Source organism: Nicotiana tabacum, chromosome 22 (assembly GCF_000715075.1).
Source record: "Nicotiana tabacum cultivar K326 chromosome 22, ASM71507v2, whole genome shotgun sequence".
Taxonomy (NCBI): Eukaryota; Viridiplantae; Streptophyta; class Magnoliopsida; order Solanales; family Solanaceae; genus Nicotiana; species Nicotiana tabacum.
In genome coordinates, this window is record NC_134101.1 from 187,655,230 (window position 1) to 187,727,318 (window position 72,089).

Genomic DNA, 72,089 nt, shown 5'->3' on the forward strand with positions numbered 1-72,089 from the left:
CTCACCCTCGCCACCTGTTTCCCATGGGATCCCAAACACTATCCAGTTCCCGAAGCTACTTCTGATATTATTTAATCTCATAATAGTGTTTAGCTACCTAATAGTGGTGGTCATGAGGCTTGGGCCATAATCAAGCTGACGCATGAAATGTACTAAAAGAGATCCAGCATCCTAAACACTAAACAACAACAACCCAGTAGAATCCCACTAGTGGGGTCTGGGGAGGATAGAGTGCACGTAGACCTAACCCCTATCCAACAACAGCATCCTAAATACTGTTGTTTACATTATAGCAAGAAAGCACAAATAAACGATGAAAAAGAGTAAGTAGCTTTTCTTTCTTCTTTCATTTTTTTGATAAGTAATTAAGGAGTAGCCGTCTCTAGTGGCCACCAAACATTCCGTTTTGAAATTACCCACTGAAGCTTTTCCTGTGACATCCTTTTCTTTTTCTTTTTCTGAAAAAAGTGCAAAGATAGCAAGTTGCCTCTCTGGTTAGACTTTTAGGAGTTACTTAATTTTTGGGAGATCTTCCACACACACACCTGGCAACCACCCCTCCCCCCCCAAAAAAAAAGCTGGAGGAGGCATGATTTCTTCTTCCTTATTAGATAGGCTGTACATATTAGTGTCCCACATTTGACTAGTGTGAAGTACTCATTGTAAAGACATGAACATTAACACATAGAAGTATAAGGTGTAAAAGCCACTCATTCCCATAAAGTCTTTCTCTCGTGTTCTATTTCTTACATGATATCAGAGCGAGGCTAAATAGTTTATGCAGAGTTATCAAAAACTTTCGTGAGAAAGAAAGACTGTTGCCGTGCATTTTCCGACAACAATGAGCGTTGTTTCAATTGTCCTCTATTTTCGTGTGCTGTGAATAAACCAGCACCATCACTTGGTCAGGCAATTTCCGGCTAGCAAAATCAAGCTAGACTCATCACAAAAGGAGACGTGACGCGCTCCCCCACACCCGGCACAAGCATATTGTCTGGCGAGATCTATCTCACACACCAAACGTGTGAGCCATTTCCGGCAACTTAAAGACTTGTACCTTTGGTCTTTGAGGTCGCTTGGATGGTTTGAGGCCAACCATACTATTTTCTGCAATTTCAGACCACCAGAAGTATGTTTGTAGTAGTTCAGTCACTTCTCTGCGATCTCCCTTTTCCCGCAACAACTCTGCCTTTCTCTTACATTGTGGGGCTTGTCTGAGACCTTTGCATCCTTCCCTCAAACTTTCTGCAAAGCCACCTTCAAACGACCAACAGTCCTCTATTCACTTTCTGGCTAGTTTTTCAATAACTTAGTATTATTTTTTAATAGGCTTCTTCTATTGAGTTATCCTGTAAGGTTAAGGTGCCAAAGATAACTGAAAAGGCTACAAAAGTTGATGAAAAGGTCCGAACACATTAGAAAAAGATTGATGCTCAGTTATGCAGTTATTTGTCGCACTCTATTGATCCTAAGCTGATGGACTTGTTTTGACTATTTCAAACTTGTTATTTGGTTTGGAAAAACAGTCATGCTTTACATAGTAACTATGTTTCCTGCCTTTATGATTTTGTTTTCAGAATGACTAATTTGAAAAGGCAGGAATTAGACATGTCTACTTATTTTGACAAGTTCAACAGTTATGAAGGATCTTAATAACTTAAAGCAAGTTACTGCCAGTTTTGAGGAACAGTTGGAATAGTGACAGAAGATGTTCTTAGTTCTTACACTTGTTCGGCTTCCAAGTGATCGTAACTCAATGGGAGATCAAATTTTAGTTAATCCAACTACTCCTATACGATGTACTTTCGAGGTTTTGCATCTCTCAAGCATAAAGAAGAGAGAAAAACAAAAAGCACCCCGCTAAAGTTTTTCACAAAACTAGCAAAAGCATTCTTCAAACTCACGTTAGAAGAATGTAAGATGAAAAGAACCTTACCCACTCGTTCTTCAATCCCGCAAGATTGCAAGAAGCGTGGAATAAAGGAATAAGAATGAAATAAAAAATCAATCATGTTTTTGAAGCTAATGCTCAAAGAAACTAATCACCAATGCTTACTTTCAGCATATTAAGCCCTTTATTCCATATTAGGCCGAAATCCTAATTAAACTAGAATAAGAACAAGGCTAAGAAAACTTATCCTAACTAAAATAGGAAAAAGAATTCTAGTAGGAATGGGATACCAACTAACAATCCTAGTTTGACTAGAACTACAAATATAATCCTACTAACACAAATATTAAATTACTAGAAAACAAGAAATAAGAAATTTCAATCTTTAAGGAAAAGAAATCCTAATCTTGAATGGATTCTGGGACTTCTTCAATTTCTTGAAAGTTTTGGGCCTCAATTCAACTAACGCTAATTAGTGTAAGCATTTTAAATCCGTGGCCCAATTCTCCAAATCCATTGGCACCTTCATGAGCCCAATAAGCCTCCATTGTTGTAGAAAACACGGCCTCCATATATTCATCACTATAGCAGATGAGGTGGTCTCTTGGTTCCCCTCCTAGGTCACACAGTGATCCCCTCACCATCAATGGATTCTTCTGTTTTTGCGTCATAGTCTGGGGAATCAAGGTGGAAGTCATTTTGGAAAGTCTCGACCTAAAACAGTCTCCTCGAGCATGGTTAACCAAGTTTAGCATAGTTATACAAGAGTTTGGCATGACATGGAGCGAAAATGTTCAATATGTATCTTATCGACACTCTCACTCTGATGTGTGTATCTTTTTGGTAGTCTCCATAGTTATCACTAACGGTGATCAAGAGGGCAGTGAAATCTTGAAGCAACATCCCTCTCAGAATTTTCATACCAAGGACCTAGGTAAATTACAATACTTCTTAGGTATTGAAGCAGCTCAGTCCAGATCAGACATTGCCATTTCACAGCAAGAATGCTCTGGACATACTTAAGGAAACACGAAACAGGGACGACAAACTATAGACCTATTGATACTTCTATGAATCCAAATGTCAAGCTTTTGCCAGGTACCAGGAGCCTCAGATGCTGGGAGATATAGGAGATTAGTTGGAAAACTGAATTATCTCACTGTAATATGCCTGATATCGCCTTTTCAGTGAGTAACGTCAGTCAGATTCTAAATTCTCCATGTGTAGCTCCTTGGAATACAATAGTCTGTATTCTTCGGTATTTTAAGTCTGCTCAAAGAAAAGGGCTACTTTATGAGAATCAAGGACATGAGAAGATTGTTAGGGATACAGATGCTTCACCCTCTCACGCTCTACCTCTGGAGATTGAATTCTTGTTAAAGGCAATTTAGTATCTCGGAAGAGCAAGAAATAAAGTGCGGGCGAGATCCTGTGCTGGAGTTGAATATAGAGATATGACAGCTGCAACTTGTGAAAACATATGGATCAGACAACTATTGAAAGAATTGAAGTTTGGAGAAACCACTCAAATGGAACTTTGTTTGTGATAAACAAATGCATCTGGTATTTGCTTCAAACCTAGTATTCCATGAGAGGACCAAGCAAATAGAGATTAATTGTCACTTCGACAGAAAAAGATATTCTCAGGAATACTGTCACGAGATTTGTAAGGTCTGATGATCAACTTGCATACATATTTACCAAGTTTCTTGTTGATCCTCGAGTTAGCTATATATGTACAAACTCGGGATATACAATGTGTATCAACTCTTGGGGACGAGTGTTAGACAGGTCAATATAGTTGTACACATTAGTGACCCACATTGAACAAGTGTAAAGTACTCAATTATAAAGACACATATATAAATAGGTAAAAGCATAAGCTGTAAAATTCACGCAGTCCCATAAAGTTTTTCTCCATATTCCATTACTTACATTCCTAATCTGATTCCCCTCTTTTCCTGCCAATGCTTCTTCTTCTAAACATCAAATTCCTCCTCTTCCCTTATTTCACTCAGATTTACTTGCTTTTGCAGCTAACTTTTCCTTCTTTTGCTCCTCAGTCCTCAGTAATGTCAATATCAAGACTGAAGTCTTGTGCATAAGATCGTATTCTGTGGGAAACAAAGACTGTAGGAAACCTCCCTGTAGCTTTTGTAAGCTTTTGATAACATAGCATACAACTAATCAACCTCCTAATATATAGCCACTGTATGCCTGTTTAGAAGAGTTATATACCCCAAACCATAAACGAGATAACCAGCTTTAGAATAATGTAAGATAATAATCCGCCAGAAAACTTCCACTTTTGCAAATTCGCCGTTCTAATTGTTTCTCTGTTTTCTATTCCCTAACTTTCAACGTATTATTTATGTTCTTAATCCATTTTTCAATATTCACTAAACTCTATCTTCTAGTTAATCTGCGGTAAACCCAGTAGTAATTATTCTACATGAAGTATTGCTTCTTCCTCTACTTCTACTTTTGTATTTAATCTTCCACTCGTTAACCCTTAGCTTTCACCTTAACATCCAAAGTAGTATGAAAATGAAAAAATGAAAAATAAAGCAGCTAAACTTTTTTTCTGGGACAAACAGTTGAGAGAAAAACTTGCAACTGTAATGACAGAGGACTGGAAGCTGCAAATTAGTGGTGGAATAAAATGACAGGAAATGGAATGAAATAGTGTTAAAATTTTAAATTCCAAAAAGTCCCTCTGTTTTAGTAACTCCTTCAGCAGAGGAGTCAACCTTTAAGAAAGTGTAAAATGCGGGTATTGGTGCCCAAGAAAACACAGAAAAGAAGAGAGCTATGTGGGCATGTCAAACGTAGAAAATTAGTAGCCACGGGAGCAAATTAATCATGAGAAATAGTGATGAGCAAAAACAAAAGAGTATCACTTATATGGATCTTTTTCTTCCATTGTGCTCTATCTTTAGATAAGTGTGCATAAATTCCAAGGATTTGTAGGTCTTTCAAGACAACTTCCTTCCATGTGGTTTTAGGTCTACCTCGTCCCCTTTTAACACCTTCACTCACCATAGTTTCACACCTAGAGACCGGTGCATTGGTAGGGCAACGCAAGACATGACCAAAGCATCTCAAGCGACCTCAAATTTTATCCTCAATATGTGCTACTTGTACCTTCTGGCGAAATGTGGTCATTTTTAATCTTATCTAATCTGTATTATCGCACGATCCATCTTAGCATCTGCATCTCTGCAACACTCATTTAGTGGATATGTTAGACTTTAGCAGCTCAACATTTACTGCCATATAACATTACCGGCCTTATAGTGTTACTAATAGGACATTTGGAGAAATTTAGAAGGCCACTTTAAATGCGGATCAAGCCATGCTATTCTTTTCAAAATATTTCACTTAGGCTGAATATATCATAAAGGTGGTGGAGCACTAGAAGGGAGAAGAACAGAGAAATAGGAGTACCGGAGAAAATAGAGAGTAAGAAGAAAAGAAATGAATGAGAGATAGAGACAAAAAGAGAAGAATGAGAAAACGGAGAGGAAGCAAGGGAAAGGGTGTGCTTAGTGGTCAATGAAGTGGGTTAAAAACCATGAGGCCTCAGGTTCAAATCCTAACAGAAGCAAAAGCACTTGGTGATTTCTTCCCATCTGTCCAAACCTTGATCGACAGAGTTACCTGGTACCTGTGCTGGTAGGAGGCAGCAGGTACCTCGTGGAATTAGTCGAAGTGCGTGCAAGATGGCCCAAATACCAATGTTATCAAAAAAGAAGAGAGGGAAAAATAGGAGAAAAACATGGAGACAGACTGGCAGAAACAATGCGTGCAGTTTCGCTTGCAAATATTATCAATCAACTCCAACTCAGTCTCAGTCAATTGACAGTGGTAACTAATTTTCAAATTTTGTCAAAAGCATGTAAAAGCACCTCAACATTTATATTTTGAACTCAGCAGAACTAATCAAAAGCAATGAAGCTGCTTGGATTATGCTCTTGACACTATAGCTCATCCATGGAAAGGATACGTATTTTTCCTCCTTTTTTTGGCCCCTACAGCCAAGCTAGATGATGAAAATATGCTTTCCCGAGATTGTGTATCAAGGTATTTTCAGTTTGAAGCTAACTGCGCCAGCGTGCAACATGAATGGACAACTACATCAGGAAAATACACCAACCAATACAAGATGTTCTAGGCTTTCAGATTAGCCGGATCAGAAAATGAATGAGTTATCGGGAAATTACCCATTCTATGATCTTTGGACTCCAAGATGGACGGAACTGTATGGGGTGTTTGAAAGTATAGATGGCAAAGGTTAAGCACCAATCTTGCCATTTTGTGGTCTGCAAAGCTTTCCATCCTTTGATGCCATTCAAATCTTATCGACAGAGAGCTGCATCTTATAATCATCATTAAGATGCGCCTGAACTCCAAGTAGGGAATTCTTAAAAACATGCTCAAAATCAAACACAAATTGAGGGATAGTACAGCTGCCTGAACCACTTAGCAAGCGAAACTGCAATAAGATAAATATCCAGGCTGCTACATTTTTCGTTATACAGCACCTAAGCTGTATTTAAATGGCAATGACGATTATGCATGGGCATGACAAACAGAATAATGCAAGATAGAGGATAGAGAGAGAGAGTTACTGGTAAAACCAATTGATAACTGTTCAATCACCCAACCCCTTTTCTCCTAATCCTTAAGAATTTTGGAAGGCTTTGTAGCAGCTAGATTAGATGAGTTATTGTATCTCAAATAAGAGAAGATCTAAGAACTGAAGGCAGGCCGCATATAATATTTTCCCTTCAGATTTTGTGCACTAACATCTTTCATGAGGTGACACAAAGTATATTGACTTATAAGATTAAACTGAGACCAAAGGACGAGTAAACTTAAGATGAACCACAAAGAGTGTTCTTTATTATAAACCTAGTCACCCTTACCATTGCATTACGAGAAGAACATCCAGAAGCAATCAATGGATGGGTATGCTCCTTCACGAATCTCGTCACAACCCACTTATCAGACTTGTTAACCTTTACCAACATCATTGCCTTGCACCCTTCTCGTGTGCTAGTGCGTGTTTTTCTAGGTGGTCCATAATGGTTTTTCATTTTCACGTAATAGCCTTGCTTGTTACATGAAAGTCGTCGTGAAAGGATTCTCTTGTCGACTTCTGAACGCCGGCACTGATCAATGCGCATGATAAACCCAACACGCTTAGCATAGTCATCATAAAATCCTTTGGCAGCATCTTCTGACTCGAACTCCATTCCAATAAATGGCTCCCTAACCACATTATCCTCACATGCAACTAACTGGCTTTCAGCAGAACAATCTATTGTAGCAGCTCCAGTCTCTAAGTTCACTGCCACACCAAAATGATGCACATTATCCAATAAGACAATGCTCTTTTCATAAACCAAACATCACCCAAAGTTTTAAAAAATTTATCGAAAATGTCTTCTCCAGTACAGGATCAGATGCATTATATTAGGTACTAAGTTTACACCCAATCCAATAAAGAAGTGGTGGAACCTAGTAATCCTTCCTACCAACAGACTTAAAATCATTGATCAGGTCGCCCACGTATATGCCCCAATAAAGCTGTTGGTCAGAAACATCCTATTGTACGCAGAATCCAGCCAGGAAACGAAGCACAGTGTATTTATGTATGTGCCTATGTGTTCAACAAGCACTTGTTAAGAGAATATTAGAAACAATAGATATGTAAAGGTTCACAATACACTTGTTTACCATCTTCTAACTGAACCGTTTAAAAAGGTATATAATCTGCATGTTCACGAACTAAAGTTGAGCTTGCACAATTCATTCCCCTAACCCTTCAGAATTTTATTTCCATCCAATACATAGCAGTTTAAAAGGTCCAACAATTATCAATTATCAGCCTTTTTTCAGTATTAAGTTAGCTACTTCAATTCTTAAATTAACAAATTCAAATAGTCCATTTGCAAAGGGAAGAAAACAAAACCGAGAACCCCCAAAAAGACTTACTTGTATGGACAACGGAAGTGACTTTGATGGAAAAAACAGCCGATGATGTTCCACTTGCGACCAAACGAAAAGGGTTTATGGTCGTTGAAGCTTCAATTTGGATTTCGGACGTTTCTTCTCCCGATTCAGGCTCTTCTTCGTGAAACACACATTGTTCATTGGCGTGACAAAGAAAATTCACTATGTAAAATGGAGTATAAAGGGACAGGACCAGGAAGAGTCCAACGAAAAATCCGAAAGAATTAGAAGTATATTAAAAAATACTTGTTATTTGTTAATCTACCAAATCAGACACATAAATTAAAGGAAGAATTACTAGAAAATACAGCTGACTCCGTATTATAACCAAAAGTAACTCACATTTAAGTCTTATCTAACCTAGTCTATCGTAGATACTTTGAAAGCACTATCAAAGGCATACCGTAAGTCCTGTGAAAATTTGAAAACTTTTCTACTACTAGTAAGCTTCAAAAAGTAACAAAAACACTCGAGGGTCGTTTGGTTTGAATATACAGGTTATGCTGGGATAAGTTACGCTTGTTGGATTTAAGCTTGGTTAGCTTAAAGTAAAGAGTAAATAGACAATGGAGGAAAAATGAAATATTTGAATTTCCCTCCTAAACAAAAGGACATTGTTCCATATTAGAGGAAGAAAAGACTTTTGATGGGTATATATACAATTACTCTTCTCGGGTTTACACCTGCTCCAATTCCTCGATCGTCGATTTAGTGGCATCGGTATCATCGGGTGCTATAAAGGATCTTGGGACACCGTAATTATCCTCCTCGTTTGTCGTGTGCTCCTCTTGTTTTTCCGACCCGGTCAGGGTCGGGATCGTTGGTTGCTATTTGGTTTCCTTATCTTCAACCAGTCCCCTATTTTTTTATGTCGAGACCGCGGGCACCGGGATTACTTCCTCGACATCGAACATCTCCTTTGCGGCGGTTGCTCCCCGTAGACCGTTTTGATTCCTCCCGGAGTGGGAAATTTCAACGTTTGATGTGGGATTGAAGGCACCGCCCTCATGTTGTGAACCCATGGCCTTCCAAACAAGGCGTTGTACCTCATATCCCCCTCGATCATGTAGAATTTTGTTTCCTGGGTGGTCTCGACAGTGTTCACTGGTAGGGTTATTTCACCCTCTGTCATCTCGCATGCCATGTTGAACCCGTTCAATACTCGTACTGCCGGTACGATTTGGTCTAATAATCCCAATTGCTCTACGACCCTCCATCGGATGATGTTGGCCGAGCTACCTAGATCAATTAATAGACGTTTAACTCAAGATTTATTAATAAGTACAGATACTATCAATGCATCGTTATGAGGTTGGATGATGACCTCGGCATCGTCGTCACTAAACGAAATGGAGCCCTCCGAGACGTAATCCCCGGTGTGTTTTTCCCTTGTGATAGAAACTTTGGTGTGCTTTATCATTGGCCCTTGGGGGACATCCACTCCCCCAATGATCATGTTGATCACGTGTTGAGGCTCCTCTTGCTCAATCTATTTGTTGGCGTCCCTATTTTTGAAATGATTTTTGGCCTGTTCACTTAGGAATTCTCGAAAGTGCTTGTTGTTGAATAGTTGAGCCACTTCCTCTCTTAACTATCGACAATCTTTAGTCATATGACCATGAGTACCGTGGTACTTACATACCAAGTTGTGATCCCTCTATTTGGGATCGGACTGAAGTGGCCTAGGCCATTTTGTCTCCTTGATGCGGCCATTGGCCGATATTATACTTGCAGCGTCCAGGTTGAAGTTATATTCTGATGGTATCATTTCATCGCTCATATAGACAGGGTTTCCCCAAATTTCTTCAATAAAACCGACTCGATCTCGTCATCTTCTAGGTTTTTTCCTTTTATTGTGCATGTATAGGAGATTACATGCTCATTTGGATCTATGGTCCCGTTATATTTGGGAATGTCGGGCATTCGGAATCTCTGTGGAATTGGCTTCGGGCTGCACTTGGGGGAAAGGCTTCTGAATGATTTTTTGGAATTCGGCCCTTTCAATATTGGAGGCGCTCCCGAGATTTGGTCGACCCTCGAATTGTAAGTTTCCACCTTCTTGTCATTTTCCTTTATCCTTTCCTCGCCATACTCCACCCGCTTCGTTTAGTGTTTTGAGCATTTTCATCAGCTCAGAAGTTTCCCCGGACCCAAACCCATCCGGTTCGACAACGATTTGTTCCTCCCTTCGAGCGTTTTCTCTAACCCGCTCGGGCTTAGTCCTGTTATGGGCATGACTTTAGGTTTGTAGTTGTGCTATTGCTGCTTGCTGAGCTTGTACTATAGAGAAAATCAATTGCAAGCTAACTCATCACCTTCCCCTTTGGGTGCTTCTCGAGCCGACGGCAGGGGAGCCCTGCGAATGCTATTTTCGGGGTCAGTTAGCAGGTTGATGTTGATGGCAACCTGTGAGTTAGTGTCAACGGGGTCAGCAATTGGGACACCATTGGGTTCAACAGAGGGTACGTCATTGTTGAATACCACGTTATTGTTTTCACCGTGATGGCCTGACTCGATGTCAACGTTCAAGTGAGCGGACTGAGAATTTGACATTTTTAGATTAACCTGAAACCAATCGTCAAAGAGCAAGTGTAAAGTAGGGTGTGTTATGGAGATTCATATTAAATCGCCACTATTATCCTTTAGCCCCACAGTGGGTGTCAAACTGTTTACCCTTAAAATAAGTAACAATTAAATTTGTACGCAATTAAAGGATACGTTATTTAATTTAATAAAAATGATCTATGAACACAAAATAATTAAAGTAAAGTGAAACTAAACTATCAAACCAAACTTGATGAACAATTAAGCCCGTCTTTTAGATGAACAATGAAAATTGACCTCAGTCGAGCCCTCGAGATGGGCTCGGTTACAACCAAATAAATAAGCAACTGAAGAACACTATGAACAGTAGCTAGAGGACAAAAATGAACTCTTGTTACTTTGACATGCATTCCAACAGTGTATTTAAAATGAGAAGGTTCTCCCCTTTATATAGTATGAGAGTTTCAATCCTAGTACAAGTCTAAATAAGGTAACAAAATTTCTTCTTCTAGTGACGTTGATCTGTAGTTGATATCGGGCGAGATTTGTGCCTAACATCCGTGAGGGCAGATATTACGGCTCCCCGCTTATTGTGTCAAACCGTTTTTCCCTTATCTCGGGCCTGGTGCTATGCCGTATCCGGCCCCGGGTGCACCATTCTTCCTCTCCGGGCTCTAAGATGCGGAACCTCTCGTAACTACCCAAGGTCGTGTCAGATCATGCTTCCCTCTCGTTTCTTTACCGAAAAATCGGGGGTAATATTATTCCCGATTTTACCCGTACACAACTATCACAAATGCATATATTACTGTCTAATTAACATAGAACATGGACAAGAAATAGCATCTTAAACACAAATTTTAGTACATATTCAAAGTTTTATACTTTATTGGTTCTGAAATATTAACCACGAGTATGATGAAATGATAAAGGTTGTTTTATGCTTAATAAGAGATACACCTATTAGATTAGAACCTTACAAATAAAATTCTCTAAGGCAAAGAACCTCATTTGTGGGTCAATTTTTTTTATAGCAAATATATCACTAGGCAGGATGCCTAGTGCCTAATATATATGTATAAAATCCCCAAAAACATGGATCCAAGTCTTACAATATGTCCAAACAAATGTAAAACATGAAGACTACAACTAGCTAGTAGTATAGAAGATTAAAACTACTAAGCTAGCTATTACAATGAAGTAGGATGTTTGCTTCCAAAAACAAATAGTGTAAGTGAATCCAAAGGCCAAAGGTAATAACCAAAGAGTAGAACCTCCAAAGTTCTCACCAGGCGCTAGGTTATGCATTTCATAGGACGACATCCTAATGGACAAGGCAAATGTGGATTCCAAACAAGCACACCACTGTATAGAAGTTATCCAGAACTGCTAGACACATGTGTTAATCCAGCTTGAACTCCTCATTTTGATCTCCATCTCCAAGAAAAGTAGGCCTCATTATACTCAGTTATGAAACTTGCAGAACAGTAGCTAGTAGATGCACATACTCTTATATACTGAACTTTCAATCTCCTATTTGCGTGAAAATGTCCATACATCATTAGAATGCCCCAGTGAAGGTATACACTATTAGAAAATGACTAGTGAAGGTATACACATTGCCTTGTAATCTTTAGAGTATCAGTTGTCCTTGTGCCTTAGCATAAATTGTCCATACATCTTACACTCTATGTTGTATAGTGTATAACTGGTTGCAGCCTTAGCACAAGCATGCAACAATAACACTAAGTAAAAGACAGTACCAAACCTTAATGAGTAGTAGAATATTACTTTGTAATCTTGTAGTTGACTTAATGTCTTGCCTGTTTGCCTTAAAGGTTCCATACAATGTAGCACTACCTACAGAATGAGCATGTTGTCATGCTAATACCACTTGACAGTAGCTACATACTATACAGATATGAGAAGAAAAATGGGCAATGACAATAACAAGCAATGAACTCAAAGATTTCGTCATCAATCTGGTGCTTTCCTCTTGGCAACCCTGACCCTAAGGTTAGGTATTTGTGATTTGTTCATGTTCACTAGAGTTTTTCCTATAGTAGGTAGGTCCTGAAATGAAAGAAATGTGATTGTACTTGCAAAAGAAAAAATAGGTTAGCTAAAAAAATCAGCAACATCATTGCCCTCCCTTAGCACATGCTGAAAGAGCACATTGTAGGTGCTCTTTATCTCCTTAATCTTCTTCACTTATGCCCCTATACACCAAGGAGACTCCCATTCATCCTCAATGATCTTTTCATCACCAAAGAATCAGTCTCAAGAATAAGAGGGTGAAGCTGTTTATCAACACAGTATGCCAATCCTTCAACTATTGCTTTTGCCTCTGGCACAATATTTGTTGCCTCTCCTATCTCTACTGCCTTAGCAAACACCAAGTCACAACCACAATCTCACACATAAAAGCCATAGTAGCTAGGTCTAGGATTACCTCTTGATGCACCATCTATGTTACATTTGAACCAACACTCACAAGGAAGCTGCTATGTTACTCTTTTAGTCACGACATAAGGCTTATAGTCTTCAAAGAATTTAATCATATCTTGCCATAATAGAGGAATGCCTGGAAGCCATGGATATCTCACTTTTTCTAGGTAATGTAATGTCTTGTTCACCTCATGTATCAGCCTATTGTAAGACATTGCACCTCCATTCTTTATTGTATTCCTTTTCTTCCAAAGTTCCCATGTAATAATTGCTAGAGCTACTTGAAATAGTGGCTTAAGATTAGGACAACATTGTGCATTCTACCATGCTCTTATTACTTGATGAACCTGCACATTGTTCACTATCACTCCTGCTGCATGAAGGAAAGTCTTTCACACCCTAATTACAGTATCGCTTATTAGGAACAAATGTTGAAATGAGTCCTCTTATGGTTGTTGGAAACATCAACACTTAGACACAACTAAGTAACCATTCCTCCTCCACAAATCATTAGTAGGTATCTTTCCCTTCCACAGTCTCCATAGAAGAAAGAGATCTTGAAAGGCAAACATTTAGTTCACAACTTCTTATACTTAGGATTTGTTGGTGCTCTATGCCTCAGAATTTCCTAAGCACTACTAACTGAAAACCTACCTGAAGGAGTATGTATCCATCTTAGAGTATCCCATTAGTCATCACTATTGTCAAATTGCACTTCCTATCTAATATGATCAGCAATATCAATTGGATAAGACTGTAAGCACGTGATTTTTGCCCTATATGAGAAATACTCCCAAAAAATGCAAAATAAAATGATTTTCCTTGGTGTGCAATTTTGAGTACTTTTGTGATATTTTTAGATAATTATTTGTATTTGTCTGTGTTTGCTTATTTGTTAAATTAATAAAAAATACAAAAATATGTCGCATTTTGCATGTAGGATTTAATTATACAATTTTTAGTAATTAAATTAGTTTTACAAAAATTAAAAATTACAAAAATAGGCATCTTTTGCATTTTTAGCATTTAATGTCCAAATGAACAATTTTATGCTTAATTATTACTTAATTGTGCGTTAATTGTTATTGGGAGTTAATTTGCGATTTTATAACTTAATTTAGTTCTTAATAATAATTTAAGTATTTTTATAATTTAGTTTTAGAAAATAAAAGAAGAAAAGATAACAAAAATACAAATAAAAATCAGATTGGGCCACTTCTTCAATTTTCAACCCCAGGCCCAAACAATTGTCCACGACCCAGTCCACTTCACACGGGTCGACCCGGTCCGCCCCATTAACCCATTAACCCAACACCCCCTTCATTCAAAAAACAAAACAAAAGAAAAAACAAAAAGAACAAAAAACCCTAAAAACCAAACTACCATCCGCCTCCCCCCTCCATCTTCTTCTTCCCCAAAAACTCAAACACCCCAACGTCCATGGCTGCTGCCATTCACCAGCCCCGTCAACCACCAACTCCCCCTTACGTCGTCACTATCCCGTCGACCACTGCCCAAACCACCACAAAAACATCACCTCCTTCCTCCAGTACCACCCGCGAACCCTACTGCCCAAACTGCTAGCCCATCGACTTCTTCCTCCGTGAAACCCATCACTACTGTCGCAACCATTCCTCCATTGAAGCCGACGACCACAGCTGTTGCTGCTGCGTCGTCACTGCTCAAACGACCCTCCACAGCTGCTCAGTCCCGTCCAAATGACCACCGGAGCCCCGACGAGCAGCAGTTGTTGCTGCTGCGTCGTCACTGTTCCATCACCTTCTTCCACCGTTACACCCAGTCACTGCCATGGCCAAGCTCATCGTCGACCAGCTGCTCATGTTGTTGTGTCTTCTCCTTCGATGTCCTTAAGCCGAACAGATCCATCGAGCTGCTGCTACTGTTTCTCTTCCTCGCGCGAGCACCAAACATGCCCCCAGCTGCTTCTGCCTTCCACTTCATCGTCCAGTTTGCTATTGCGTCATCAACGTGTTCGTCGTCGTTTGGTTGAGCTTTGGTCGAGGGTCGCCGAAACAGTCCGTATGTATGATTGTTCGATTCTGTTAGCAGATTTTCGAGTTTTATTCTGTCCGCATTTTGTTTTGATATTTTCGAATCTAAAATCGGCGAATGTTTGTTTTGTTCATGTTTATGTTTAGATATTTGGATTTTGGTTTTGTTCATGTTCATGTGTTGTTTGTTAAATTAATTTTTCAGATTTCAAATGAAAGATTAATTAGCTATTTTTCATGTTTATTTCATGTTTGTATTGTTGTTTAAGTGAATATTTGTTAGTTTAATGTTTGTTAGATCCAAATTGAAATTTAATTGGTTATTTCTTCAATTTGTTTCATGTTGTTATGTATTTTCCAGAAATTAGTAATGTTGTTTGAACCATGTGAATCTGTCATGTTTTGTTGCTTAAAAATAGATTTAATTCATGTTCATCTTTGTTTGAAGTTCATGTTTAAATCCAGTGATTTAATGTGAGTTTGTGTTTGTTTTTGATTTGTTAATTTAATTTGAATCATGCATATTGTTGTTTGTATTATTGTCTCTTTATTCATCCATTAATGGTCTAAATTAACCAGGATTGGTTCCCGATATGGTTGATTTATTTCCATTAATTTGGAGTTTGTGTTGTTCATCATGTTCATGTAAATTGTTGTTGAAGATTGTTGAGAAATTGGTCATCTTGACTATATTTTGGTTGAGTTATGATTAATTGATTGTTTAGAGCAGAGTGGTAATTTGGTAAATTGCATTGCATTCGGGGGTAGATTTGTAATTGCAACAAGGTCGGAGGGATAGTTTGGTAATTGAACATTATTTTGATTCTTTATGTTAAGCATGGGGGACAAATATAATGGGGTGGGGTTTTTGAGGTATTTGTTTAATATAATGGGGGACAAGACAAAATATAATGGGGAGGAATCTTGTACTTTTTTAATATAGGCATGGGGGACAAATTATAATGGGGAGGAATCTTGTACTTTTTTAATATAGGCATGGGGGACAAATTATAATGGGGAGGAATCTTGTACTTTTTTAATATAGGCATGTGGGACAAATTGTAATGGGTTGGGAATGTGTTAGTTATTTAATGTAGGCATGGGGGACAAAATTTAAAATAAAGAAGACATTTAATAGTGGGCCAAAGCATGCCATTGGGGGAATAATTTTGGGGTTGGGAATTGAAGATTTGTCTTGCTATATATATAGGGTCATTTGACACATTTGAGGGAGAGGTTTTTAGGGACTAGAACTTGAACATTGAGAGAAAAAGGGTGGAGATTATTGAGAGATTTTTTTACACTTGAGAGTTGACATACTTTTATACTTAAGAGAGTTTGTGATAGTAAAAGAGAAAGACAATTTGAACTTTTACTCGAACAATTCTGTTTGCTTTTCTTCGAGTGTTATTCAAAAGTCAGAAACTACTGCATCTCGTATCTTTTCTCTCTTCTGCTTTGACTGCGATTGTACTTTTGCACTGCTGAGTTTTCAATCTGTTACTGGGTCATTCTACTGGTTGTTACTGGTTTTGCGGTGTTGCTGAACCTGCTGTTGCCGCGTTATTACTGTTGCTGACTCCTACTTCTTTTGTTCCTGTACTGCTGTTTCCAGGTACACATTTGTACACTCTTGGCTTGAAGCGAAAAATGAAATATTAATCAGGCTCCTGTTCCTGTTGAATTCTTTTGTTTGGATCTGTGTTTCAATATTAAATTTCCTTTCTTTGTATAAAATGTAGTCGATTAATTAATGAGTAATGAAGTTGCATATGTATGATTTCTTCATCTAATAATGCTAGTTTAAATTATTTGAAGAATAGTTAATCTGCTTTGATATTATTGTGTATCCCTATCATGTTCTAGCATTAGTAAATAATAGAATATAAAAATGAAAGTCGTTTTTCTTCGTACAAACTCGATCGCAATTTTCCAATCGCATTAGCCGTAAACTAATAACTAATAAGTTACGTTTTCAGCATGTAAATAATTAAGAGATTTTCTTTTATTTTAGAGACGAACTTAATAGAAAATATAGTCACTATAGGTTTATCTTTTAAAATAAAAATGAGACGAGCCTCGTCAAATAAATCACAAACCGCCGGGGCCCTCAATAAAATACATAACCATTGATTAAACCTTGGATTTGGCCGTTTAATGAACCTTCACGGCCTCTTCCTAAAATAACAATACGTTAGACTCTTTAGGAGGCGCCTTAATAAATCTTACCTTCTTAAACTCGGGTGCACATTTATGTGACCCAAATCCAATTCTCAACGGAGTCGAAATGTGTTTCTAATCACGGGTACATTGATTATGACGTGGTTTGAGATGCGTGTCCATGACGTTGCAAATTCCCTTTAAAAAAAAATAAGAATGAGATGAGCCTCGCCAAATAAAAATACAAATTTGCGGGGCCCTCAGTAAATATTTGCTTTCAAATTGCTTAGATTTCAGGATGGACCGTTTAGCAAAATTCCACGGTCCTACCCAAAATAAATACGCTAGTCGCTTTAGGCGCGCCTTTAATAAGTTAATTTCCTTAAACTCGGGTGCACATTGATGTGACCCAAATCCAAATCTCAACGGAGTCAATGTGTGTCGATGACCACGGGTACATTGATTGTAACGTGGTTCGAGATACATTTTCACAATGTTGCAATTCTTGACAAAAATAACAGTAAATGTTAAAAGCGGTTAAAAGTTAAAATTCGCACATAGGTTCATATTCGTATAAAATCAGATAATCAAGTCAAATATAATAGTTGAGCGACCGTGCTAGAACCACGGAACTCGGGAATGCCTAACACCTTCTCCCGGGTTAACAGAATTCCTTATCCGGATTTCTGGTACGCAGACTATAATATAGAGTCATTCTTTTCCTCGATTCCGGATTAAAATTGGTGACTTGGGACACCCTAAAACCTCCCAAGTGGCGACTCTGAAATAAATAAACAAATCCCGTTTCGATTGTCCTTTAATTGGAAAAAACTCCCTTGCACCCCCGCGGGTGCGTAAAAAGGAGGTGTGACAGCTCTGGCGACTCTGCTGGGGATTTTGGACCCAGAACCACTGGTTCAGGGTTAAGAATTAGAGCTTAGAATAATTGTTATTATTTGGCTTTATTTATTATCTGATTTTATTACATGTTTTGAGCCTAATGTGTTAAATGCTGCTTTTACCGCTTTGATATTATTTGAACTGTACATATAAACTCTGCCAAAACCATTCACTCCTTACCTCCGGGGAGAAGCTCGCTGGTCGAGACTCCCTATTCTGTTAGTGTCAATACCTGAAAATAAGAAAGAGGCCGGACAAGTTACAAAGTTGGACAATCCCGCAGGTCCCCGGTACGTAGCCCCCTCCTCGACTCGAGTTGTCCGCTCGGGTACACAGTCTAGAACAAATACCCAGGTTATGAACCTAGAATAACTCAACTTCATGCCGGATCCCTAGTAGGAACGTTTGTTTGCATCACGTGCATTTGACTTTGGAGGCTCAACACAGGGGTTGGGTCTGTCTAGGACAGGTGTACCAAAAATGGAAATGACCATCCTGATGCATCTTACTTGCTACTACTTGCGCATTTATTTGATTTAGACTTGTGTGTTGACTGTCTTGTAAATATCAGGAATAATATTTTGAAATGCGAAAAAAAAGGAAATAGCGGTTAGAGAATTGATTGCTTATTTTTGAATAAAACCAAATGCCCGAATACTGTCAAAACTCTGCCGGAATTTAAGAAAATGAGAAAAAAAAATGTTTAGTTTGTTTTATTAAAAGGAAAAATATATAAAAAAAAATATCATCATTGTTCTGTTTTGTTTTTCAAAAAAAAAATAGAAAAGAAATTGTTTTTTTATTTGTTTATAAAAATGCAAAAATAAAAAATAATAAAAGAGTCTTTCTTTAAGTGTCACAAATATATATGTATATATATAAATCCAAAAGTTTTTTTTAATTTCCAAAAAATATATATGTCTTTATTTGTTGCAAAAATATTTGTCTTGCCAAAAAGTCTAGAAAAGTTTTTAGACCCCCAATTTTCAAAACAAAAAAAAATCCAAAAATATTTTCCCATTATGGACTTCTTTAGAAAGTCTTTCTAATTTTTTTAATTTTTTTTTAAAAAAATAAAAAAAAAATCCGAAAATATTTTGATTCTTCTTTCAAAATTGAAAAGAAAATTCAAAATTCAAAAAAAAATATTTTTAGAAGCATTTCTTTTATTAAAAGGTAAAATTCCAAAAATATTTTCTTTTTCTTTAGAATAAGAAAAAAAAACGAAAATTCAGAAAAATATATCTTCCTTTCACTTTTGAAATTCTCAAAGTTTAAATCAAAAGAAAAGGAATTTTTACAAGTCTTTCTTTCAATAAGAAATCAATCAAAAAAAATACTTCCTTTCTTCTTTTAAAGTAGTTCTTTCGCAAATTAAAAAAAAAAAAGTTAGTTCATCTACTTATTCTTGACTGCCCGAACTACGCGGGTTTGATTCTCACCAGATGTGAGATACGTAGGCAACCCTCATCGGGTCCAACCCCACATTTTGCTAAAATAGCCAAAAACAAATTAAAAAAAAAATGTCAAAATTTAAATTTTGTCATGAAGAAGTCGGGTGACGCTGTTTTGTCAAAACATAGCCGAATGTTCCCGAAAGGGACGCCGGAAGGCTGACTTTGCATAAATAGCCATCTTTTGGGTCATGTTTAGGATTTGGTCCAGTTGACCCACACAGCCTTAAAAATCTTCGTCCCCGAGGCGTTGAAAGGCCGTGTTTGCAATATTGAGTTTCTATTTTTGAAAAATGATAAAAAGAGTCATAAATAAGTCAGGGTGATGCTGATTTTGTCAAAAATAGCCGAATGTCCCCGAAAGGGATGCCGGAAGGCTGACTTTGCATAAACAGCCACTTTTTTGGGTCATGTTTAGGATTTTGGTACAGTTGACGCACACAGCCTTAAAAAATCTTCGTCCCCGAGGCTCTGAAGGGCCGTATTTGCAACACCAGGTTTTTATTGCAATTTGAAAATAAAAAAAAAACAAAGAGTCAGCGGTCAGGTGAATACCGTTTGGATTTTTGGTCAAAATAAGCCGAGCCAGCTTCGGCCGCGTCTTAAACCGTTCTTGCCGAAATAGCCTTAGAGTATCTTTCAGTTGTCGAAAGGTTATTTTCGTAAAAGAACGGACAAGTTTGTAAAGTGTCATAAAATAATCCTCCCCGGCCACATTTGCAAAAATAACCATTTGGTTGCATTTGTCGAACAGAGAAAGGGAGCTAGCCTTTTGTTTTTGAGTTTATAAATCTCTTGTTTAGAATATATGGTTTGTTTGATTTTCGAGTTCGCAGGTCATCTTTAAACATTTGAAACCCAGTTTGTTTTATTGTGAAAATTGATAAAAAAAATGTGTCTCATTGTTGTTACCTTTCATTTGGTCCGAACTACGCAAGGTCTGATTCATGCGGGGACATGATACGTAGGCAATCTCCATAAGATTCGACCACCACTAAAAAAAATAAAAAAATAATAATAATAATAATAAAAAGAATAAATAAATAAAGGAAAGTGTGGGAAATTTTCGGAGGGGCACAATTGTATCTCTGATATATGATTGTCTGTCAAATGCCCTAACACTAACGTTGATGGCTTCCCTTTGTTGTGTTCATATATAGAAAAGTGGTTGGTTGTGGTAGCTCTTCCCTGCAAAGCAAAATCAAAGGACAATGGCTCAGAACTGCAGAACCGAGTGGGTCGGTATCGATGACCGACAACAATTGGTCGAACGGAATAACGGGTTGGTAGAGGAAGTGAAAATGCTGAGACAACATGTGGCAGATATGTATCAGGCATGGATAACTGGAAAAGCACCACCCCCTCCACCGCCAAGCCTCTTGAACTCTGTCATTTCCCAAGCACCCAACACCATAACGGAAGATCCCCCATACTCTCCATCCCAACCCACTTATGGCAGCTTTCCCAGCTACCCGAGTAGCTCCATCACTCCTCAATGCTTCTCCGCTCACCAACACCACTTCTTTCCCCGCCATACTTCACTTTCCAGGCACCCGGCTCCACAAAATGCCTACCCACCTACACAAGCCTACCAAAAGCCACCTGGATCAGGTTTCCGGCCCTGTCAACATGCAAGAATAAAGAGGCTGCTGAAACGAGGAAAGGCTCTCATCCCCATCGGGGTATCTTATGCCAGTCTGTTTGAAAGGCTAAGGCATGCTGGCTCGATTGAGCCACCCCCGCATGTACTCTAAATCCACTTGCAAGGAGCTTTGATCCGGCAGCGCGATGCGCCTACCACTCCAATGTCATAGGGCACAACATTGAGAGCTGTCATAGTTGGAGAAGGGAAGTAGAGAAAATGATCCGAGAAGGGCGGGTTGTGATTAATAACAGTGACATGGAGCACTCGAACCCCCTCGAGAACTTGCCGACGGAGGTTGATGAGATTGAAGCTGGTAATGGTCTCGGCAGTATTGATGCAAAGCTCAGTGGCTAAAATGCCAATTTTGATAAAGTGGGAGGACGTCTCATTCCTTGGTCAGCAAGAGAGAAGCTTGTGGTGGCTCATTTTGTTGTCATTTCTGTTGTTCGGATTATTAGGGTTATAAGTCGGATGTTGTCTTGTCCAGTTTGTTTTAGGATTTTGTTCTGGATTGTTTTGTTTGTTTTGTTATTTAAACCATTTCACCGGTAGTCTAATACAAAATCCGGTCTTTTATTATTTCCAGTCATCTTTTTGTTTAGTCCTTTTATCATTTTTGTTCAATGCCGATTCTAGGGACATGACATGCGCACCCAGTTTGGGCCTAGTCTTAAAAGTTAATCATAAAACCCTGGGAAGGTGATCAAAGCATTTAAAGGAAATAAGAACGGTTTGAGATTATTTGGAGCCCGAGTCATGTGGAACTGGGGCAAGTTAAACACAAAGAAAACCGTTAAAGAAAGATTCGCCTAAATTGGCATGAGGGTCGTTCATAATAATGAGAATGAGAGTGTCACCCAACGGTGCTTTAGAAGTGACAAATGAACAAACATATGTTGAATATAATTGTCAAGTCCAGCACCATCGGAAGAGACTATAAATCTATTGTTTAATTGTGTTGTTTGCACTTGGCATGTTTTGAAGACTAGAATGACGAAGACATTTTGTTCTGCTACCCAAACACTTATCCTTCGTTAACCCCTTTTGAGCCTTATTTATTTTCCTTTCATACCCCTCGTTCGGAATTAGTAGCAACGAATAGAATACGCAAGCGCGGCAGGTAAACAAAAGAAAAAAAAGAGAAAGAAAAGAAAACAACAAAACGAAAAAAAAAATGGTAACAAAAAAAAAGTCAAATGAAAAAGAGGAATTGGGAACTACGTTTGACCTGATTCCTCAAAGAGGATACGTAGGCGCTTCACGGCTCGGTCATAGTTTTGAAAAAAAAAAAAATTAAGATATCCCCAAGCAAGAAACTGGGGCAGAGGTTGCGTTCGTTGTAAATAAATCTGGTTCCGAAAGTTGTAATTAATAACCCAGAATCGATTCACTTTTGAGCCTTTCATACCCTTTCTTTCTAGCCCTATCCAAAACCCACATTACGGTCCAAAGAAAGACCTTCTGATCAGTCTTCAAAAGATGCCAAGTCAGACAAATGAAGAGTCTTACCGGCGAACATAACATTCTGTTCCACAGCAGAAAGGACTCTAATCTCCAACAGAAAGAGTCATACCAGAAACACTCCAAAATCCCCAGCTGGAGAGAGATATAAAACGAGAGTCTTATTGGTGAAAACCTTCACAGGCACCATAAGGCGATGAAAGCTGAGAGAGGAACAAAAAATGAGAGAAACTTGATAGCGAAAACCCTTCGGGCACTACAAGTCGAATAAGATTAAGAATCCGATGGGGAATCGCCAATTGAAGATCTTGAAAGATGATTGACGGTAAAGGATAGGCCACATGCGCATGTTATGGCCATTAGAGTCGGTATCTGCATTTGATAGGTTTTATTTATAGTTTCTTTTGTTAAAGAGTCGTCTTTCCCTTGGTCTTTTTATTCTGTTCCTTTTTTATCTTTTTCCTTTCATAGAAAAATCCCCAATAGAGTCTGTCTGGTCAGAACAAGTGTGAATTGACTTCAAAATATGTCATCAGCTTTCCAATTATGCCAAATGAGATCTGACTAGTGCACCCAAATGGTATAGTCGTCAAGGAACAAGCGCGAGGCCAGTGTCAAAAAGATATCCCCAAAAGGGAGTTGACAAAAAGATTGACAAGTGTCAAGAGGGATACCATCGCCTTTACCAAAAGTTATAAACCTCAAGGCCAAGGCCCATGAACAAAGCAAGGAAAGCAGTGTGCATGATTTGGGGAAATTCATGCTAGACTAAAAGGTCGGGGAAATGCCAGTTTCCGAGCTATGCCACGAAAGAAGAGGGATATCCCCAGCAGGAAGGGATTATCCCCAGCACATAATATCATCCCCAACAAGTTGTGGAGCACAGAGCAAGGAAGAGAGAAAGGGAAAGTCATCCCAGTAGGAGTATCACAACCAACCACCGCGTTTTAAACTAACAAAATTTTGTTTGATTTGAAGCAGGTAACGGAAATGGCATTGATGCCAGAACTGCATGCCACAAGGGATATTATCAAACTGGGACAGAAAATTTTCCTTCCATTTAGAAATATTTTCTGGAAGTCAGGTACTCCCAGCTGATAACATTTTATCCCCCAGCAGGTAAGTAAATAATCCCCAGCAAGTGTTGAGGTAAGACATTTTCAAGCCTTAAGGATATTTTGGGTTCATCCGCCCTCGAATAGGATATTTTGGGTTCGTCCGCCCTCGAACAGGATATTTTGGGTTCGTCCGCCCTCGAACAGGATATTTTGGGTTCGTCCGCCCTCGAACAGGATATTTTGGGTTCGTCCGCCCTCGAACAGGATATTTTGGGTTCGTCCGCCCTCGAACAGGATATTTTGGGTTCATCCGCCCTCGAACAGGATATTTTGGGTTCTTCCACCCTCGAATAGGATATTTTGGGTTCATCCGCCCTCGAATAGGATATTTTGGGTTCATCCGCCCTCGAATAGGATATTTTGGGTTCATCCGCCCTCGAATAGGATATTTTGGGTTCATCCTCCCTCGAATAGGATATTTTGGGTTCATCCGCCCTCGAATAGGATATTTTGGGTTCATCCGCCCTCGAATAGGATATTTTGGGTTCATCCGCCCTCGAATAGGATATTTTGGGTTCATCCGCCCTCGAATAGGATATTTTGGGTTCATCCGCCCTCGAATAGGATTCTATTTTTAAAGTTGTTGTCCATGCCAGGCGCCCACCTGTATAACGAGAGGAATACTTTCAGTCTTTAAATTTCTTACCAGGCGCCCACCTGTATAACGAGAGGAATACATTTCAGTCTTTAAATTTCTTGACAGGCGCCCACCTGAATAACGAGAGGAATACTTTTGTCTGTGCATTTCATATTTTAGGCGCCCCCCTGTATAACAAGGGAATACATTTTGTGTCTTTACCATTAGGCGCCCACCTGTATAACAAGGGAATACATTCCACGTCTTTACCCATAGGAGATGCATTTCCTTCTAAGTTTGTTTTAGTTTCATCCATAGGAGATGCATTTCCTCCTAAGTTTGTTTTAGTTTTACTCATAAGAGATGCATTTCCTCCTAAGTTTGTTTTAGTTTCACCCATAGGAGATGCATTTCCTCCTAAGTTGGTTTTAGTTTCACCCATAGGAGATGCATTTCCTCCTAAGTTGGTTTTAGTTTCACCCATAGGAGATGCATTTCCTCCTAAGTTTGTTTCAGTTCTACCGATAGGAGACGCACTTCCTAAGTTCAGTTCTACCCATAGGAGACGCACTTCCTAAGTTCAGTTTTTACCACAGGAGACGCACTTCCTAAAAAGTTTCACCAATAGGAGACGCACATCCTAAGTTTATTTCACCCAATAGGAGACGCACTTCCTAAAAAGTTTCACCAATAGGAGACGCACATCCTAAGTAAGTTTCACCGATAGGAGACGCACTTCCTAAGTTAAGTTTTACCAATAGGAGACGCACTCCCTAGATCCATTGTACCAATAGGAGACGCACTTCCTAAGTTTAGTTTCACCAATAGGAGACGCACTTCCTAAAAAGTTTCACCAATAGGAGACGCACATCCTAAGTTAAGTTTCACCGATAGGAGACGCACTTCCTAAGTTAAGTTTTACCCATAGGAGATGCACTTCCTAAGAAGTTTCACCAATAGGAGACGCACTTCCTAAGGAGACGCACTTCCTAAGAATAATTTCACCAATAGGAGACGCACTTCCTAAGGAGACGCACATCCTAAGATAAGTTATTTCACCAGTAGGAGACGCACTTCCTAAGAATAGTTTCACCAATAGGAGACGCACTTCCTAAGTAAGTTTTACCCATAGGAGACGCACTTCCTAAGTTTATTGTACCCACAGGAGACGCACTTCCTAAGTTTATTGTACCCAATAGGAGACGCACTTCCTTAAAGTTTATTTTTACCCATAGGAGATGCATTTCCTCCTAAGTTTGGTTTAGTGTTACCCGTAGGAGATGCATTTCCTCCTAAGTTTAGTTTTACCCATAGGAGATGCATTTCCTCCTAAGTTTAGTTTTACCCATAGGAGAGGCATTTCCTCCTAAGTTAGTATTGAAGTTGGGAGCCCGCCCATATAACAGAGGCATATATTTCAGTCTTTACTTTCAAGTGTTGAAATTGGGAGCCCGCCCAGATAACAGAGGCATACATTCAGTCTTTATATTTCCAGAGTTGAAGTTGGGAGCCCGCCCAGATAACAGAGGCATACATTCAGTCTTTAATTTTCAAGTATTGAAGTTGGGAGCCCGCCCAGATAACAGAGGCATACATTCCAGTCTTTATTTTTAAGCATTGAAGTTGGGAGCCCGCCCAGATAACAGAGGCATACATTCAGTCTTTACTTTCAAGCATTGAAGTTGGGAGCCCGCCCATAATAACAGAGGCATACATTCAGTCTTTATGTTTCAAGCGTTGAAGTTGGGAGCCCGCCCAGATAACAGAGGCATACATTTCAGTCTTTAATTTTCAAGTGTTGAAGTTGGGAGCCCGCCCATACAACAGAGGCATACATTTCAAGATCAAGTCCAGAAGACAATAAAACAGAGGGTTACAACAAGAATCCCCAGCAGGAAACAATAAAATCCCCAGCACCGGGAAACAGAAGGTTGCAACAAGAGATCCCAGCACAAATTCAGGCGCCTGAGTCAAAAGGAAGAAAAGAGGCATCTTGAAAGAAGCAGCTGGTGAACATTAAATCATGCCCAACATAACAAGTCTGATGAAGAAAGTCGTACCCACCAGAGGAACCGCCAAAAAACTTAATGAAGAAAGCCATGTCCCCAGCGGACCGAGCAAAATGATATTCAGAAAAGTAAATGGCCAGTATCATTCCAAGTTCAAGGAAGAAAAGCACCGGAAGAAGCACAAGCCGACAAGAAAACAAGGCAACAAGAACAAATTTCAATCTAGCCTAGCTTCTTGTTTTATTTTAAGCACGGTGTAATAAGGAGATTAGTAAGCAGTGATAACAGCATGCAACAACAGTAACATTGCAGTCCCACGGTAGTCCCAGCTACCAAAACTTCCCGAACTACATTAACCTGATTCCCCTTTAGCCAGGGATATGTAGGAAACCTTTGAAGCAAAGGTTCGGTTAAATCTTTTTCAAAAAATGCTTCACACGGAGTACTCAGACGGGCAAAAATCGCTCGCTTTATCTTTGCACGAAAACCCTTCGTGTCTCCAGGCAAAGAGGGGCAGCTGTAAGCACATGATTTTTGCCCTATATGAGAAATACTCCCAAAAAATGCAAAATAAAATGATTTTCCTTGGTGTGCAATTTTGAGTACTTTTGTGATATTTTTAGATAATTATTTGTATTTGTCTGTGTTTGCTTATTTGTTAAATTAATAATAAATACAAAAATATGTCGCATTTTGCATGTAGGATTTAATTCTACAATTGTTAGTAATTAAATTAGTTTTACAAAAATTAAAAATTATAAAAATAGGCATCTTTTGCATTTTTAGCATTTAATGTCCAAAAGAACAATTTTATGCTTAATTATTACTTAATTGCGCGTTAATTGTTATTGGGAGTTAATTTGCGATTTTATAACTTAATTTAGTTCTTAATAATAATTTAAGTATTTTTATAATTTAGTTTTAGAAAATAAAAGAAGAAAAGATAACAAAAATACAAATAAAAATCGGATTGGGCCACTTCTTCAATTTTCAACCCCAGGCCCAAACAATTGTCCACGACCCAGTCCACTTCACACGGGTCGACCCGGTCCGCCCCATTAACCCATTAACCCAACACCCCCTTCATTCAAAAAACAAAACAAAAGAAAAAACAAAAAGAACAAAAAACCCTAAAAACCAAACTACCATCCGCCTCCCCCCTCCATCTTCTTCTTCCCCAAAAACTCAAACACCCCAACGTCCATGGCTGCTGCCATTCACCAGCCCCGTCAACCACCAACTCCCCCTTGCGTCGTCACTATCCCGTCGACCACTGCCCAAACCACCACAAAAACACCACCTCCTTCCTCCAGTACCACCCGCGAACCCTACTGCCCAAACTGCTAGCCCATCGACTTCTTCCTCCGTGAAACTCATCACTACTGTCGCAACCATTCCTCCATTGAAGCCGACGACCACAGCTGTTGCTGCTGCGTCGTCACTGCTCAAACGACCCTCCACAGCTGCTCAGTTCCGTCCAAATGACCACCGGAGCCCCGACGAGCAGCAGTTGTTGCTGCTGCGTCGTCACTGCTCCATCACCTTCTTCCACCGTTACACCCAGTCACTGCCATGGCCAAGCTCATCGTCGACCAGCTGCTCATGTTGCTGTGTCTTCTCCTTTGATGTCCTTAAGCCGAACAGATCCATCGAGCTGCTGCTACTGTTTCTCTTCCTCGCGCGAGCACCAAACATGCCCCCCAGCTGCTTCTGCCTTCCACTTCATCATCCAGTTTGCTATTGCGTCATCAACGTGTTCGTCGTCGTTTGGTTGAGCTTTGGTCGAGTGTCGCCGAAACAGTCCGTATGTATGATTGTTCGATTCTGTTAGTAGATTTTCGAGTTTTATTCTGTCCGCATTTTGTTTTGATATTTTCGAATCTAAAATCGGCGAATGTTTGTTTTGTTCATGTTTATGTTTAGATATTTGGATTTTGGTTTTGTTCATGTTCATGTGTTGTTTGTTAAATTAATTTTTCAGATTTCAAATGAAAGATTAATTAGCTATTTTTCATGTTTATTTCATGTTTGTATTGTTGTTTAAGTGAATATTTGTTAGTTTAATGTTTGTTAGATCCAAATTGAAATTTAATTGGTTATTTCTTCAATTTGTTTCATGTTGTTATGTATTTTCCAGAAATTAGTAATGTTGTTTGAACCATGTGAATCTGTCATGTTTTGTTGCTTAAAAATAGATTTAATTCATGTTCATCTTTGTTTGAAGTTCATGTTTAAATCCAGTGATTTAATGTGAGTTTGTGTTTGTTTTTGATTTGTTAATTTAATTTGAATCATGCATATTGTTGTTTGTATTATTGTCTCTTTGTTCATCCATTAATGGTCTAAATTAACCAGGATTGGTTCCCGATATGGTTGATTTATTTCCATTAATTTGGAGTTTGTGTTGTTCATCATGTTCATGTAAATTGTTGTTGAAGATTGTTGAGAAATTGGTCATCTTGACTATATTTTGGTTGAGTTATGATTAATTGATTGTTTAGAGCAGAGTGGTAATTTGGTAAATTGCATTGCATTCGGGGGTAGATTTGTAATTGCAATAAGGTCGGAGGGGTAGTTTGGTAATTGAACATTATTTTGATTCTTTATGTTAAGCATGGGGGACAAATATAATGGGGTAGGGTTTTTGAGGTATTTGTTTAATATAATGGGGGACAAGACAAAATATAATGGGGAGGAATCTTGTACTTTTTTAATATAGGCATGGGGGACAAATTATAATGGGGAGGAATCTTGTACTTTTTTAATATAGGCATGGGGGACAAATTATAATGGGGAGGAATCTTGTACTTTTTTAATATAGGCATGTGGGACAAATTGTAATGGGTTGGGAATGTGTTAGTTATTTAATGTAGGCATGGGGGACAAAATTTAAAATAAAGAAGACATTTAATAGTGGGCCAAAGCATGCCATTGGGGGAATAATTTTGGGGTTGAGAATTGAAGATTTGTCTTGCTATATATATAGGGTCATTTGACACATTTGAGGGAGAGGTTTTTAGGGACTAGAACTTGAACATTGAGAGAAAAAGGGTGGAGATTATTGAGAGATTTTTTTACACTTGAGAGTTGACATACTTTTATACTTAAGAGAGTTTGTGATAGTAAAAGAGAAAGACAATTTGAACTTTTACTCGAACAATTCTGTTTGCTTTTCTTCGAGTGTTATTCAAAAGTCAGAAACTACTGCATCTCGTATCTTTTCTCTCTTCTGCTTTGACTGCGATTGTACTTTTGCACTGCTGAGTTTTCAATCTGTTACTGGGTCATTCTACTGGTTGTTACTGGTTTTGCGGTGTTGCTGAACCTGCTGTTGCCGCGTTATTACTGTTGTTGACTCCTACTTCTTTTGTTCCTGTACTGCTGTTTCCAGGTACACATTTGTACACTCTTGGCTTGAAGCGAAAAATGAAATATTAATCAGGCTCCTGTTCCTGTTGAATTCTTTTGTTTGGATCTGTGTTTCAATATTAAATTTCCTTTCTTTGTATAAAATGTAGTCGATTAATTAATGAGTAATGAAGTTGCATATGTATGATTTCTTCATCTAATAATGCTAGTTTAAATTATTTGAAGAATAGTTAATCTGCTTTGATATTATTGTGTATCCCTATCATGTTCTAGCATTAGTAAATAATAGAATATAAAAATGAAAGTCGTTTTTCTTCGTACAAACTCGATCGCAATTTTCCAATCGCATTAGCCGTAAACTAATAACTAATAAGTTACGTTTTCAGCATGTAAATAATTAAGAGATTTTCTTTTATTTTAGAGACGAACTTAATAGAAAATATAGTCACTATAGGTTTATCTTTTAAAATAAAAATGAGACGAGCCTCGTCAAATAAATCACAAACCGCCGGGGCCCTCAATAAAATACATAACCATTGATTAAACCTTGGATTTGGCCGTTTAATGAACCTTCACGGCCTCTTCCTAAAATAACAATACGTTAGACTCTTTAGGAGGCGCCTTAATAAATCTTACCTTCTTAAACTCGGGTGCACATTTATGTGACCCAAATCCAATTCTCAACGGAGTCGAAATGTGTTTCTAATCACGGGTACATTGATTATGACGTGGTTTGAGATGCGTGTCCATGACGTTGCAAATTCCCTTTAAAAAAAAATAAGAATGAGATGAGCCTCGCCAAATAAAAATACAAAATTGCGGGGCCCTCAGTAAATATTTGCTTTCAAATTGCTTAGATTTCAGGATGGACCGTTTAGCAAAATTCCACGGTCCTACCCAAAATAAATACGCTAGTCGCTTTAGGCGCGCCTTTAATAAGTTAATTTCCTTAAACTCGGGTGCACATTGATGTGACCCAAATCCAAATCTCAACGGAGTCAAAGTGTGTCGACGACCACGGGTACATTGATTGTAACGTGGTTCGAGATACATTTTCACAACGTTGCAATTCTTGACAAAAATAACAGTAAATGTTAAAAGCGGTTAAAAGTTAAAATTCGCACATAGGTTCATATTCGTATAAAATCAGATAATCAAGCCAAATATAACAGTTGAGCGACCGTGCTAGAACCACGGAACTCGGGAATGCCTAACACCTTCTCCCGGGTTAACAGAATTCCTTATCCGGATTTCTGGTACGCAGACTATAATATAGAGTCATTCTTTTCCTCGATTCGGGATTAAAATTGGTGACTTGGGACACCCTAAAACCTCCCAAGTGGCGACTCTGAAATAAATAAACAAATCCCGTTTCGATTGTCCTTTAATTGGAAAAAACTCCCTTGCACCCCCGCGGGTGCGTAAAAAGGAGGTGTGACAAAGACTGCTCTGGCGACTCTGCTGATTCCAGTCATCATCATCTCTCAAGTCAGCTACTTTCTGCAGTTCTTCATTGATTGGAAAATTTAGAGGTACAACATGATACAATGCTACTAATCCAGTCCAATTCTCATGCCAAACATTTGTTAATCCCCTATTGATTTCCCATAGAATTTCATGCTCCACTTTTTCCCTTGCCTCCAACATTTTTCTCCATACATGTGATCCTTCTCTAAATTGCACTACTGTAGGCAGCTCCTTCTTGCAATATTTATTCCACATGAAGTTGGACCATAAGGATTTAAAAGTCCTGAACTTCCACCATAACTTGGCAAAGAATGCCTTGGAAATATCAAATTGAGATCTAAATTCCACGCACCTTCCTCTTTAGGAAGACATAGTTTTTTCCACTTAGTCTAATGTCTACTTCTTCCTTCCTCTTTGTTACTCCAGAAAAACCTAGCAAAGGCCTTGTGCAAATGCTCCACTACATTATCAGGAGGATCCAAAACTGATAGTATGTGATTAGGCATGCTTTTAAGTACACTCGTGATGAGTGTTGTCTTGCCACCATAAGATTACAGTTTCCTTTTCCAGAAATGCAGCTTTGCTTTCACCTTCTTAATGACATCATTATAGTAATCCTTTTTCCTTCTTGTGTAGAAAATAGGGTAGCCTAGGTAAGTAAATTGAAACTCACCTTTTTGAAATCCAGTAATTGCACCTACAGAAGAGAAGAGTGATCATTCCATATTAGCATGCATGTAATATGAGCTCTTGGACTTGTTAATTAGATGACCAGAAGTCTCCCCATACTGTGTGAGAACCTCAACCACCTTCCCTAAAGAATAAGGATCAATAGAAGTAAATATGATTGTATCATCAATATAAGTCAAGTGATTCAAAGGGTCAAGTCTTCTTTGGAATACCATAACCTTTATACCCTTTGTCTTCAAACAACTTATTCAAAGATCTTGATAACACCTCAGCTGAAAGAATGATATGCTGGAGACAAGGTATCACCTTTTTTAACCCCTCTTATAAACTTAAAGAAACTTGATGCTTGGCCATTAATAAGTACTGAATACCAATTATTTGAAAGCAGATTCCATAGCATGTTGATGAAGTGCTCAACAAATCCCATCTTCCTCAATACATGTAGCACGTACTTCTAGGATACCCTATTATAAGCCTTAGCCATATCAAGCTTTATCACCACATTTGCAAGCTTCCCCTTAACCTTATATCATTGACAATCTCTTGTGTAAGCAAGATATTCTCAAAGACACTTCTTCCTTTAACAAATCCAGATTGATTGGACGAGATCAAAGATGGTAAAATCTTCTCCAATCTATCATGCATCACCCTAGAGATCACCTTGTTTTTGAAATTTCTTAGACTTACAGGTCTTACATTTGAGAATGTATGAACCAAAGGCTTCTTAGGCAGTATAACTAGGTTAGTGTGAGTTACTGATTTAGGTAAAAAAGCACCACTATAGAAGACCTACAATATATTGAAGATGTCCTCAACTACTATGTCCCAACACTCTTGATAAATGACACCAGTGAAACCATCAGGTCCACTTGCACTATCACCACTCAAAGAAAAGATTGCTCCCTTAACCTTCTCTATAATTGGCATCCTAACTCCAAGTTTTGATCCACTGTAACAATAGAAGGAATGTTATTCAGAAGTTCAAAGTTAGTAGAATCACCCTCATGAGTAATTCTTTTTGAAGGAAGTCTAATGTTGCATTAGCCAATAACTCCTGTGATTCAATCCACAATCCATCTCCATTTTAAATTCTTTTGAGCTATAGTTTCTACCTCTTTCCATTCACATGGTTATGAAATAATCTTGTATTTCTGCCTCCTTCTGAAAACCATGTCATGCTTGCCTTTTGTTCCTTGTATTGCTCCTCAATGCTCAAATATTTCTTGAATTCAGCCTGTCTTTTGAAGTACAATTTTGTTATAAATGGTTGGCTCCTCCTCAAACAGTATCTCCTTGACTCTTACAATATCTTCTCTTATTGCAAGCTGCTTAAATATATCCCCAAAAGTCAACTTGCTCTATTTGGATAAAGCTATCTTCACTCTCTTCAACTTCTGCTTGAACGTTAAGAATAGATCTCCAATGAAGTATGTCATCCAATTTTGCCTAATAACATCCTTGAACGTCTCATGCGTTGCCCAAAAATTAAGAAATCTGAATGGCTTCACAAACTGTGTTGCATTCTTTCCATAACTCATCAATAAAGGTGCATGATCTGAGCCTGTTCTTATAAGATGTTCTACCTCAATGCTAGAAAAGAGAGTTTGGAAAGGCAAATTGATAAATATCCCATCCAACCTCTTGAATATACACTCAGCATTAGGTCTCCCATTCCACCATGTGAAATGACTTCCTTTGTATCCTAGATCAAACAATCCACGTGAATTCATACAAATGCAAAGTCCTCATATTCTGGAAGATATACCGGTAGACCTCTTATGTTTTCTTCTTCACTTAGAACAAAATTGAAGTCTCCACCAACTACCCAAGGTAACTCCATGTCACTAGCCAGGTAATACAAATTATCCCACAATTTCAGTCTTTCAAGAGAAGAACATTTAGCATATACAAAAGTCATCATAATATGATACCAATGCCTTGATGATAAACCTTTATAGTCACCTATTTTTCAATATCAATCAACAATTCTCACTCCACAACACTATCCAAGAACAGCCAGATTTTACCATTTATGTTTGCAAATGCAGTATCTATTCCTAGTCTTCTCATGTGCCTCTAAATGTGTCTGGAATTTTGGAATGGTTCCATGAGTGCTACAATGAAAAAACCATACTCTCTTGGCATATTAATCACCCTCTGAAAGTCCTGCTGAGTTTTGATAGATCTTATATTCCAAATCAAGGTTTTAATCATCATTTGGTAATTGAGCTACCCTCTTTGGCAAAATTCTTTTATGTTGCAATGGTTCTTTATTCTGTGCTTGTTTCTTCCCCTTCTTACCACTCTTCTCATTAACTCTAGGTGATAGGTCAGCCTCCCTTGCCACATCTTTAAAATTGCCTGTCAATGATTCATCATCACCATCATATTCAAATTTCCTTTGCTCTACAATTGCATTCTGAATGTCAATAGGAGTCACATTGTGTGTAATGATATAATGAAGTATTTGTTAGGTGATTTCAAAGGTACATTGAATTGGATCTGCATTGGTGGCCTAGTACCTGAAGCACATGCCAAAGGCATTGCTTCAATAGCTCCATAGTTTTTAAGGACTATAGATTGCTCAATTTCATCACGTGCCCTCATTTTTTCATCCTTTGACAATTCATAATTCTTCTCCATTACCCCCAAATTCTCCTGCATCACCCTGAATTGAAGCTCATATACAAAACCCAAGTTATGGTTTACTGTAGCTAAAAATGCTGGAATTACTGTTCCATTGAGATTAGATGCCTTCCCATCAGCTGTCTCCTGTTCTAACCTCACTATATCATGTAGTACCTTATCATGAACATTCCCAACCTGAACACCACCTGAAACTTCTATCGGATCACCTTCAACAATAGCCAAAACCTCAATAGCTCCACTAAGGTTTACTGTTGTATTGACATGCTTCTTAGGTGGAGCTTCAATAGATGAATCACTAGTTCTTCTAGCTTCCTTAGATGATCCTTTATCAAATTCAGTTGGTGAAATTGGTTGCTGCTTGTTTGAACTCAAGCTACCATCAACCCTAGTTTTTAGAACTCTAGGGTTTACTGTAGCACTAGAGTTACTTGTGTCTGCTATTTGCTTTTGGCTCTTGTCCTTTGTTTTTTTGCCTACTGTAGTAATTGTTGTATCTATGTGAGACTGCATATTATCAACTTCATCACTCCATAAATACTTCCCAGAATTAACTTCAATATTTGCCTCCTTTTGCCCAGAATCCCCATAAGTTTGAGAAGGAATCTCATGACAACAGTGGTTGACTGTGACATTGAGCTCCCTAAGTTCTTTCTTTTTAGTACCAAATCACCTATACACTCATTCAATAGTATATTCCTTCCTAGTAGCCTCCTCAATCCTTGCAGCAGTAGGATTAGGAGAACTAGCCTTAGCCGCATTTTTGCCCTCATTCTTTCTTGGACTAGTTATCCCAAGTAGTGAATGATTCATGTTTTTCTCCTTATTAATCTCATCCTTCTTCTTAATTTCAACATTCAAGACAGCTTCCTTCTTAGTATGTTTGACTTCTTCTTCTCCTTGTTTTAGTAAAGAAGCAATAGAAACATTATTAATTATATTCTCCTTAGGGTTAGGATTGGACATTTGTGGCTTCATTGTTTTGTTCTCGAACTCCCTCGAGACCTCAGCGTCTTTGCCATCAGTGATCGTTAGTGTTTCCTTCTCCTCTTCTTGCACATTCAATGCATTAAAAGAGTTCTTTGTAACCACAATATCTTCCTTGTTCTTTCCCTTACCCTTGACACCTTCCTTATCATTTGCACCATCAATAATATGACTTCGTTGATCCATTTGATACTTGTTTTGTCTTCTTTGCATCCACTCCTATTTTGCATTGTTAGGATGTGCCTTTCCTAATACCTTACCACTTGATGGGACTTTTGTAGTACCAGTAGCATTTCCCACTATCTTCTTTGCCTCCTTTCCTTTACATTGATCCTCAAGGACTTCATCAAATTTCTTGTGTAATTCAGGATGAATTACCTAGCAATCCACCTCATTGTGACCTTGTTTCTTATAAGTTTTACAATACTTAGGCATATAATCATACATGATTTTTATCCACTTTGATTCTTTTGGCCCAGTATCAACCTCTTCTTCCATAACTTTTATTCTTTGAGGGAATTTAGCTAACAAATTCACCTCGACTTTAACCTTTACACAACTAGGTCTAGTAACATTTTGAGTAACTAAATCAACATGTAGAGGCCTCCCTACTGCACTAGCCAAGGAAAACACAAATTTCTTACCAAAAACGTTTGGAGGCAGCTCGGGAAAGCTAATCCACGCTATTGCAATAGGTGTTTCTTCATCAGGAGTCCACCAAGGGTTCCACTCCGTACACCTCATCTGCCACATCTTCCCTTGAGCTTTCAAGTAGAAAGCAGGCTTTGATAACAAGTGAACATATTCTTCAAGCAAGGAGAGCTTGATCAATACATGATTGTCTTCAATAAGACCTACTAAACACGCACATTTCAATTCACATTGGATTGGAATTGCCTTACGAAGCTCATTTATCACTGGTTTGCCATATGAAAATTTACCAAGAACTGCCAGTGTCAATCATTGTTGAATGATAGATTGTTTTACTTCTACCTTTTTTTTATTCCCTCCCTCCGAGAGTTACCCACTTTGCTCTTGGGGTGACCCGAACTCACAACCTATTGGTTGGACGTGAAGGGTGCTCCCCACTTGAGCAACCCAATCTTGTCATTTGTGGGTCAATTGGGTTTATTGCACATGTTTTTTTTTATGTCAAATTAATAATCTTTATTCTGCATGTCAAGGATATAAAATAAAAAGACAATCTTTGAAGGGTCATTTCATAAATTTGAACCATTGTCATAATTTAGTCCTATCATTGAGGTGTTAAATTCCATGTAATGGAAAACTAAAAGCAAAATAAGTATTTGTTTCAGTTTTTAACTTTACGTGGTGTTTGCAAAAATTCTGCAAAAATTCGGAGAATACACTTCCCCCTTTTTCAGCGCACACAACTTGCTCGACTCTCTAACCAGAAGCAGCACATTTATCAGTGACAATTGGATTTTCGATCCGTATATTGTACTAGTAAGTAGCCGCATTTCTTGTTAAAGCACATTTCCATTATTTTATTTTGGTGAATTGCTAAATTCATAGTAGTAAATAACTAATTTAAACCAAGAATTTGAAGGAATAATCTAGAGGAGTTAATACTTAATAGTGTTTCGTTGGTTGTAAGGTCTGCTTATATATTTGCGACGATAAAATTCTGGTCGTTGGTGAGATTTTGTGTTATGTAGGACTGGTTGGTACATAATTTGGAAAGTGGATACAGGAAAAATGATGTGGCTGAAACAAGAACTTCTTGTTCTTTCTGAATTGGCACAGCATAGATCACTATTACGAATTGATTGAATTAGGCTCAGAGATTTAGGGATTAAAGTTTCAAGTTTTCAGAACCCATTAATCATTTTTTTGATGACCGAGAAATCCATCTGGCGCCAACCTAGGACCAACCGTCACCTTTAAAACTCGAGGATAGTGGGCGCGCCTAATACACTCTTCAGGAACTCACCTGAAATACTGTGGCAGGAGCAGTGCTCGAGCTGTACAGCAATGGAGAATGTAGAACAGAGAAGGAATTAGAGAGGAAGGGAGAGAGTTTTATTCATATCAGTCATGAAATGTACAATTGAAGAATCAATGAAATACAGCTGATCCCTATTTACATTTTCAGTTCTAAGTTCTAACTTCTTCTTAACAGCTAATAACTTGCCGATGTGGCTAACTACTTCAACTAACTGAACTGCTGCTCCAACTAACCGAGTTGCCTATTGAGTCTCAAATGCTTGTAACACTTCCCCTTTACCCTTCTCTACTTAAATACCATACTTAGTTCGCATGGCGCAGGGCTCGAACCTGTGCCTAAGTCAAAAGTGTCTCAACCTTTTACCACTTGAACTAAGCCCTGGGGGCCACCCCCTTAATCAAATTTACGGAGAAAAAAAAAGAAGAGTTTTTTTCCTTTCTCTCACTTTCTTTTCTTTAAAATGATTTAATGTTATTGTTTATAAAAGTTGTGCTATTTTACCTGGCCACGGATAGTGTCTCATTTGCTTCACAAACTTATTCTGCTCTCTGTACTTTGCCCTCGTGTTATGGCAGTGGATGAAAACAATAATGCAACAGATGATGCGGAGATGGTTGAGAGTTCAAGTGGAAAGGAGTTGACCACAAATGGTGTTGAAGCTGAAGGGCGTTTGAATATGGAACATTACGTCGGTATGGAATTTGAAGCATATCCCCTTAACCAAATTTGCAGAAAAAGAAAAAAGAAGAGCTTTTCCCTTTTTCTTTCTTCTGCCACTTCCATTTCTGCAATGCAAATACAGATCTTGAAACGACGATCTATTAAAGTTGTGCTATTGTAGGTAGCAACGGATAGTGTCTGATATTGGTTTCACGATCTTTTTCTGTTTCTGTATTTTCTCTTGTGTCATGGCAGTGAATGAAAACAATACTACAGCAGATGATGGGGAGATGGTAGAGAGTTCTAGTGGGAAGGAGTTGACCAGAAATGGTGTTGAAGCTGAAGGGCGTCCGAATTTGGAACCTTATGTGGGTATGGAATTTGAATCAGAAGAAGCTGCTAAAGCATACTATAGCACATATGCGACACATTTGGGGTTTGTCATGAGAGTAGATGCATTTCGTCGATCTATGCGTAATGGGGAGTTGGTGTGGCGCCGGCTTGTGTGTAATAAAGAGGGTTTCAGTAAAAGTAGACAAAATCAGAACGGAAAAAGGAAGTGCAGAGCAATTAGGGAAGGATGTAAGGCAATGATAATAGTGAAGAAAGAACAATCTGGAAAATGGGTTGTTGCTAAATTAGTGAAGGAGCACAGTCATCCACTGGTTGTTAAACCTGCTAATACCCGCATAGGTTCAATCTTGTGTCAAACACCGGTAAGTACTTCAAACTAATTGATGAAATTTGCAATCAGGTTGTTGACATATATAAAGAAAATTCTCTCTACACAGCTACTTCTCAAGTTCTCTACAGTCTACACACTGTTTTGTGTGAAATGCATTTCTCTTTATTGCCATCATTCCTTTCTCTTTTTCCCACATTTATTAGAACAGAAGTCAACGGTTTACTTTACCGGTTGAGACTTAAGTTGACAACTTCTACTTTCTTGTTCCGCTTTGTTGCTAAAACATAATCACCCTTTCCACGTCTTCCCGTCTTTGAGTTCTTACCTGATGGCAATAATGATCCTCATCTACAAATATTTTGTTCACTGCAATTTAGGATGCCTGTTAGTGTGGCATGACTTTCTCCATGGAAAATAAGCTAGTTCTTGCAATGCATTTATTGTTACCCCTCCCTTACTAGATTTCATATTTGCACTAAATTATTGAAGCTATTCAAAGCATGTCTTGTTGGATTCTGTTCGGCAATACTTCTAGCTTTAGGAATTTACAGAAACTTCTAGTCCAAAATGTTTATCCTGCAATCAGCTTCCTTGCAATGGAGCACAAAGGGCTTGTTAGTGAAGGAGATATTGCTCTGTTGCAATGACATTGTGAAATCTTTTCTCTTATCATATAATAAAAGGCTAAACTACAGGAGAACCAAAAATTTGTTACTGTTTAAAGTCAAACAGAATAGATGTCTATTACCGGTCATGTGATCTAAGATTTCTGAATCAAGAACCAGAGCCAAGGGAAGAAGAATGCATGAGAGACTCAACTCTTATGATCGATTGACCGCTTAGACAATAGGATCTGCGGTGTTCTCGAGGTAGCAAATACACACTTCACGAACTTTGTTGGAAAGTTTTTGGGTGAACAAGGTAATTGTCGGAAAGTTTTTGGGTGAACAAGGTAATTTGAGCTTTGCTGTTTTCTTCCTTTGGCTCTGGATTCTTGGTTCAAAAGTTCAGATCACATTACTCTCCAAATATAAGATTCACAAGAACTAAGAAACTTCTTCAGATCTCTTGTACAAGGAGCCCGCTAACTCTTTTCTATTGTTCAATATGATATCCGCGCTTACACAATCCCCAGACTTACATGGCTTCCACCTAAGACAAGACTGGCCTCCCAACCAAACATTTCTTTTTCTATTTCCAAAAAGTCTTTCAATTCTGTCTGTTTTTGGTGACTGCTAGATCGGCACCACATCTCTTTAGTGTCTATCTTTGTTTGTCCTCCCTCATTCCACCCGATTCTGTTATTAGTCCTCAAGACGAACACAACGGTGAAGATCCCCTCTCGAAGTCCTTCGCACATCAGGCTTGAAGTCTCAGCTCCAGTAGTCTGTCTGTCCCATGCACCATCAAGTCTCAAGGACTCTGATATCAGTCCATGTCAGCTGACATGTTAAGTCAATATTCTGCATCTGTCTATTCATTTGTCAACTAGGGTATTTCAGTTGCAGTACTGTTAGTCAAACAAAGGGTGGTCTACTTAACTGGCACTATATGTCTGCTTGACTAGGTAATGTTCCTTTCGTTCAGTGGAGGATGATACATTTGACTAATGTACATTCTGGGCCCAACATTTGCAACAAGTATGACCACGTAACACCTGTGTTTAGAAATTGTCTTTAGCTTGGACTCATGTCCTACCTGGATCCTCACAGGGCCTTATCAACATAGATTATAACCTTGCTTTCAGCCAGTATCTGAGCGCAAATTCCCTTTCCTTTCTGTTGATATAGGCTCAGATAGCTATTGGTTGGACCATAGACAGTGGCAGGAAATATGTGAACGTGAACCCAATCCATGAGGATCAATCACAAATACTTTCTTTATCTTAGATCTGATATGTGGCTATCATTTGAGGTTCTGAGGGTAGTGCATAAATCATTGGTGACTAAGTGATCCACTCTCAAATTGTAAGCTTGATTGATATCTCTTATAATTTGACTAATTTTTCTTTTGAAAATGTAATGAAAATTTAATTAAAGAATAGCATCCAAAGAGTGCAATGATGAGTAGTATCTACTTCCCGTACATTTTCATTTTCTCACTGAAAGGCTAAAAGACATAAACATATGTGCTTTAAGTTATTCTCCTTTTTGTCTTCATAGTATCTCTGATTTCTTGTATTCCATATAGTCCACTATATTGCGGCTGGTCTGGTGTTCCACAATTTTTAGTCTCCCTTCATTAGTCCTCTTCAACTCCGACAATGCAGCAGGTCTTTAGGAGATTCTGGCTCGCACCATTGAACTTAAAGCAAATTCAAGAGCATGTATCAGATCTGGTTTGTGATTCTGCAATGGATGAATGAGTGTTTTGAGTCTTCATAATCTTCATCTCACATTATACATCTGTTGCAAATAGTTATATCTCTTTGTAGATTGTGTTGAGTCAAGCAAGCCTCTCTGGCCACTACCCATGAAAAACATTCTACTTTGTAAGGTGCTTATTTCTCCATATTGATTTCCATGGCCATACTTCTTGTTGTCTATTTTGGGACAAAACTTGATATCCAGACTTCATTGAGAAAAGGCCATACCGTTGTTCCTTTCAACTATCCTATCTGGAATTAACTGTTGTACTTGAAAACTTTCTATCATCTGCAAAAAAAAACTACTCATTTCCTCCATTTCTAAATCATTACACCTTCTCAAGGAACAGACAAGAGGGGTTGTTCTGATGGTAAGCAACCTCCACTTCCAACCAAGAGGTTGTGAGTTCGAGTCTACCCAAGAGCAAGGTGGGAAGTTCTTGGAGGGAAGGATGCCGAGGGTCTATTTGGAAACAGCCTCTCTACTCCAGGGTAGGGGTAAGGTCTGCGTACACACTACCCTCCCCAGACCCCACTAAGTGGGATTATACTGGGTTGTTGTTGTTGTTGTTGTTGTTGTTGTTGTACACCTTCTCAAGGAAATGTTTCATCCTTGGGTAGACCACTAATCTTCTACAGTCGCATTGTGATTATTTACTATGTTGAAAATGGTAGGGAACTGATTTTTGAGGCGCTATGTCCTAATTGTCTTTCTTTCAAAAATAAAGTTTTTCTACCATTGTCTACCTTGATGTACATGTGTTCTGAGAATATATTCCATAAGTTTCTCATTTTTTCCAATTCCCAGCTCCATATGAGTCCCTCGATGTTATTGTTATCCAAGAATTTTTTATCTTGTACTTCTCAGTTCTCTCTAATCATTTGCCTGCACTCATTGCAAAATTTCCATTACCACTTCATAAGAAGACTATTGTTGTGTACCCTTAGATTCTAGACTTCCAAGCCACCTTTCTTCTTGCCGATGTCACACTCCCACTTAACCAGATCGAAAGACTTTTTATCGTTGTTTCGTTGCCACAAAAAATCCCTCCTTAAGTTATCGATTCTCTTCTCCACCTTGTTTGGTAGAGGAAAGAGCAACATAGTATAAGTCGTTAGTGCGTGCAGAAACTATCAATTAGAACCAACCCTCTCCCAAGATAAGTATGGTCTTTTCTAATTTGCTTGTTTCTTTTCACACTTTTCAATCACCCCTTCCCAAATATTGTATTCTATGTGAATGGCATCCAAAGGCATACCTGAATATTTAGTTGGCAATTGGCCCACATTGCGTTCGTATGAATTGGCCGACTCTTAATGTTGGGCACCTTGTTTACTGAAAGAATCCGACTCTTGGCATAATTTATGTGAAGACCTGATATTGCTTCAAAGAGCAATAAAAATGTCTTCAAATATAGTATTTCTTCTTCGCTTGAGTATTTTTAATTTACACTTATCTTTACACTAGTATTCAAATTCCAAACCAACTAAAAACACCCCTAGCAGACATCAGACCTAATGTTGGTGTTCCGACATGACTAAGTTGTAATCTCTCAACTAGTGGCTATCACTCACGTGGCTCCTTTGCTTCTATTTGTTCTTTCCTTAGTCCACATTGATTCTGATATTTTTCCATAGCTTTTCGAAAATGCTGGTATATAAGATTATCCTACTTAATGCACTTTAAAAAAGCAGAATTTCGTGGCAAAATCGCTGAACCCTTTTGGGCTGGTAGGCTAAAGGCTTGGCTTTGTATAAACGCTCTGTCTTCCTTATTTATACTGTAAAAGTCACACAACTGGAATAATTTAATACTGATATCTGCATATTGTGCGTGTATGGTTTTCCACGTGTGGTAACTGCTCTCATTGGAATAATGAATGCATATGGTCAGCTGGTGCCAGAGGGGCTCTTTCGTTGCGTGAATAGAGCATTAGTTGGTTATACATTTAGTTAGCAGAATGTAAATTGAACCCAAACAAAAAAGGAATGTGTGCAGTACTACAGTCATAGAAACCCCATGGAGACATGAATTGCAATTAAAATGGCAAAGGTTTGTTGCAAATTTTTCCTAAGATTTCCATTAGTGATTTATCACTGCTAAGTTCTTCTAAGATCCCATTAGTGCTTTGTCATTGCTTCCCCCTCTCCTCCGCTCTTTCTTATTAGGCGATATCATCTTCTTTAGAAGAAAAAACAGTTTGATTGTGTAATGTGCCTGTGCTGTTCTTGATATTCGGTGGACCAATTTCAGGATGATAAAGATGTCAAGATCCGGGAATTAACAGCAGAGTTACAGAAGGAGCGTAAAAGATCTGCTGTTTTGCAAGAGCAGCTAGATATGGTTTTGAAAGATATGGAGGATCACTCAGATCAACTGTCAAAGAACATTAATGACATTGTTAAAAGTGTGAACGAATTGGAATCAAGAAAAATTGTCTCTCCAAATGGAGGATAGCTTCTGTTTCCTTTCTTTCCATTTTTTTTTTGGGAAATAGTAACATGGGCCGGTAAATCATTTGAAAGTCTAAGTTAAATTTTTGTACTATTTTAATCCAAAACGAAATCCTTGTACTTCTACTTAGTTGTTGTAAAGTTCCCTCTGTCATTTACTATTAAGAGGGTGTAAAGTTCAAGGACATATTGGCATTCAAGGGTTTAGTATAGAGGTCAATAAAGTTGGAGATAAGTTTTTTTTTTCATTTTTTGAGTATTTTTTTTATTCCCTCCCTCCAGAAGCTCCCCACCTTGCTTTTGGGGTGACTCAAACTCACAACCTATTGGTTGGAACTGGAAGATGCTCACCACTTGAGCAACCTACTGTTGTTGAGATAAGGGTTCAAATGGACAAAAATGTCAGGTGATTCTTCCCATCGCTTGTTTTGGCGAAGTTACTTGCACTTGTGCTTGGTGGGAGATTGCATATAAGCTAGCCAAAACATCATAATTATATTTTAAAAAAAAGTTCAAAGGGGAATTTTGTACTTGCCTCAAGCTAGTAAAGTGGTGTGTTTTCCTTAATTCTCTTTGTTTTTGCACCTAATAGGGCTATTATCTGTTAAAAAATTGAAGGGAGAAATTCAAAAATAGCCAGATTGATAAGTGGTCATTCAAAAATAGCCACAGTTTTAAAAGTAATTGAAATTTAGCCACTTTTCATATAAAGATAAATCTGAACGAAAACACTGTTCAAAATCCGGAAAAATACTCCAGCATAATATACTGGAGTTCCAATATAATATACCGGTCCACCATAATATACTGGAGCCGGCAAAGTATACCGGTCCAGCATAATATGCGGGTAGTTCATACACAGGTGCACCGAACTCCAGTGTATTATGCTGGATCGGTCTCTGTTGCAGCAAAATAGTGGCTATTTTTCATGACTTGGCAAATGCTGGCTATTTTTGAATGATCAGTCCGAAAATTGGCTAGCCCGTGCTATTTTAACAAAATTGAAGCTAGCGGGAGAAGTTCAAGAATGGAAAAATGAAAAGGCTTGTCAAGATTCCCCACACGTCCCACCTCATTTACTGGATCTTTTTCTTCTTTTTTCTTTTAGACTTAAATAAATGTTCGTGAGTGGAAACTAGAGATTATAGTCATTTAGGCGCAAAGTTGGTGCTCACATTTATGATCACAGAATTAGGTATAATTTTGTTCAGCCATGATTGTCTTGCAAGATAACACGTTTTCAATAAGTTGCCAATGCGTTAAATATTTATAATAATTAGTTGATATATTTATAAAAGAAATGATTTATGTCCAAGGTGACAAAAACCACTTTCTCCCGTTTCATGATATGTTTGGTACTGAAAATCTCCATGACAATAAGATAACCAGATACTCCAAAACATTTGGATTTTGGAAATATTTTCAGTCATACCACACTCTTTATCATTCATTATTCTGTCAGTATCTGTCTCAACAGTCAACAGTAATACGTGGTCCATGTGCTAGTGATCAAAACTAAGTGCTGCAGCTTGGTGATCCATTGCTGGAAGAAGATATGTGCTGCAGTTCACGCGCACGACTAAAACCCGCTGAGCAGTTATCTATATTGGGATGCAAATAGCCACAACTGTGGACTTTGTCACTATTTCCCTATGCTATGTTTTTTTCTCCATAAAAGTGGAGCTTAACTTGGTGTGGTAGAAACAGTAACCTGTAATGAGGGTTAAACGTCCTCATTTGACAACTTATTCAGCATTAATAAGCATCGGTTCTCTTGCCTCAAATGGCTATGTTTTTCAAGCTTCTCTGTCATTAAGAATTTACAAGTGGTTGAATCTTGCATCAGTCAAGTATATAAATGTATCATTCACGGAATATCAGGGATGCAATCAACACTTTCTTAACAGACCACTTCATTTTATGTATTTGATTTAAAGTAACCTACAGAACCATTAGCATTCGCACTAAAATTGCAGAAATATTACAACACTACAATGCTTTCAAAGCCAACAAAAGGACTATCAATAACATTTAAACAAGGGGAAGGAATACAGATCAGAAATTTGATGAGCAAACAAAGGGAAGTTGCTACTTCACCGAGTCAATAGGAGACCACAAAGAATCTCACTTAAATATCACCAACCATACTTCCCCTGAGTTTGAGCTTTTGTCAGCATCCCCTTGGCACGTCGCTCTTGCAGCTCCATTTCTTTTTGTTTCATGTCAAAGTACAAAGTACTTATTTGATGCTTTCTTTTGAGCAGCTTAGAAGGCTTTCCCTTGCTTGAAACAGGCTGCACGAAAGAAAATGTACATGTGAGAAACTGAGTTCTTATCAAGCTTAATCATATTGACAGGAGGAAAGGGAAAAAGGGCAAAGCCAGATATTTGGTTTACAATCAATATGTTGTTATCAGGTGTAAAAATCAAATAGAACAATATTATTCCATACTGGTTTAACTAATCAAAATCAGTTTCATAAGTCCTAACCAAACAGACCTGAAACCAACACCTGCCTTCAGTCCCTAAATGGAGCTAGGAGAAACCGAATGAGACGAGACAGTGACAAATCTCAGGTACTTTGAACGTTAAATCACTACATCACAATATCTCACTGCACTTCATATAAGTTCTAAAAACAAGCAAATAAGATTCGTATCTCTTAATACCACATCAAAAAGAGAGTAATTGACATGACACAGATGCTGTATGTGCGGTGAGGAAGAGGAAAACAGCAGCCACTTGTTCTTCCATTGTCCATTTGCTAGAAAAATATGGGATATATTCTTTTTTTTAAGAATAAACATATGGGAGTTATTCTTAAGTATTTTTGGTAAGCAGTGGGTAATGCCATGTTCTGTGATAGGACTTCTTTGCTAGCTGGTGGAGCTACAAGGGAGACAAGGAGCTAAGGAAGATTTGGAGAACAATTCTTGCCTGTATAGAATAGACCATATGGAAGGAAAGAAATTGTAGATGCTTAGCTTTTGCAATACATATTTTTGTAATTGAAATGTTCAGGTCTTTTGGCTTTTTGGTGTAAGTTTGAAAGTGTATATGACGATAGCAACATGACAGATTTACCCTTTTCTCAACCAAAAAAAAAAGTGACACGATAGACTTCATTAGCTCCATACAACAATAATTTTGTATGGTCCGGCACTTGGTGCGCAGATTCTTTTGTACGGATAGAATATTTACCTTGTCAAATAAAAAATATTAACAGGATTTTGAATTTGCTGGCAGGTATCATCTCATTTGGCTAGCAAAATATGATCATATATGGAAAGGTGAGGAAGGTCAAAAGTCCCAGTAATAAATTATGTTCAAATCATGTTAGGACAGATAAATCACCCCTATAACATATGTTAAAAGGACTTCTCTCTCAGAGCAACGGGAAGGCCTAAGTGCTTCAATTAATGGAGCACCGACCAAGGCACTTTAAGGCGAGAATCGATCACTTTTCATGGCCTATTTATTCATTTTTAATAAACCAGATAAACAAGTGACCAAAGGATGACACTGAATGGTGTTAACTAATCAAAGGCGGTTTAATATAACGTGAAATACTCCTTACCCCACACATACAAGTAGAGAGATCATTTTTCACTCTTAGTATCGGATTCTCAATTTTCAAACTTCAAAGGTCCTGTTCTTCCTTTCCTTCCATAGCAACCGAAAGATACAAAAGTGCCATCTTCTGTCTCTTTTTTCAGTTCAAGTCCAAATGGCACACCGTCTGACTTGTCACTTTCTCTCACTCCCATAAAACTATAGTGAACATGCAATACAAGAGAACGTGGACAACATCTTCCACAATCCTCACAAAAACAACACTAGCTAACTGCAATATGTATTCTCCTTCTTAAGTTGTCTGCAGCAAAGATGGCTCCCAAGAAGCACACCACATAGACTTCCATTATGCTCTCCACAGGAAATCTTGAATACCTCGTGAATTAGGCAATTATAGTTTGAAATCACTAAAAAGCAATTCAAAAAGATCATTCCCCTGACCTGACAGCCCCAATTCCACACTTTTCCTCAAAATTTTATTTCTTTTCGCAGTAACCAATAAAGTGGTTACTTTTTCCCATAAAGTGGAATTGCTCAGATCAAATATTTGTCACTGCAGTCACTTTCACAAAGCATTTGAACATTTTTCTGGACAAGTTTCACATTCTTTTTGACATGCTTATGAGTTATGCCAATAGTTTACACTTTCAAAGTTACTACAGTATGTATGTACTTAATAATAAGGAAAGAAGCAAAGACAACCAAAACATGCCTAAATTTAGACACCTTTTCAAAAAGAGTTTTTTATTTTTTATTTTTTTTTATTTTCCTCCCCTTTAATCCCCCTTGGTTGAAGCTATTGCCCCTTTGGTGACTCGAACCCACGACCCTGGGGTTGTAGGCGGGAGTAGGGGCGCTGACCTTTCCAAGAACAGTTATTACATGCAAATCAACAAATGAAGAAAAGGGGGAAAGGACAAAGAACCTACAACTTTGAACAAAAGCAGCACATGCAAATCGGGAAACAAGAACAGCACATGCAAATCGGGAAATGGAAATGAAAAGCAGTGAAAGCCCATGTCTCACAAGAAAGCAATAAGTTCACATGAGGGGTTGCCCTCCCCTGGCAAATCAGGAGGATAACTTTACAACTCATAAGGTGAGCTGAAGTTAACTTTACAGATCCTTATACACCATGACAAATGAAAACCTTAGCTCACTCGTAAGGTCAGATGAAGTAAACGATGCCAAAACAATGAGGATTAATGGTATCCCTGTAGAGGTTTTGAAGTGGATTACCAAGTTATTAGTTGTTATATTAACTGGTGGAAGGATGTCGAACAAGTCGTTCCGGTAAATAAGAATGAACTACCGTGGTGTTGAACTTATGGGTCATACGTTGAAACTTTGTGAAAAAATCATCGAGTATGGACTTAGGAAATTACAAGGGTAACGGGAAAGCACATTTGAACCAACACTCGGAAGATCTTACAATAGACACTATATTTTTGATAAGAAGGTGGAGAAAACTTATAAAAAGAGGAAAAAGAGATCTCCACTTCATATTCACTAACCTAAAGAAAACATATCATAGAGTGTCATAAAAAGGGGCTACGGAGAGTGCGTGAGAAGAAAAAGGTTCATAATAGATATATAAATGCCAAAAAGGATATTTACAAAGAGGCAGTTAAAAGTGTGAGAACAGTGGAAGAGATACAATGAGTCTCTCAATTGTCAGTTTACACCATGGATTTTCCCTAAGCATGCACTTGTCTTCTCTAGTTATCCATGAGTCAACCAAAAAGCTAGCAAAGAAATACATTTGTGTAGCTATGTATGTTGCTAAGTTTGCCTTCAAAAATTCTATTGTTTCTTTTAGTCTAAATTTCTATGAAGGAAATATTTAAGTATGATTTATAATAGTAATTGATTGTCATTCCAACAATAGAGAGTAACCAAGAGTACTAGTATATTCCTTCTAGATCATATGTGGACTGTCATTGTCCTTTAACACAACTCCTCCCTCAATTAAGGCTAATACAATGGCCTGCTGAAATAAAAAAAAAGAGCAAATGTTATACTTTTGAGACATAGTATGTAGGTGAGAATTGAAAAAACTTTTAAATTAGTCAAATGATTACACCGGTTGAGTGTCTGTAAAATAGACATTGTATGTACTAAATGTGTGTCTGTGATATCGCTATTGAAAGTACATTTTAAGTCCTTTTAAAGATTACAATAAATCATACCAATTCCTTATAAAAAAGATTATAATAAGTCATGCTTAAAGTTGTTTATGGTTCTTTTTGATCAGTGGGAGTGAATTTTGTATCTATTACCCCATTTTTTAAGGTCATAAAAGTATAACTCGATTTCATTTATAAAGCATGACAATGTAATTATATTTTAATGGTAAGTCTGACAAGGTTGTAAGTTGTATTGTCATTGGCGTTTATCCAATGCTTGATTCAGGCTGGCTCTTTAGAGATCTACACAAGTACATATATAGTGTAAAAGCTTATGAATATGTGCTTGCTGTTGTTTATATGATTATATCATTATATCACTGTTTGACATTTATTTGAGTCCTTGAACGAATATTCAAAATGATGTTGTCAACAATATTGACATATATTGGTTGTAGCACATTTCTTGTTGTCTACTTGGTTTGATTTGATCATCTCGTTGATGATTATTTGTAAAGAAATTGAATAATTTGCTTGATTTCTAATGAAGACACATTCTTATATGTTTATGTATAAAGAAGACATAATAATCACCATCTCACAAGTTGTTTGACTTCTTTAACATTGTTGGTAGGTTTGTGTTTAGTAAAGGGCAAGTTGGCAATAGTTGATAAAGTTTCATTTAAAGGGTATAAGACTAATATTTACATCTCTTGATATTGAGTATACAATGACACTTAAATTGAACACATGTAGATGGTTTAATTCATCCATATGACATGACACAATCAAGTCAGAAATCTAGGAAGCGGCGAAGACTTAGTGATGGGAAATAGTTTAGATTAAGCCAAGAGAGGGAAGTGCCTATAGGCTTAAAAGCCTTAACCTAGTTGGCCTCCTATTGCATACTCACAGGTATTCAATAGGCCTACACCACTGCCAGCATATACCTATTACAATGAAATTATACATGCCCGTCTTGTCCACCAACTATTATCATTTAGCACGTTTGGTAAAACTGAATTATTAAGTTAATGTTAAGTCCACATTTAGGAAACAATTTTAAACTCCCACTTGAAAAACACTAATTTAACTATAAAAATTTATTAGATAAAATGACTCTCGGGCTAAATAAGTTGTGAGCACAAACATATAAGGTGGAATTACCATTTCTATCATGGTCTAGTGAAACAAAGCACCAACGCCGAAATGCAATAGTACTTGCGTCAATGAACGATACAAGACCGGTCCACGATCCCAAACACTGAAGTTTTGTTGACCTGGACTCAAAGTTGTGGTAGTGCAACAAGAAATAGCCAACATGGTCTCCAAATTGAGGTTATTTCATTGTCGGTCCTTCCAACGATTTCCATGACAATATATGTGCGACCAATCAGCATGAACACTACTGAAAAAATCGTAAATGTAATTTTCTGTCCTAATAACTACCACCTTTATCCATATGATATCCCCAGTGTTTTGGAAAGTGTTAAGCGCAAAAAAGCGACGAGGTCTTGCTTCACAGAAGCGAGAAGCGAAGCGCACGTTTTTTTCATGTGAAGCGCAATTTAACACATAAATAATAAAAAAAAAAATAGGCATAGATAAATGGCTAAGAACTCATTAAAAATAACATATTAAGCAAATGGCTTGATGCCATTGAATAATCAAATTAAATTTACTACAATCAACAACCAAAAATAACAATTAATTCACTGATAAATTGCAGAAAACAGAGCATACAGTAGCATAAAACAGAGCACTTTTAATAACCGAAGAAGAAGTCATTTAGGGCACAAAATGAGCGCTTAAAAAGTGAAAAAAATTGAAAGAATTCCATCATCAGAAGAAGAAGACCAGAAGAGAAGAAGAAGAGAAGAAGAACAAAAGAAGAGAAAGAAGTTGAAGAAACTTACCTGGAGTTCGCTGGAGAAGAAGTCGCGTATGTTTGTTTGTTCACAGATGGTTTATTTGCCAAAATTTTTAAAAAAACCCTAGCTGATGCCTTCTGCTCGCTTAAGCACGCTTTTTCTACCGGCTCGCTTCTCGCTTAAGCGAGAAAAGCGCACGCTTTTTGAATGTGAGTCGCCTTTTTAGCAAAAAAGCGCTAACCCTGCGCCTCGCCTCGCTTCATCGCTTAAAGCGAGAAGCGAGCGCTTTTAATAACACTGGATATCCCAACTTCAACGACCACTATCATCACCTACGCGCCTATTGATCTAGGACTCAATATTCATTTAGATTCATCAATTTTACAATCCATCAAATTGAACATCCCTATATTGGAGAGCATTTAAGGTCTTGAAAAAAGATTAAGCTCTTTAACTGACAAAGTTTAGAACATAACAAGTTGACTGACTAATTAACTTGCCTACGCCTTTAACACATGGCAGTATTTCGTTACTTCTACTCCACCTTGTATTCTTACAACAACAACAAACCCAATATAATCTCACATGTGGGGTGTGGGGAGGGTAGTGTGTACGCAGACCTTACCCCTACGTTGTGAGGATAGAGAGGTTGTTTTCGATATACCCACGGGAAGGGGAAAGGAAAGGAGATACAAGAGTACTACTAATTCTACTGGTAAGGAAAGGGAAAACTCTCGATTACCAACTAACCTTCTACCCTAATTCTCGATCTCCACATCCTCCTATCAGGGGTCCTGTCCTCAGTAAGCTGAAGTAGCGTCATGGCCTCCCGAATCACCTCTCCCGATACTTCTTTGGCCTACCTCTACCTCTTCTCAAACCCGTCATGTCCAAAACACCTCCTAACAGGAGCATAGTGCTTCTCCTCTTAACGTGCCCGAACTATCACAGCTTCGACTCCCGCATCTTGTCCTCCACAGGAGCCACTCTCACTTTGTCCCGAATAACTTCATTCCTAATTTTATCTCCCAGTATTGTGAAAAGCGCCCGCTTCAGCGCTTAAAGCGCGAAGCGAAGCGGGCAGTTGGTCGGTTCTATGTTGTGAAGCGTAGCAGGTAATATAAAGCGTGCGCTTCTGCCATAAAAACGAGAAGCGGCGGTGACGACATAAGCGAGCGCTTCGGTATATTAAGTGGTTGCCAATGCTAAAAATAAAAAAGCTCTCTTTTTTCAAAACATCATCGAGCAACAGAGAAAAACAGGCGCGACTTCTTCTTCTTCTTTCACTATTTCAGTCTCAAAATAGCAGCAAAATGCTGCCAAATTTTTTTTCCTTCAGTTCTTCTTTTTCTCATTCTCTTCTTCCTCTTTTTCTTTCAATGTTTCAGTTTTAAATTGCAGCTAAATGTTGCCCAATGTTTTTCTTACTTACTGCCAATTTCCTTCGGTTCTTCTTTTCGTTCAGTATTTATTTTAATTTTTTTTTTAAATTCCGCTTCACTTTAAAAAAGCGAGTGCTTCGCTTCACGCTTTAAGCGGAAAGGGGTTTGTCGCTTTTTCCTAGCTTCACGCTCTTCACAACACTATTATGCCCACACATCCATCTCAGTATCCTCATTTCTGCTACTTTTATCTTCTGAACATTTCTTGACTGGCCAACACTCAGCCCCACTATCTTGTATGCTTCCATGAGAAAAATGGCACTAGGTCAAATCTACCAAGTTTGATAGGAAGAAATCAAAAGATATCTGAATGTCTTACAAACTAGATTTGTTGTGATTGTTTCATGCTATCATTATATTATCTACCTGTACATTACTATACTTAATTTTTGGTCCAAATATCCTCAGAATAGGCTCTCTATAATTGAGGTTTCACCATCTAATATTTTTTATCTCAATTTAGCTCTTCCTCTGGAATTCCAGAAACAAAATCTGGCATGGGGTTAAATCATGGTAATAGCACCAAAAACAACATACACTGAAGCAACTAATGCCAGAGGAAAATATATAAATATTCATGTTCACGTTAACTTGACTTGACTATTATTTTATAAAAACCTCGTTGCTAATGGGCGAACATTCCAAAAAGATAAATGAATAAGAGCATCGAGAAAATACTCAATCCTCCACTGGAATACCATTTGTCAAGTTCTCCTAGAGGCTAATACATGGCTGTCTAAATGATAAATCAACTAGAAACATGCATAAATAACATTTAATGGATCAAGTGAATACTTCTAATTATGCCATTAGCTATCTAAATCTCTTGAGATTCATTTCTCCTGCTCAAAATCAGTAGAAAGTATCAAGACCAGATTTGGATATACAAATCAAAAATTAAGCAGACAGATAATTTAGAACCCAGTGTGGTCCGGCCCTTCCCCGGACCCCGCACATAGCGGGAGCTTAGTGCACCGGGCTTCCCTTTTTATAATTTAGAACCCAAAGTCCAATAACAACACCACATTCACTATAAGGTTCAGATAAACAAAATTAATATGCAGTAGTAAAAATCAACCACAATTTAATTTTAACCTTATCAAAAATTAGTTGAAGAACAAGTACCAAGGGGTCATAGACATAGTAAAGGCGTACCTGGTACGATGGGCCAAAAGCAATTCCAGTAAGCCTTGACTGGTCTTCCCTAGGCCGATTCTTCATCAACTCATCCTGGTTCACCTCAACAAATTTCTGTGGAACATCTTTCCTGCCTCTCTTCCCAGGCAATGTCAATGCAACTTCAGCCGTATCGGTAATTGCTGATGCTGATGCTGTTGTACTAGACCCATCAGTCCATTTATGATCATACTGTTCATAGCCAGTGTAAGTCCCACTATTGCTGTCATAGCCAGGATAATTCTCATAACCACTAGTCCCATCATTAGCACAGCTTTCAGGGTTGACATAACCATGTGCACCCCAATTGGAGGAGTAATCGCCTGCAACACCCAAACTAGCACTGTATTCTGTGGGACCGCCAATCCCTCCCATTGAACTCTCTAAAGATCCATCCACCTGCTGGTTCTCATTGTACCCTGTATTTGAACTAACTAGAACTTCACTCGAGGTAGCTGAATTAGGAACAGGGACATCTGCTTCAATGGTGGATCTTCTTCCAGAACCCGAACCTAAAACACCCAACGAGGTCGAGTTCTTTGGAGCAGGAATGCTCGATAAAAATGACTTAACTGAAGGTGTTTGAGTAAAAGATTCAGACCTTTTTCTCTGCTTCTCCTTCTCACCCTCATCATCATCATCCTCGTCTTCATCTACACTATTATTAGACTTGACAGAAAAAGGGTTGGCAGGAGGCTTGAACTGAACAACCTTTTTTTTAGGTTTAGGATCTGACGAAGACAAAGGAGTGGTTTTGGGCGGAGGAAGAACAGAGAAAAGCGAAGAAGAAGAAGATGATGATGTGGATTTACTAGGTTGAGGAAGAGAAGAGAAAAACGATGAGGGTTTATCAGGAAATTCATCTTCTTCTTCAAAATGTTGCTTTACAGCTGAGCGAGTGGTTAAGTTGGGTGAAGTATTTGATTGGGATTTTGGTGGGGGAAGTGAAAAAGAAGATTTAGGGGGAGGAAGAGAAGAGGAAAATACACTAGGGTTTGAAGAATTCGAGCTATGTACTTGTTGTTGTAGATGCTTATCTTGCTGTGACTGTTCATCATCTTCATCAGAAGAAGCATAGTTTGCAAACAAAGATTCCATCCTAAGAGCAAAACCAAAAAAGGGGGCAGATTACTAGGGTTAGGGTTAATATAGAAGAAGCTTATAATCGGAGAGTTGAAGGATCCCTCATATTTACCGGACTCCGGTGGATTTGATTAGCTGATTCCTTCGCCGGCCTTATAATGTGGATAAATTTTTATTTTAACACTATTTATTGATTGCAGTGTTTCCTTTTCTTTTTCTTTCTTTTTTTCTCTAAGGGATTATGACTAGGTTTGGATCGTTTTTTCCCTAAAAAGAAACCAAATCAATTAAATCTATTTTTCAAACACTAGAACCAAACTAAACCAATTAAATCAATTTTTTCTCAATTCGGTTTATGTCGGTTTTTCAATTTTTTCGGTTATTTGTCGGTTTTTTCTAAAATATAAGACATACTCTACCAAATACATATTTCGGCGACCACATTTTCAACGTAACACTATCAAATCAATGTCCTTTGAGAAATCTATTATTTATCAAAATATATTGATGATAATTGAATCAAATAGTGATGAATAATTTAAAGACTCAATTTAAAATATATTATTTTTAACATGAAATAGATTCTTACACTTAATAAAAGAAAACTACCAATCAAACTAGAATGTAAAGGTAAAGAACTGTACTAAAAGTGCAAACGATTAACATTTAATATAAAAATTTGAAATTTTGTATAAAAGTATACATATATATAGGTGTAATAGTAAATTTAAAATAGCTACTCCTATCTTCGGTTTGGTTCGGTTTTTTTTTATTAAAACCAAAACCAAACCAAATTTGATCGTTTTTAAATTTCAAAACCAAAACCAAACCAAACCAAAAAGTACCGATTTTTTTGGTCGGTTTGGTTTGATTTTCGATTTGGTTCGGGTTTTCGGATTTTTATGAACACCCCTACCGTATTGCAGTGGGTTGTCTACTTCTGAATTATCAACGGAAACTTGCGTTACATTTTACTATTACTATTTATTTTACTAATTAATCCTTTAAAAAACGTATTTTGTTATGAATAGTTTGTACATTGGATATTACATTGGATGCTATATTGGATGCCCATGTTGTGAATAACTTAAAGATTAAATCTCCTACTTTATGTCCATCATCTTTACTTTTTATGCCTATAAAAGGCTATGTAATTGCAATGGAAAGACACACACAATTGAAGAAGAAATCTCTTCCTTCTCTCTATCTCCATTTCTTGTTCATGTTTTACTAAATTGCTTTTATTTTCTTGTTCCATATTGTTACTTTGAGTTATATTTCATAACACGTTATCAGCACGAAGTCTCTAACCTTAAGGTTGAATTCCACTTCTAGTAAGGTATATCTGGATGATCTATTGTCATAATATAAACTTGAGCATCTTGTTCATGAATATAGTATAGTTAAATTTTCGTGAACTAATAATAGGTGGCATGCGCTAGACTACATAATTTACAAAATTACAATTATACTTTATTATGTATGCTTATGGTTTTACCTTATAATACAATTTAGTATGCCTAGTATAATGATTATACATTAGTTTACTGTCACATATAATTAATATAATAATAATAATAATATTCGTAACTATTTTATTTTGATAAGATAAAATATTAGTATAAGAGGTATGTACTACACCAAATTTTTCATTAATGATAGTTCTTATCAAATTAACGTGTTCAATCATTTCTATATGGAAATATATATCTTTATTTGCTACATCTCTTATCGGACAACGATAATATTCTAAGTAAGCCGCATTCTATCATTTCTACTTCATCTTGTGGCATGAAAATTCGGTACAATTTTTTTTCTTTAACTAACTTTGGAGCTTAGTTCCGTTAGAAACTGTGAAATAATTTATACTTTGGTACAATTCTCATGGCCTTTTAGTTTCACGGACAGATATATGTTTGATCGGAATAGTTATTAAACTAATCAATTCTTTCCTTGTTATTGTTTACTACCTTCATTGAATTGTTCATCTAATTATATGAACTAATGACTTTAAAAGCAAAGTAACATGGTTTTGCTGGTACTTGGCAATAGTGATATCATTATGTTTTATAGCTAGCTAGCCTATTGGAATATGTAAACTGTCTAGCAAAATATTATTACTTTCTTATTAACTTTCTGAAAATTGAATTGTGATATATAATAAAGCAACAATACTAGTTATGTAGCATGTCAAATCACTTAACCAAATTATTACTGGAATTGCTTGATAAAGACCTTAGTGCAATAAGGGTATTCATATTAACCAGTATTGTTCCTACATGTATTTAGTACCTTTTAAGTCATGCGAATTAAGTTATATAATTTAATAATGTATACCATGCACTAACTAGACATACGGTTTAGACATATTTTGGTATTATCTAATTTACAATTTTTGTCAAATTATTATGATATTTTTATATCATATTTATGCACCACTTAATTCATTTTATTCAAATTAGCGGACGTGATATTTGCTTTGGGTTATTGAGATATCGATGTCCAATTTTTAATCAATACCATAACAATTAGTTATTTAGTGTAGAATAAATATTTTTATAGTGTTAGTTCATATGAACTTACAAATATGATATCACTAGAGCACTAATTGGTTTATGCATGTAACCATTATAAATTGGCATTATTTTTAAAGCTTGGGGTAAGACATGGATTTGAATCCTGATAGAGTCATTATGGTCAAACATGCCTTTACATGGGTAATACATTGGATTCGAGTCCCAATGCACCATATTGATGATATAATGATGACTAAAGAAAAATAATATATTTTTCACTAAAGGCATGAAGATTGTCCCACTTGATTTGCTTCATTCTTAAAGTGAATGTGGTAGTCGTACATAATAAGTTTAAATGAAGACATGTGGTTGAACAATGAACGTGGGCGTTCCAAAGATCAAAATAATAATAATCATCACTATGATTTTAAAGGAAAACAATAAGTGTTCTCAAAATAGTCCTTCAAAATGTGAAGACAATGTTTACCATAAAATTGGTATGAAAATAATAAAGCACGTCGTTGATTATGATCCATTCCTTGAAGAGAATGTGACTTGTGATAAGCATTGAGAATGCAAACTCATTCCTAAAGTTGAATGTGACAATATGTGAGAAAAACAATGAATAAAGACATGCAATTCATGATTATATGAATACCACACAACTCACCTCTAAGAGAGGTTTGAGTGAAATAAAGAGAATAAATATTATTGTGTGGTTACATAAATATGTCATTGGTCGCGTACATGTGATACGCCAAATATTATTTTGCCATGCCTTATAAAAGTTATTAAAGTCAAAATTAAAGCAATAAATGATTTTGCTTATGATGATTTTGACCATGACAATTTATTATAATATAAGTTTCTCCGTGAAGGAGACATTTACCATATGAATGGTTTGATAAAAGATCGTGTAGTACAAAAGCTGTCAAGAGCTCCGGATGAATAAAATTATTCATGACATTGATATTGTAAAGTCTCAGAATTTTTTTTTGAGTTTCAAATGTACAAGTCAAAGTGATTATCATATTGAGACAACAAATGAAATGAAGATTGAATATATTCATATTTCTATAATCATATCGGGTAAATATGAAAGGTTACCCAGTTTTATTTCTATTTGTACTACACAAATATAAGCATGATGTTTGAATCATATGCCACAAGTAAACTAGAGGTTTACTAAAACAAATATTAGTTGGCATAACCGGTTGACCATCCCGGTTCAATTATGATGCGAAAAAAATTAATTGAGAATTACATTGGCATATATTGAAGAATAGAAGATTCTTCAAGAATTCTCTTATGCTGCTTATTCTCATGATATACCAGTTAAGGTAAGGATTGCATCCCTTGATTTCTGGAACAAATAAAAGGTGATAAATATATGGGCTCAGTCACCTGCTATGTGGACCGTTTACTATTATATGGCTTTAATAGATGCATCTATTATATGGTCACACGTGCATTTGTTATTAACTTGCAGTTTGGCTTTTGCAAGATTTCTTGCTCAAATTATTAGAGCACAATTCCAGAATATAAATTATGATACTTTATCTTAATAATACTGGTTTAAATCCAAGTTGGTTTAGCAGAAATTGTATGCCTCCAGTTATAGCTAAATCATTGGTTATGAGAACAAAACTCTCAAAAAACGAAATTTTGTATGAGATGTATTATTTAATAGACAGCAACACTTGTACGCATCTAGCCAAGTTATGAAAATTTCTTCCTATCACAATCGGTTCAGGGTCAGGAACCAAATAATTTCTATATAGAAATATGGATGTGTTATATGATTTAATTATTCCACCACAATGCACAAAGATGTGTTCCCAAAGAAGGTTGGGAAATGTGTTGGTGATCCCAATATTAGGGGGAGAAAATGGGCAACTGAGAAAGTGATACGTGAAAGGAATTATTATGAATACATATAGATCCTCGTACAAGAAAATATGAACTTGAAGTTCAAGTGATAATTCATTTACAAATTATTGCCACACGCATTTGCTGACCCAAAGCTAAATGTCATATTTCAGCTGCTAATGCTCCAAATAGAATAAAGTCCATGGGGGACAGAGTCTATGCCACGCATAAAGTATAACAGACCAATCGGTTCCAAAGATAAAACTCCTTGAATAAGGAGAGGGGCAAATATTCAAAATGGTCATAAAAAGGAGGCAAATGCTCTAGAAGAGCACCACGACATAATATTTCATAAGACTTCATGGGAGAGGCTCAGGTACCTGGAATAATGAGATAAAGAGATCTCAATAAGTTATGTCTTTATTAGGTAATAATTGAACCGATATAAAATGATCGTCGACGATATTGTTAACATAATGTAGCGCTCAATATTATTAATATTGACGAGGATCTTGAGCTCAAATCTGTCATAAAATTTGGACAGATAAATAATTGGCCAAATGAAAAATACGCAATGAAAGTTGACTTCACTTGAAAAATATAAAGTTGGACGGAGTCCCAACACCTGAAAGTATAAAATCTAGTGGAGGTAAATGTGTTCTTGTGCGAAAAAGGTCAAGTCGATAGACATAAAGATGACTTGTGTCACAAGAATATTTGTAAATATCCTGGCATTGATTATATAGAGACATGTTCTCTTGTGGTGGATGTAGTCATTTAAGATTTTAATATGGCAATACATGAAAAACTTGATATACGTATAATGGAAATCATTGAAGGATTTAAATTGTTCAGAAGCATATAAAAGTTTTCGAGAAACTTGTTCAATAAAGCTTCAAAAATCGTTATACAGATTGAAACAATCAGGTCGTATGTGGTACAATCGCCTGAGTGAATACCTGTTGAAAGAAGGGTACAAGAATGATCCAATTTGTCCTTGTGTCTTTATAAAAAGGTCTGGATCTGAATTTGTTATAATCGCCATGTATGTTGATGATTTAAATATCATTGGAACTCCTGCGGAGATTTCAAAAACAGTAGACTGTTTGAAGAAAGAATTTGAAATGAAAGATCTTGGAAAGACAAAATTTTGTCTTGGTCTACAAATTGAGTATATGAAAGATGGAATATTTGTCCATCAATCAACATATACCGAAAAGTTTTTAAAGCGATTCTATATGGATAAAGCACATCCATTGAGTACCCCGATAGTTGTGAGATCACTTGATATAAAGAAAGATCCATTCTGACCTCATGAAAATGATGAAGAGCTTTTTGGTGCAGAAGTACCATATCTTAGTGCAATTGGGGCATTAATGTATCTTGCCAATAATTCCTGACCAGATATAACTTTCTTAGTAAGCTTATTGGCAAGATTTAGTTCTTCGCCAACACAAAGACACTAGAATGGTATTAAACATATATTCAAATACCTCCAAGAGACCATTGATATGAGTTTATTTTATTCAAATGAATCCAAGCCATCATTGATTGGTTATGCAGATGCAGGATGTTTCTCTGATCCACACAAAGGTCGATCTCAGACAGGCTATTTATTTACAAATAGAGGTACAGCCATATCATGGCGTTCAACAAAACAAACTATGGTTGCTACTTCTTCAAATCATGCATAGATAATAGTAATTCACGAAATAAGTCAAGAATGCGTTTGGTTGAGATCGATAATTCAACACATTCAGCAAATATGTGGTCTTTCTTCGAAAGAGAATATTCCAACAATATTGCATGAAGATAATGCTGCTTGCATAGCTCAATTGAAAGAAGGATATATCAAAGGAGATAGAACAAAACACATTTCACCGAAATTTTTTCCACTCATTATCTTCAGAAGAATGGTGAAATAGATGTACAACAAGTTCGTTCAAGTGATAATTTGGCTGATCTGTTCACTAAGGCATTACCAACCTCAATATTTGAAAAGCTGATATATAAGATTGGAACGCGTCGTCTTCGAGACATTAAGTGATTTTTCATCAAGGGGAGTAACTACACACTGCACTCTTTTCCTTAACCAAGGTTTTGTCCCACTGGGTTTTCCTGGTAAGGTTTTTAATGAGGCAGCAAGCAATGCATATTATAAATAACTATGTACATCCCAATATTTTTTTTGTAAGTTCTTAATGAGGCACATTATCTTACATGGACATCCAAGGGGGAGTGTTATGAATAGTTTGTACATTGGATACTACATTGGATGCTACATTGGATGCTCATGTTGTGAATAACTTAAAGATTAATCCTACTTTATGTCCATCATCTTTACTTTTTATGCCTATAAAAGGCTATGTAATTGCAATGGAAAGACACACGCAATTGAAGAAGAAATCTCTTCCTTCTCTCTATCTCCATTTCTTGCTCATGTTTTACTAAATTGCTTTTATTTTCTTGTTCCATATTGTTACTTTGAGTTATATTTCATAACATATTTTTATATATGCAAACAAATTATATAAAAATATTATAGAAAGACTTCCGAAATCTGATGTAGATAAGAGAAAAGGTAATGCTGAAATGTTATACTCCCCCATCCATTTCCTCTTATTTGGTTTTTGCACGCACATTAAGAAAATAGTAATTAAAAAATAATTTAACTAAATTATAGTACTATTTATTATTTAATCTCAATTTATTACTCTATATTTCTTTCACTGTATTATTTTCTCTCTACATTTATTAGAATAAAGGTAAAGGTGGAAGAAATTAATTAATTGTTTCTTGATTTTTTGAAATGACAAGAATTTTAGATCAATTATTTTTGGTAATCATGACAACTATAATGGACAGAAGGAGTATCATAAAGGAAGTCGAGTTTAACTATAATTGCTATGAAGAATTTGAGGAAAGGCTCGTAGTAAATTAGACTCTTTTACAAGATTATATGATGTTGGAGGACTTAAAAAGATTTCCACGTTTATAGAGTAAAGATGATAGTTTTGATAAGTGAGAAAGGAGAACCATTCTAGCGTTTGGGCAAGTTCCGAACGATGAGAGTAGCAGTGAAGAGTTGGAATCAAGGAGCACAAGATAGAAGTGAGATAAGCTGTCCAATCACTACTATGATAAGCAAATATAGAGCACCAGACAAAAAGTTTATTCATACTGAAAAATATTCGCAAGCTGATCATTCGTGATACCTGGCCAGGTGCCACGAATAAACCATAAAAGAGAAAAGAAAACGAATCAGTACTTGATCCATTGTGATGAACAAAAATGCAACCACCAGCATTTGTCTTTCACGGAGCAGAGGATGTTTTTCAATTCAGTCAATGCATTCTCAACTGACGCCTCACTTCAAATCTGCAGTACGATCAATGTGCATAGGTTCAAGTTTGCAGCCTCACATGAAAACTGCAGTGTAGTATAGAAAACACACACACTACATGGTTTCCAATCCAACCATTGAAACAGTACTTCTGAATACAGTACCTGGGGGGGGGGGGTTGATGATGTGGTAACCTAACCAGAAACTTAAATAACAAGAAGCAATGAAAGGAAAGAGACCAAAATTTAAAGGTTTTGCCATATAACGGTATATGAGAGCTTTGGTAAAGCTTCCTATGATGCAAGTACTGTTGTTTAGGGCAGCTAAGGCTTTTGTAACTGAATAATAATGTAGGTTGAGCTTCAAAACAAGGTTTCAAATGTCTTGAGAAAGTGATAACATCATTTTAGGTAGCAGTGAGTAACTTAGAAAAAGAGGAGGGAAGAAAGAAGTAAGGAGAAGAGAAAAGAAAGTCCAGAAAAGCCAACATAAGTTCCACGAGAGTAATCACTGGAAGATAAGTGGCTTCAGTATTGACAAAGCTCTAAAGCAGCAAATTGAACAAGTTTGTTTTGTCATTATACCTCACGATAACTTTTACAAGTGCTAAATGACCCCATCTAAACTTTTCAAAGCAGCTTCATGCTCCATCAACCTCCACAAGGTAAATGGATAGTGTCATTGTTGGTCACTTCTTCATAAGAATGGCATCAATCTACTTCACATTACATAGGGTCCTATTTAACCATTTCATCTTGCATCACAGGCTCAACATTGATATTAGAAACAAAATAACAAACTCTCACGATAACTCTAAAGCATTCTGCAATTAAAATGATGTATAATTGCTTCTCTACTTTTACCCTGCAACAGAGAGCAATAGTATACTTTCATTAAGACTAGCTTAAGCAAAACCTTTAACTAGGATATTCCTAGTACCTTATGGAGGTAGTTCTTATGATATATTTTTGGACAGAGTTACATGATCCCAAGGCGGATCCAGAATTTTAAGCTTATGGGTTCCTATAACAATCTCAAGTTAATCTACATGATAACTGGACCAACAAACTGGGTTCCAAGCTAAATATTCTTATACTTTTAATGAATTTTTTAGTACAAATACAGGATCTATGCAAAAGTTACTGGGTTCACGGGAACCCGTATCCTTTGCTCTAGATCCGCCCCTGCATGATCCTGACCATTTAACATCACTCCTGCTGGAAAAGAAAAAAATATATATATATGGCCCTAAAAGCTGATAAACTAATACTATGTTAAAATATTGACGAACATTCAGAACATGTGTTTGCTAGAGAAAGCCCTGCGTAAATTGTCCGATCATGTCTTACCACCTTGTCAATAATTGGTGGACGTTTCTTATGAATTCCTCACTTGAACTGTGATGACTTACTTTTCATTGCATGTAGCTTTCTATCTTTGGAGCATTATTTACAATGACAAAGACTTTATGATCTCTAGATTAAAGGGATTTTTCTTTAATCACTAAAATGCTGCACAAGTACCTCAAAGGGAATTTTCTCTCCGGTCTGCCAAACATTCAACATGACATTACATTTTTTTCTTCTATTTTTTTTTTGGTGGGAGAAGATAAGTTGTTGCACTGGCTAATCTGGTTTTCTTCAAATTTATGTTTGGAATGAATTTAAAATGAACTAGTCAAATAAGGAAACATAAATCATTTCACACGTACGAATATAATCAAATTCTACTAGGAGTAGTCTAAACAGTAATTATTTACCAAAACAACATAAAATATCAAGATATTGCAACTAGCTTACATAGAACCCAATTCAGTTAGTATCTTATGCAGAAATCACATACATCAAACATAAAGAAGGAAGCTTTCTGCGAGTTCCAACAAATGTGAAGCAAAATAATACATGTGCTCCAAGAGGGAAAGATATAATTCACAAAAAAAGGAGCGTAGAAATGACTCAGCTGCACTTTACTCTGCCAAAAGATCAATGTTACCCAACATATAGCTGCCTAATTTTCAAGGAGAACAAAGTTTACTACATAACACCACTCTCCATCCTATTTGACAAACATGAAACACCCCAAATAAACTAATGGATTTCACTTGAACTAATGACTTCAAACAATAAAAGACCCAATCATCACAAAAATTAGAAACTTTAAAAGATCACATAAGAAATTATATATTGGAGTTTCCCACCGATAGTTGTAAATTGAACAAAAGCCAAAAGAGTAGCATAACAAAACTGATACTCGTGGACTTGTAAACTTCATAAGTTGCACTAACATTCAAACTTACAACCAGTACATTCCAGATTGCATTTAAAAGATTCACCTCAGTGCAGAAATGCATATACAGCAGTAGAGATATAAACCACAAGAGCAGAGGTGACCAGAATGATCAAGGCTGTGACAGCATGAATTGCAGATTTACTTCCACAAGACAACAACCCGAGCCGAATCTCAATCACATTGACCATTGAAAGCATCAAGAACAAACACCCCATTACAGATCCAACAGCAGAGCCCAACATCCCAAGCCTCAGCACTTTCGGATTAATGTGAGCCTTAAAAGCCTCATCAACATCTTTGCTATTCAAGAGATTAATTGCCAATTTAAGGCCCTGTGCAACTAGTGAAGAGAAGAGGAAAAAGCTGAATGAGACAACCTCAAATACCAACAATTTCCTGACCACTTCAATGCCAGCATCACAAGCTGTACGGTCCTCGAGACTTTTCTGGCCAGGTGTGGTTAAAGAAAGACCCACAAAGACTGCAATGGTGAAAAGTGAGTTCACGTTTACTAGCCCGTCTAAAGCAGTGACGTGGACACTGGTTGTTGCAGCTGAATTAGAAGATGACGGGGTTAAGGTAGCTCTTCTTCGTTGTGGGGATAAGTATTCTTTTGGGTATGTCTCAGATCTGCAAAAATTTCAAGAAAAAAACATATAAAAGCAACAATATCAAGAAATGAATGAACAAAATCACAATTGTAGATAGGGAGGTGAAGTATTACTCTTCCATGATCTAAAGTTGGATTATTTAGCAGGTTTCAAGAGAAATCAAGAGTTGCTGCTGCTGCTTATTGTGATATACAGTTTGCTTGTAATATTGGTGTTTTCAATTTCCTGGAGTAAAAGGGAAAGTTATGGTAAGGGAAAGAAGTGTTTTGCAGCCTTTGCTCCTTAGTTTACTGCTTTGCTTTTGGGTTTTTTTGGATTGGTATAGCGCTATTGTTGGGTTTGGAGTTGGGAATGGGTGAGAACAGAGACAGAGATTGCAAATTTGAAACTGACACGAAAGTCAAAATGGTCAATTTCTAACCATTATGTCCCTACTGAGCTGGAATAGGACAGTCAAAAATAGCAATCTTTGTCAAATGCCTACTAAAATGTCATTTTCATTTTAGATGACACGCTTACTTCACTTTTATCCGTTTATAAAAAATAAAAAGTAGAAATATTTTTTATAAAAAATTAAACTTTATCTTAATGATATATTTTTATAAGTTTGACATGACCTGCTGCAGTCACAAGATATTACGAGGTTGTTTGATTGAGGTGATCAAAAAATAACTTCACATAAAATAATACAATATTTGGTTGCAAAGATTAGTAAAAATAATCACTACATAAACAATAGTGTTATGAAACAATAAAAGAAGAAGAACAGTAATGCAAAGAAAAGTTGAGAGAGAGAATTCTTATTTATTTGGAGTGATTTACAATGGAATAGGACCCCTCTATTTATAGGAAAAAAGTAACTTAGCGTAAGATCCCTAAAATCTCTCTTAAATATAGATATTCGCAAGTTAGGATCAACTCCAGTAGAAATTGCTCCAGTAGTTGTCAACGGAGTATTAATGCCACGTGTCATTAATCATTTTAATTGCATAGATTGCTTCCGGCTAATTTGCTATGGAATACCAAACACATCTCCAAGCACAGAACCCGAAGCAAAACCTTGATGCGTTGTAATATCTGAAGCGTTTTAACCGCTTGAGTTTTACTGTAGTACTGTTAGTTGTGGTTAGAGCAGTTGTGTAGGAATTGATATCAGTTTATGCTATATTTGAAGGATTAGGTGTTCCCTGTCATTGAATTTTGTTATCATATAGCTCTTCCTATTTGGTTACGTATGATGTGTTCAATCCTGTTGTCTGTGTGTTTTCTCAAGGATCGTCTCAATCCTTGAGAGTTGAGAGTTCAAGTTTCAAACTTGAACTTTCTCCATCTTGATGATCGTGGGGTTCCGTCAGACAAAGGCAAGAGACGAGTCAGACCAATGTTTAATTTTTAATTTTACGTTGGAAAGATGTGATAATTGCAGTTGATTTTGCATAGAAGTGCAAATCAAAATATACCTTAAAAAGGACATGTCACCGCCCAAAAATTTAACTCACGCCTATCATGATACTAGGTCAGCCACTTATTCCCAAGTACTTCATTTCTCAACTAAAAACTTAAGAAAATCATAATTTTAACAGAAATTCAATAAGATAAAAGTAGAAATCAAAATCCAGCAGAATGAAATACAATCCCGACTTCGAGTGTCACTAAGTCATGAGCTAAAACTACTACATCTGTTCGAAATAACATGACCAACACGATATGAGAATATCCAAATAAATATACTAAAGGAAGATAAGGAACGGAGAAGGCGGAACTGCGGTCGCCAAGCAACTACCTCGCAATCTCCACAGAAAGTCTCAAACTGGTGTGATCAACAACTGCTGACGTGCCCAAGATACCTGGATCTGCACATAGGGGTGCAGAGGGTAATGTGAGTACACCAACTCAGTAAGTAACAAGTCCAAACTATGGACTGACGGTAGTAACGAACCAAACCTCAACAGGTTGCAACAGTTAATTGTACGGAAAAGTAGACATGCTTACAGTTCATGTAGTTTCTCAGCAGTAATTAAACACAGTATGAACGATACATAGTATAAAGGTCAGGAACCTCTAAGTACTAATGCACCGATAGCATGATCAATGTCACGTATAATACTTTCACTCATAGTGCCCAACCACTCGGTACTGTATATGGCCCATTCGGCCCAGGGAAGATCCATCCCGGAATATATATACATCACAGACTATAAGTCACCCAGTACCGAGAAAACAGGCCAATTCATCCTCATGGAGAAGATCCAAGCGAAGGCATGATCAATATCTTGTTGCGGCGTGCAGCCCGATCCCATACTGTCAATCAATATCAGGCTCTCGGCCTCACTCAGTCAATACTCTCCAATCTCACACACATGGGCTAAAATGTCATGATATAAGCCCGAACAATGATATGATATGTCAAATAGCAATAATCGAGACTGAGGCATGATATGATATGCATGAATAGGACTGAGTATAGAATATAAAAGAAGCTAATGACATGACAACAAGAAACGACCTCTCGGGTCTCGACAGTGTTGGCGTGAAGCCTTAACATGTTAGCATGATTTACAGCTCATTAATTTAATCACATAATTACAACACAGATATAAGCATAAAAGAGTCACTAAACGATGCCACGGAATGATCCAGGCCGCATTTCTCACGGTGCACGTCCACTCGCCCGTCACTTGGCATTGCGTCACCTCAACAGTAATCATAGAATACATAGTTCGGGGTTTTGAACCCTCAGAACCAAGTTTGGAAGCGTTACTTACCTCAAGTCAAGCCAAACTCTAGCCCGCGACGCCATGCCCCGAATCTAACCAAAATTAGTATATAACCATCAAAATATGCTAAGAGAACAAAGCCCACTCAAAAATAATCAAATTACATCAAAAGTCCCAAAATTGATCAAACCCGACCCCCGGGACCACGCCTCGAATTCCGATAAAAATCACAAAACTAGAATCCTTACACTCTCACGAGTTCATACATACCAAATACACCAAAATCGACCGCAAACGACCCCTCAAATCCTCAAATCAAAACCTCCAATTTCAAGCCCTAACTCCCCAATTTTAGGCTTCAAATCCCCCAAATTTCATGTTTAAACAAGTAAGAATCAACATAGGATCGAGTTTTAGGTTCAATAATTTTATCTCAAAGAAGTTCTCTTGAATTCCCCCTTCAATCTCCTCCAAGAAGCTCCAAAACCGTCTCAAAAATGGTGAACTATGGCCAAAAATTGCGAAAATGACCTTTTAAACATTCTGCCCAGCGATTTAAATTCATTCACTGCAATCACGTAAATAGCCCCGCAATCGCGAAGCACAAACTTTGTTGACTCAGAATTAACTCTACGTGAATGTGAAGCACTGGCTTCACAAACCTACGCGATCGCGGCCTCTCCCACGCGATCGCATAGAACAACTTGCCTGCTCCTCACCAGCTCTTTCCTTCTACGCGAACGCGACATTGACCACGTGTTCGCGAACAACGATTTCACAGCCTACCGCGATCGCGCCCTGACCTCTGCGATCGCATAGAACAATTTTCACCCCAGCCCAACTGATCCTACACGATCGCGGACCCTTCTACGCGATCACGATGAACAAATGTTTGCAACAGACCTGAAGGAAAATCTGCAACTTTTCAATCATGAATTTGATCCGTTTAACTACCTGAAACTCACTCGTGGCCCTCGGAACCTCAACCAAACATGCCAACACATCCCATAACATCATTCAAACTTGTTCCAACCCTCGGAACACTCAAAACAACATCAAATCATCATCGAATTCAAGCCTAAGAATTCCAAAAACTTCCAAATTCCGCTTTTGATCAAAAAGTCTATCAAACCTCATTCGAATGACCTGAAATTTTGCACACACGTCACAAATGACACCACGGACCTACTCCATCTTCCGGAATTCCATTTCGACCTCTATATCAAAATCTCTCATATCAACCGGAAAATACCAAAATTCCAATTTCGCCAATTCAAGCCTAAATCTACTTCTGACCTTCAAAATATATTCCGATCACACTCCTAAGTACCAAATCACCTCCCGAAGCTATCCGGATCATAAAAACCAAATTCCGAGATCATTTACTCACAAGTCAACTTTCGGTTGACTTTTCCAACAAAAAGGCCAACTTAGGAGACTAAGTATCTCATTTCAATACAAAACCTCTCCGAACCCAAACTAACCAATACGATGCGACATAATATAGCCGAACAAGATATAAAGAAGCAGAAATAGGGGAAACAAAACGGTTACTCATGAAACGACCGGCCGGGTCGTTACATCCTCCCCCTCTTAAACAAACGTTCGTCCTCGAACGAGTCAAGAAACATACCTGAAGCCTCAAATATGTGAGGATATCTGGTCCGCATCTCTCACTCGGTCTCCTAGGTAGCCTCCTCCATGAGCCAACCTCTCCACTGCACTTTCACTAAAGCTATATCCTTTGACCTCAACTTTTGAACCCGACGCTCCAAAATAGCTACTGGCTCCACATCATAAGTCAAATCATCATCTAACTGAACCATGCTGAAATCCAAAACATGAGACGGATCGCCAATATACTTTTGGAGCATAGAAACATGAAATACCGGATGCACACTCGATAAGCTGGGTGGAAAAGCAAGCTCATAAGCCACCTCCCCAATCCTCCAAAGCACCTCAAAAGTCCCAATGAACCGAGGACTCAATTTACCCTTCTTCCCAAATCTCATAACACCCTTCATGTGTGAAACCTTCAATAGAACCTTCTCACCAACCATGCAAGACATATCACAAACCTTCCTGTCAGCATAACTCATTTGTCTCGACTGCGCTGTACGAAACCGCTCCTAGATCACCTTCACCTTGTCTAACACATCTTGCACCAAGTATGTACCCAAAAGCCTAGCCTCACCCGGTTCAAACCAACCGACCGGAGATCTACATCGTCTCCCATACAAAGCCTCATATGGAGTCATCTAAATACTCGACTAATAATTGTTGTTGTAAGCAAACTCTATAAGCGGTAGAAACTGATCCCATGACCCTCCAAAACCAATGACACAAGCGTGCAACAGGTCCTCCAATATTTGAATAGTGCGCTCGGACTGCTCGTCCGTCTGAGGGTGAAAAGTTATGCTCAACTCAACCTGAGTACCCAACTCTCGCTGCACGGCCCTCCAAAACTGCGAAGTAAAATGAGTACCTCTATCTGAAATGATGGAAACTGGGACACCATGCAAGTGGATAATCTATCGGATATAGATCTCTGTCAATCGCTCTAAAGAATAGGTAGTACACATAGGAATGAAGTGCGCGGACTTGGTCAACCGATCCACAATCACCCAAATAGCATCGAACTTCTTCAAAGTTCGTGGGAGTCCAACTACAAAGTCCATGATGATCTGCTCCCACTTTCACTCTGGAATATCTATCTGCTGATACAAGCCAACCGGTCTCTGATGCTTATATTTCACCTGCTGACAATTGAGAGACCGAGCTACAAATTTCACAATATCCTTCTTCATTCTTCTCCACCAGCAATGCTGTCTCAAATCCTGATACATCCACATTGGGAACACATATCCGCCCTTGCATCCTCAACACCCCATCATCACCAATAGTCATATCTCTGGCATCGTCGTGCTAAACTCTGTCCTTAAGGACAAGCAAATGAGGATCATCATATTGGCGCTCTCTGATGCGATCAAATAAGGAAGACCAAAAAATCACACAAGTCAATACCCGACTGGGCTCTGAAATATCCAACCTCACGAAGCGATTGGCCAAGGCCTGAACATCAACTGCGAGAGGTCTCTCCCCAACAAGAATAAATGCAAGACTACCCATAATCACCGCCTTCTTACTCAAGGCATCGGCCACTACATTGGCTTTCCCCGGATGGTACAAGATAGTGATATCATAATCCTTTAGCAGCTCCAACCATCTCTACTGCCTCAAATTGAGATCCTTCTACTTGAACAAGTGCTGGAGGCACGATGATCAGTAAACACCTTACAAGACACACCATACAGATAATGTCTCCAAATCTTCAACGCTTGAACAATGGCAGCCAACTCCACATTATGAACGAGGTAGTTCTTCTCATGGGGCTTCAACTGACGAGAAACATAAGCAATAACTCTACCCTCATGCATCAATACACACCCAATACCAACTATCGAAGCATCACAATACACAAAATAAGAACATGAAGCTAATGGTAACACTAACACTAGAGCTGTGGTCAAGGCAGCCTTGAGCTTCTGAAAGCTCACCTCACACTCATCCGACCACATGAATGGAGCAGCCTTTTGAGTCAATTTAGTCAAGGGTGATGCTATATATGAAAATCCCTGAATGAATCGACGATAATAACACGCCAAACCAAGAAAGGTGCAAATCTCTATGGCTGAGGACGGTCTGGGCCAACTCTGAACCGCCTCTATCTTCTTCGGATCAACCTGAATACCCTCACTGGACACCATGTGCCCCAAGAAAGCCACTGAACTGAGACAAACCTCACATTTGGAGAACTTTGCATAAAGCTTCTCCTCCCTCAATCTTTGCAACACAACTCTCAAATGCTCTACGTGCTCCTCCTGACTACGCGAGTATACCAAAATATCATTAATGAAAACAATCATGAACGAGTCGAGATAGGG

The 72,089-nt window shown here is 37.6% G+C and overlaps 4 protein-coding genes across 6 annotated transcripts in view; 1 reads left to right on the plus strand and 3 right to left on the minus strand.

Moving 5' to 3' along the window:
- LOC107793065 (protein FAR1-RELATED SEQUENCE 5) overlaps positions 1-8,053 on the minus strand; it is an 8,923-nt gene extending 870 nt beyond the window's left edge. For both annotated transcript variants that reach the window (XM_016615356.2, XM_016615349.2), the window contains exons 1-2: positions 7,892-8,053; positions 6,820-7,244 (exon numbers count right to left, since the gene is read on the minus strand). In XM_016615356.2, coding sequence (XP_016470842.1) covers positions 6,820-7,244; position 7,892 — 426 coding nt within the window. In that variant the 5' untranslated portion in view covers positions 7,893-8,053. The remainder of the gene's footprint in view (positions 1-6,819; positions 7,245-7,891) is intronic.
- Positions 8,054-36,673: 28,620 nt separating this feature from the next.
- LOC107826968 (uncharacterized) lies at positions 36,674-43,777 on the plus strand. Its single transcript, XM_016654012.2, has 4 exons — positions 36,674-36,863; positions 37,941-38,057; positions 38,281-38,741; positions 43,330-43,777. Coding segments are annotated over exons 1-4 (783 nt in total). The 5' UTR covers positions 36,674-36,862; the 3' UTR covers positions 43,534-43,777.
- Positions 43,778-45,425: 1,648 nt separating this feature from the next.
- On the minus strand, positions 45,426-55,033 carry LOC107826966 (uncharacterized). Of its 2 annotated transcripts, XM_016654011.2 has the most exons (3): positions 54,913-55,033; positions 53,697-54,816; positions 45,426-45,823 (listed from the first exon to the last, which is right to left on the minus strand). In XM_016654011.2, exons 2-3 carry the CDS (start codon positions 54,813-54,815, stop codon positions 45,665-45,667), a joined length of 1,278 nt encoding a protein of 425 aa, XP_016509497.1. In that variant the 5' UTR covers position 54,816; positions 54,913-55,033; the 3' UTR covers positions 45,426-45,664. The 2 variants fall into 2 exon arrangements, with proteins under 2 accessions (XP_016509497.1, XP_075100062.1); XM_075243961.1 differs by having other exon boundaries at positions 53,697-54,978.
- Positions 55,034-64,692: 9,659 nt separating this feature from the next.
- LOC107813357 (uncharacterized) lies at positions 64,693-65,813 on the minus strand. The gene is made up of 2 exons (XM_016638613.2): positions 65,542-65,813; positions 64,693-65,447 (listed from the first exon to the last, which is right to left on the minus strand). Exons 1-2 carry the CDS (start codon positions 65,547-65,549, stop codon positions 64,862-64,864), a joined length of 594 nt encoding a protein of 197 aa, XP_016494099.1. The 5' UTR covers positions 65,550-65,813; the 3' UTR covers positions 64,693-64,861.
- Between the last annotated feature and the right edge of the window lie 6,276 nt (positions 65,814-72,089).

Bases quoted from the DNA above. Each gene is read 5' to 3' on its own strand.
- LOC107826968 (XM_016654012.2), top strand. The intron at 38,058-38,280 runs GTATGGAATTTG...GTGTCATGGCAG, and splicing joins GAATATGGAACATTACGTCG to TGAATGAAAACAATACTACA. The intron at 38,742-43,329 runs GTAAGTACTTCA...GACCAATTTCAG, and splicing joins CAATCTTGTGTCAAACACCG to GATGATAAAGATGTCAAGAT.
- LOC107826966 (XM_016654011.2), bottom strand. From the start codon at position 54,815: ATGGAATCTTTGTTTGCAAACTATGCTTCTTCTGATGAAGATGATGAA. The intron at 45,824-53,696 runs GTACGCCTTTAC...TCTTTCGTGCAG, and splicing joins CTTTTGGCCCATCGTACCAG to CCTGTTTCAAGCAAGGGAAA.